The sequence below is a fragment of the Hordeum vulgare genome, chromosome 5H (genome assembly GCF_904849725.1).
Source record: "Hordeum vulgare subsp. vulgare chromosome 5H, MorexV3_pseudomolecules_assembly, whole genome shotgun sequence".
Taxonomy (NCBI): domain Eukaryota; kingdom Viridiplantae; phylum Streptophyta; class Magnoliopsida; order Poales; family Poaceae; genus Hordeum; species Hordeum vulgare.
Window position 1 is genome coordinate 121,862,131 of NC_058522.1, and position 60,948 is coordinate 121,923,078.

The 60,948-nt window shown below is 45.9% G+C and overlaps 6 non-coding genes and 2 pseudogenes across 6 annotated transcripts; 1 reads left to right on the forward strand and 7 right to left on the reverse strand.

Annotated features, from left to right (window-relative positions):
- Positions 1 to 29,449: 29,449 nt before the first annotated feature.
- On the reverse strand, positions 29,450 to 29,567 carry LOC123400367. Its single transcript, XR_006610651.1, has one exon. It is a non-coding gene; the product is annotated as a 5S ribosomal RNA (ribosomal RNA).
- A 309-nt stretch (positions 29,568 to 29,876) lies between these two features.
- LOC123400403 lies at positions 29,877 to 29,995 on the reverse strand (annotated as a pseudogene).
- Positions 29,996 to 30,304: 309 nt separating this feature from the next.
- Positions 30,305 to 30,423, reverse strand: LOC123400431. Its single transcript, XR_006610708.1, has one exon. It is a non-coding gene; the product is annotated as a 5S ribosomal RNA (ribosomal RNA).
- A 307-nt stretch (positions 30,424 to 30,730) lies between these two features.
- On the reverse strand, positions 30,731 to 30,849 carry LOC123400223. The gene has a single exon (XR_006610513.1). It is a non-coding gene; the product is annotated as a 5S ribosomal RNA (ribosomal RNA).
- A 609-nt stretch (positions 30,850 to 31,458) lies between these two features.
- LOC123400646 lies at positions 31,459 to 31,577 on the reverse strand. Its single transcript, XR_006610863.1, has one exon. It is a non-coding gene; the product is annotated as a 5S ribosomal RNA (ribosomal RNA).
- Positions 31,578 to 31,885: 308 nt separating this feature from the next.
- Positions 31,886 to 32,003, reverse strand: LOC123400391 (annotated as a pseudogene).
- A 160-nt stretch (positions 32,004 to 32,163) lies between these two features.
- Positions 32,164 to 32,282, reverse strand: LOC123400344. Its single transcript, XR_006610628.1, has one exon. It is a non-coding gene; the product is annotated as a 5S ribosomal RNA (ribosomal RNA).
- An 8,068-nt stretch (positions 32,283 to 40,350) lies between these two features.
- Positions 40,351 to 40,506, forward strand: LOC123400442. Its single transcript, XR_006610717.1, has one exon. It is a non-coding gene; the product is annotated as a 5.8S ribosomal RNA (ribosomal RNA).
- The last annotated feature ends 20,442 nt before the right edge of the window (positions 40,507 to 60,948 follow it).

The following is a 60,948-nucleotide window of genomic DNA, read 5'->3' on the forward strand; positions in this document are numbered from 1 at the left end:
AACACCCATACATTTCTGGTGTTGTTCATGCTTCGCTCGTGGTAGAGCTTTAGTCAGCGGAGCTGCAACATTCATATCCATGTGCACTTTGCAAATATTTACATCCTCTCCTTCGACATAGTCGTGGATGAGGTTGAAGCATCATTTGATGTGTCTGGTCCTCTTGTGAAACCTTGGTCCCTTGGATAGAGCAATGGCATCAATGTTGTCACATAACAGAGTTATTGGATTTAGTGCGCTCGGCACAACTCCAAGATCTGTCATGAACTGCTTCATCCAGACACCCTCCTTAGCCGCCTTTGAGGCTGATGTGTACTCCGCTTCGCATGTAGAATCAGCTATGACGCTTTGCTTGGAACTGCACTAGCTTACCGCACCCCCATTAAGAATATATACGTATTCGGTTTGTGACTTAGAGTCATTCGGATCAGTGTTAAAGCTTGCATCGACGTAACCCTTTACGACGAGCTCTTCGTCACCCCCATAAACGAGAAACATTTCCTTAGTCCTTTTCACGTACTTCAGAATATTCTTCACCGCCGCCCATTGTTCCCCTCCTGGATCACTTTGAAACCTGCCTGCCATACTTATGGCCAGGCTGACATCCGGTCTTGTGCACAACATTGCATACATGATAGACCCTATGGCTAAAGCACAGGGGACGACACTCATCTTTTCTCTATCTTCTGCAGTTAGTGGACACTGAGTCTTACTCAACTTTATACCTTGTAACACAAGCAAGAACCCTTTCAAGGATTGTTCCATTTTGAACTTCTTCAAAACTTTATCTAGGTATATGCTTTGTGAAAGTCCTATTAGTCGCCTCGATCTATCTCTATAGATCTTAATGCCTAATATGTAAGCAACTTCTCCTAGGTCTTTCATTGAAAAACTTTTGTTCAAGTAATCCTTTACACTCTCCAAAAACTCCACATTATTTCCAATCAGCAATATGTCATCCACATATAATATTAGAAATTCTACAGAGCTCCCACTCACTTTCTTGTAAATACAAGCTTCTCCCACAACTTGTATAAACCCAAACGCATTGATCACCTCATCAAAGCGTTTATTCCAACTAGAAGATGCTTGCACGAGTCCATAAATGGATCGCTGGAGCTTGCATACTTTGTCAGCATTCTCTGGATCGACAAAACTTTCGGGTTGTATCATATACAAATCTTCCTTAAGAAACCCGTTAAGGAATGCCGTTTTGACATCAATCTGCTAGATTTCATAATCGAAAAATGCAGCTATTTCTAACATGATTTAGACGGACTTAAGCTTCGCTACGAGTGAGAATGTCTCATTGTATTCAACTCCTTGAACTTGTGAAAAAACCTTTGCCACAAGTCGAGCTTTATAAACGGGCACATTACCATCTGCATCCGTCTTCTTCTCAAAGATCCATTTGTTCTGAATAGCCTTGCGACCTTCAGGTAATACTTCCAAAGTCCACACTTTGTTTTCATACAAAGATCCTATATCAGATTTCATGGCCTCTAACCATTTGTTGGAATCTGGGCCCACCATTGCTTCTCCATAACTTGCAATCTCATTGTTGTCTAACAACATGATAGAGAAGATATGATTCCTGTACTACTCGGGAGTAGTACGTGCTCTTGTCGTCCTACGAGGTCCGATAGTAACAGGATCTGATGCTTCATGATCATCATCGTTAGCTTCCTCTTCAACCAGTGTTGCCTCGATAGAAATTTCTTTCCGCCCTGCGCCACCATCTTGTTGAAGCAAAGGTTCTGTAACCTCATCAAGTTATATCTTTCTCTAACTCAATTCTTTCGATAGAAACTCTTTCTCAAGAAAAGCTATGTTCTTAGCGACAAATACTTTGCACTCGGATCTGAGATAGAAGGTGCACCCAACTGTCTCTTTTGGGTAACCTCCGAAGATGCACTTTTCCTCTTTGGTTCCAGCTTTTCAGGATGATGCCTTTTGACATAAGCATCGCATCCCCAAACTTTAAGAAACGACAACTTTGCCTTCTTGCCATCCATAGCTCAACGGATTTTGATGGTGCCCTATTAAAATAAATGTAGTTGTCTCCAATGCATAGCCCCAAAACGATAATGGAAAATCGGTAAGAGACATCATATACCGCACCATATCTAACAAAGTACGATTACGACGTTTGGACAGACCATTACGCTGTGGTGTTCCAGGCGGTGTCAACTGTGAAACAATTCCACGTTGTCTTAAGTGAGCACCAAACTCGTAACTCAGATAATCTCCTCCTCAATCAGATTGTAGGAACTTGATCTTCTTGATAGGATGATTTTCGACTTCACTCTGAAATTGCTTAAACTTTTCAAACGTTTCAGACTTGTGCTTCATCAAGTAGATATAGCCATACCGACTCAAATCGTCAATGAAGGTGAGAAACTAACGATAGCCGTCGTGCGCCTCTATGCTCATTGGTCCGCACACATAAGTCTTAGTCATCTTGCGCATGAGGCATGTTTCAAAATAAAGTGACTCAAAAAGTCCATCATCATGGAGTTTCTTCATGCTCTTAACACAAATATGAACTAAGTGGCAGTGCCACAAGAAAGTGGCATTATCATTGCTAACTCTACATCTTTTGGTATCAATATTATGGATATGAGTGTCATCACAAGCGAGATTCAATATGAACAAACCCCTCACATTGTGTGCATGTCCATAAAAGATATTACTATTATAAATACAACAACCATTATTCTCAGGCTTAAATGAGTAACCATATTGCAATAAACAAGATCCAGATATAATGTTCATGCTCAACGTAGGCACTAAATAAAAAATATTTAAGTTCATAACTAATCCAGATGGAAACTGAAGTGGGACCGTGCCGACGGCGATCACATCAACCTTGGAACCATTTCCCACGCGCATCATCACTTCATCCTTTGCCAACCTTCGTTTATTTCGCAGCTCCTGTTTCGAGTTGCAAATGTGAGCAATAACACCGGTATCAAATATACAGGCACTACAACGAGAGTTGGTGAGGTACACATCAATACCATGTATATCAAACATATCTTGTTTGGCGTTGGTCGCCTTGTTGTCGGCCCGATACTTGGGGCAGTTGCGCCTCCAGTAACCAGTCCCCTTGCAATAATAGCACTCAGTTTCCGGCTTAGTCCCAGCCTTGGGTTTCTTCGTCGGAGGGTCAACAGTTTTGCCAGTCTTCTTGGAGTTACCCTTCTTTCCTTTGTCGTTCTTCTTGAAACTAGTGGTCTTATTGACCATCAACACTTTATGTTCTTTCTAGATTTCTGACTCAGCACTTTCAGCATCGCAAATAACTCGCCGGGTGAATTATTCATCCGTTGCATGTTGTAGTTCAACATCGCAAATTTTTTCTCAGTGAAAGCTTCTTGCGGGAGAGCGATCCCCAGCTTAGCTACACGGTTTGAGTACCCAGACATTTTGAGCACATGTTCACTGATAGACGAATTCTCCTCCATTTTGGAAGCATAAAATTTATCGAAGGTCTCATACCACTCGATCCAGGAATTCTTCTCAAAGACAAACTTCAACTCCTGGAACATCTCATCTGCTCCCTGATGTTCAAAACATCGTCGAAGTCCCAGTTCTAAGCCATACAAAACTGCACATTGAACTATTAAGTAGTCAACCTTACAAGCTTGCCAAGCGTTCCAAACATCTTGGTCAGCCGTGGCGGGTGGTTCATCTCCTAGCGCTGCATCAAGAACATAATTTATTTGCCCAGCTTGGAGGATAAGCCTCAGATTTCGAGCCAAGTATACAAAGTTGCTACCATCATCTTTCAGTTTAGCTTTCTCTAGGAACGTATTGAAATTCAGGGTTGCTACTATGCGAGCCATTGATCTACAACATAAATTTTTTCAAAGATTACTTAGACAATGTTCAAGACAATTGAGTTTACTTAATGATATTACTAATAAACTCCCACTCAAATTGTAACACCGTGTGTTTAGCTTTCCTGACTAATATACTTATTTCAAAAATTAGGACCAATTAAAATTTTTTAAATGATTGTGATGCTTGAAGTGACTATTGTTTGCTTGCTTGCTGTTATGCTTGTGTTGATTTTACTATAATCCTAGTTACTCTCTAGACTCACTTCTTTAACTCAAAACTCCTGCCTAATGACCATGCCATGTGTCTAGGACCAAAAACTATTTCTACCAAATATTATTTTCACCAAAATGCATTTCTTTGAATTAAGCCTTCGAAACGCCTCACATGAGGTTTGTACTACAAGTCCTCAAATTAGGGAATTTATTTTACACCAATCATTTTATTCGAAACCCATTATCGAAATAACTTCCCAAAACCACCATATCATTATTTTAAAAGTTATTTCACTAATTTATTTAAATGCCTTCCTGTGAGGCCAAAAATGGTCTCTTATGAAGTGAAGTTATTTTTATTGCTTTCAAAATATTTAAGGAAATATAGGGAAACTCAGTGGACATATTATTTCCATACATATGAGTTTCAACATATGGTCATGTTCAAAATATTGGGATAATCCCTTCAAAACCCTTCCTGCCTATTTCAATCTTTTGGAATTTTTCTATAATAAATATTCTCAATAAATTCCAGTAAAATTCCAGCATGTCACCTATGATATGTTTGATGATCTTGACAAGTTTCATCTCAATCCAAGTTTATTTGACTCCCCTAATTATTGTAAAACCCTATCTGTCAATATTCAAATTTGGGCAACTCTACATTGTCAATTATCTCCAAAAGTGCTCAAATTTGGTGGACATGTTCTGATGCTCCAATAATGCATCCACACCAAGTGGTGCATCAAAGAGAATAGAAGAACTTGTCCCAAGCCCCTCCAATACCCTCTTTGTTGATTTTTGACTTTCGAAAACTTTCCATTATAATGTTTCTGCAATTGACCCCAAACATTTTGTGCATGCCTTAATGCTCAAATAATACTCCCACACCAAATATTGGATTTGTGGGAACTAATTTGGAAGGATTTGTAAGCACAAAATTATTCCTGCCCATTTCATGGGTTTTCCAAGTCTACATTGGAAACCTTGTCCACCAAATCCCAATTTTGGTGTCCAAGCTTATTTGTATCTATTATTATATCCTGTTAAGTTTCATATCCATTGAAGTCCATCTGGTTGCTCTAGCACTCATCAAACGCCTTGTGTGCATTTACTTTATTGGCTACTTTGGCCCCTTCCACTTTAACCCTTGAGCTCAACTCTCTACCACAATTTCATATAGTTACATTCTACCTCCAGTAACATTTCCATGGCCACTGGTCAATTATTAGAGAGAGGCTCCATGTAACTATTCCTCATTTTACCCTTGGAGTAACTATTTTACCCCCTCTTGCCCCACTTATGTTTAAGCCAAAGCCCCCACCTCTTTCCAGAGGGTTCCTATCGTCCCAATGCATTGTTTCAAGTCAAGATATGGTATGCTCATATGGAGAAAATGAGCAGCACATCCTCAAGTTGATTTCTGGCTGAAAAGTAGCTTTGTACAGCAAGTACTAGCTACCCTCCCTTGCTTGAGCTAAAAATTTGCAGAAGTGTAATCCTTCCAAGCCTAAGGCTGCTAGACATGTCTTTTTACCATTATCTCTCCTATGAGTGCCCTCATTAGTAGCCCTAAGTTTGTTGCTGCAAACTTAACAGCAGTCAAAACCCCACCTAGACAGCTCCAACTTGGTCCAAACTTCACCAGTGCATTGTGGCAAACATACCTTGCATGTTTGACACCTTGGCCTGGCCAAGGGGTGGCCTAGGACACCAAGTGGGGTGGTGACCACCTCCCTGGCATGCTGAAACGGTGCTCTGCACCTTGGGCCCTAGCTGCAGCTCGGGTCCAGTGAGGGGAGCGTGTCCCCGAGCACCGCAGAGCATCCTTGATCCCTCCACGACGCCAGGTAGACTCCAAGCCGCTCCGGCCGCGTGTTCCGGCCGTGCCAGTGAGCAGTAGAGGTGGATCCGAGCTCTCCCTCATAGCCCTTCGGCTATACCTCTCCCGTGAGCCCTCATTGTCTCTCTCTCGCTTTTCCTCTCTCCCTGGAACCTCCAGACGCCCCCATTTCTCCTCCGATGGCCCTTTCCTTCCCCATGGCGGAAACCTCCCCGTCGGGCCCCTCTCCAGTTCGGCCACTTTGGCTTCTCCCTTCCCCGAGGATCCCACCAAGGCGCCCCTGCCTCACTCCATCTGTTCCCCATGATTCGTCCCCTCCTCCCCATGTGTAGGGCGTCGTGCACCTCCTCCGTCAGGTGCTGCCGCCTCGGCCGATGACGTGCCAGATCTTGCAGTTCCCAGGGCCTGGGGGCGGCCGCATGCCTGTGGTTCATCGTCCCAAGCGCGATGGTGGTCAGGCCACCACTAGAGGTGGCCGGTGCTGCCGGGGGCAAGCACTTGCGCCGGCTGGCCCTGTCTCCCCTGCTCCCTCTCTGATCGAGCAGGAGGAGGAAGACAAGCCTGGTCCGCAGGCCCCACGGGTCGGTGACACGCGAGGTGGGTCGGCTGTTAAGTGGAGACGGCCTGGCCCGAAGTTGTTTCCGTGCTAGGGAAGCGTATCCAGTGGAATACTCCTTCGGTGTGGCCAATCCACTGGCCACACAGAGCCTCTAGGCAGGCCCATCTCTATCCAGCGCCGAGTGCGCTGGATAGCCCAACTCCGGAGGCCCTCGTTTCTTTTTCTATTTATCGGAAAACTTAATAAATCGGTAGCAAATTCATTTTAATTCCAATTTGCTTGATTCAAATTCGTGCAGGTTCCTAAAATCAAGGGCTATCCAAATTTGTGCTTTGCACATTTTTGCAAGCAACCTTTCTGTGTTGTTTTTTTTGAATCCCAATCTGGATAATTTAAACCCTATCTTATGAAAATCCTATAGGGTTCAAATCAACTCCAATTGGAGTGATTCCGATTTCAAGAGATTTTTTATGTCATGCCCCATTTTTGAAGCCTTGCTCAACATTTGTATCCGACTTATTTCTATTGCAATAAATAAATAGCTCCCTTTTGGTATTTATCCAATATTAGAAAATCCATAGGATATTCATTTCAACTCCAAATCCAATGGAACAACTTCCTAAATATTTCTACAATTATTCTTTATTTAATGAGTGCCTCCACTCATTTTTATCATAATATTATTATATGGGCTTCATTAAGGATCCCCTATTTCTCTTGTCATCCATTCAGAAATACCTGATGGTCCAAACCTCCTATGGAAAGCTTCACGTATTTTTCTTATGACCAGAGAGGTCCAAGAAAAATATAAGTTCTATTTATGTAGCACTTCTATTTATGCCTACTGTGTGGCTTACCGTGGTTGTTTCCGACGATAATTGACTGGTAGATGGAGTACTCGGAGTTGGAGCGGAAGACGTCAAAGACCCCGAGGGCTTATGCGAGCAAAGGCAAGCAGCCCTTTGACCATGACTGAGCATATGTTATATTAAATGTTAAAATAGCAAGTATTTCCGTTGCATATGATCATAAGTGCCGGTAAATCATTTGATGTGATGTTACCGATGGCTCCTCCGGATCACATGCATTGATCTTGATCCTACCCCTTTGAGGATCATGCTAGTATAATGTTGACAAGTAATATTAGAATAGGAATGAGCATGATGATGACATAAATCAAAAGTTTATGAAAACCCCGTCCAGTGCCACTAATGCCCGAGGGTGATGATGGGATAGGTGGCCACTTTTGGTGAAGTGGTGCACCGGGTATTTGTGTGAGTATGGTTTCAGAAATGGGAATACATTTATGATGTGTCGACCGTCCCAACCTTACCTGTACGACCACGTTACCCCTTTATGGGACGGGGCTGTGTTGATCACTCTGGTCGGTACAAGCAAAGAGCCACATTACTAGTGCCAGGAGTAATATGTGGTCACTCTCGTGATGGGGTCGTGCCAGGTAGGATGCCTATGCCATTTTTATGAGTTCCATGCACACCGTTGGTCCGCGCATGGTTCTTAATGTCCAGAGTCGGTGCCCGTCAGACGTACAACATGTGGGTTGGGTACCAATCGAGTGGACCACTTTGTCTAGTATCGTTAGGGGAAAGGCATTGATCGGGTACTTACCTCGGGTATGTTATATACCGCGAGTCGTGGATGGCACGGAAGTTTCCCGGATCTTGTGGGTCCAGCATACTACCTCTCCAGAGTGTGAAACTATTCGAATAGTCGTGTCCACGGTCAAGGACTATTGGGTGGTGCTGCTTAAACTACATCCAGTTATTTTCGCATAAACCAAGTTTGTGTGGATATGAGTTACATGGAATTATTATGAAAGTAATGAATAGCCGTGTCGACAGTCAAGAACAGTTGGGTGCTGCTGCATAAACCAAGTGTGTGTGCATATGAGTTACATGGAATTATTATGAAAGTGATTATATGACCAAGTTTGGTGACTTGGCATATAGGGTGAACCCGGATGGTTCAGCCCTCAACAGATATATTGATATCTATAACATGTTCTTCAAAAGTAGTTCTTAACTTATGATGCATACGTGTGATCATGTTTATTTACCACCAAGAGATATCCACAAAAGATGCATGTTATTGTTATCCTTCAGTTTCGTTGTTCATATCATGGGCTGTTAGCGAGTACAATCAAAAGTACTCATTGGCTTGCCACTGGTTATTTCATTGACCAGGTATGAAAGAACAGGATCTGGTGAAGAGTAACTCGTTGACGTGCTTGCGAGGTGGGACGCTTCCCAGCCAGAATGCTAGTAGGTTAACGGTGATACCATGGGTTCACGCTTTCGACCATATGTAAGACTTGACTGCTATGGTCATTTGTTGTATCAAATGGTATCTATGGATGTAATACTCTTAATATTCAGTATCTGTGTGTTCGGTGAGCATTAATCTCTAGGATCACTGAGCACGTTCATTCGGCGATCTCGACTCATAAGTCGGGGTCCCCACACAAATAGACATCCCTCTAGTTATTTGAGTGTCGCATGATCCAAATTCACTAACTCAAGTCCAATCATCATGTGAGTTGAGTATAGTTTCAGTGGTGAACATCTCTATGTTGATCGTATCTACTATATGATTCATGCTCGACATTTCTATCTCTTGTGTTCCGAGGCCATGTTTGTACATGCTAGGCTCGTCAAGTTTATCCCGAGTATTCCGCGTGTACAACTGTGTTACACCCGTTGTATGTGAACGTTGAGTCTATCACACCTGAACATCATGTGGTGTCTCGAAACGATGATCTGTCGCAACGGTGCACAGTCAGGGAGAACACAATTGTATCTTGAAATTTTAGTGAGGGATCACCTTATAATGCTAACGTCGTACTAACAAAATAAGGTGCATAAACGGATTAACATCACATGCAATTCAAAAGTGACATGATATTGCCACGATCTTGTGCTTCTTGATCTCCATCACCAAAGCATCGGCATGATCTTCATCGTCACAGGCGCCAGACCATGATCTCCATCATCATGATCTCCATCATTGTGCCTCCATTGAGGTTGTTGTGCTATCTATGCTATTACTACTAAATCTACTACCTAGCAATATAGTAAACGCATCTACAAGCACAAACGTTAGTTTAAAGATAACCCTATGGCTCCTATCGGTTGCCGTAGCATCGACGTTCAAGTCGATATTTAACTATTACAACATGATCATCTCATACATCCAATATATCACATCATGTCTTCGGCCATATCACATCACATGCATAGCCTGCAAAAACAAGTTAGACGTCCTCAAATTTGTTGTTGCATGTTTTACGTGGCTGCTATGGGTATCTAGGATGATCGCATCTTACTTACGCAAAGCCACAATGTTGATATGCAAATTGCTATTTAACCTTCTCCAAGGACCGCCTCGGTCAAATCCGATTCAACTAAAATTGAAGAAAGAGACACCCGCCCGTCATCTTTATGCAACAAGTTGCATGTTACTCGATGAAACCGGTCTCTCGTAAGAGTACGAGTAAGGTTGGCCCGGGACGCTTCAGTCCAACAATACCACCGAATCGAGAAAAGACTGAGGAGGACAGCAAATCAAACATCGACGCCCACAAAAACTTTAGTGTTCTACTCGAGATTTCCTCTATGCATGAACCTAGCTCTGATACCACTATTGCGAAGCGTTGCATGGGAAACAAAAAATTTCCTACGCACACGAAGACCTATCATGGTGATGATCATCTATGAGAGGGAGATCGTGTCTACATACCCTTGTAGATCGCTAAGGGGAAGCATGAAGAAACGTGATTGATGTAGTGGAACGTCTTCGCGATCCAAATCATCGGCGTCCCACGATCCGTCCCGATCTAGTACCGAACGGGCGGCACCTCCGCGTTCAGCACACGTACAGCTTGATGACGATCTCCGCCTTCTTGATCCAGCAAGAGAGGCGGGGAAGTAGACGAGTTCTCGGGCAGCGTGACAGTGCGCCGGTGGTGGTGGTGATCTATTCCTGCAGGGCTTCGCCTAAGCACCGTTGAAATCCAATCTAGAGGAAGAACTACGGACTAGAGGAGAGGGTTGCACGTGGCCAAAATTGTGTCTCAAAAACCCTAAAACCTCTAGTTATATAGGAGGAAGGAGGGGCTAGCCTTGAGCACGAAGGAGAACCTCCTTGGCTCGGCCGAACTAGGATTGGAGGAATCCTCCTCCAATCCTACTTAGAGTAGGACTCCTCCCCAAGTTGTCCAACTCTTTTGGTTTTTTTCCACTTTCACCTCATGGGCTTTCTTTGGTTGACTTGACAGCCCACTAAGAGCTATTGCACCAACATCAAGTCCACGTGGCCCTCTTGAGGAGTGGTGGCCCCACCTGGTGGGCCCCCGGTACCTATTCGTCACTCCAGGTACACTGTCGGCAATGCCCGAAATCCTTCCGGAATCCAAATACCAACTTCCTATATATCAATATTTGTTTCCGGACCATTCCGAAAACCCTTGTGACGTCCGGGATCTCATCCGGGACTCCGAACAAAACTTTGGTCACCAGGACCTATAACTCAACTATACTGAAACGTCACCGAACCTTAAGTGTGCAAACCCAGCGGGTTCGAGAACTATGCAGACATGACCTGAGACAGTCTCCGGTCCTTCGGTATGTTACTTGCAAACCCAGCTGGATCCTACATATTCTACGAAGATCTTATCGGTTGAACCTTTACGCCGAGGATTCATATAATCTCGTATACCATTCCCTTTGTCCTTCGGTATGTTACTTGCGTAAAATTTGATCGTCGCTATCACTATACATATTTCAATCTCGTTACCGGCAAGTCTCTTTACTCATTCCGTAATACAAGATCCCCTGACTAACTCTTTAGTCAAATTTCTTGCAAGGCTTATATGTGATGTTGTATTTCCGAGAGGGCCCGGAGATACCTCTCCGTCACACAGAGTGACAAATCCCAGTCTTGATCCATGCTAACTCAACGGACACATTCGGAGATGCCTTTAGAGTACCTTTATAGTCACCAAGTAATGTTGCGATATTTTATACACACAAGGCATTCCTCCGGTCTCAGTGAGTTACATGATCTCATGGTCATAGGAACGAATACTTGACATGCAGAAAATAATAGCAACAAAATGACACGATCATATGCTACGTTCATAGTTTGGGTCTTGTCCATCACATCATCCTCCTAATAATGTGATCACGTCATCAAGTGACAACACTTGTCTATGGCTAGGAAACCTTAACCATCCTAGATCAACAGGCTAGTCAACTAGAGACTCACTAGCACTACTAGGAAAAGGCCTGCTAGTGGCGCGCCTATTTTGGCTACTAATGGCGCACTATAGGTGCGCCACTAGCATCACGCCATTAGATTTTTTTACTAATGGCGCACCACAAGTGCGCCATTAGTATCTGGTATACTAACGGCCCACCAGGCAGTGCGCCATTAGTATTGGTCACGGTGCGCCATTAGTATCTGGTATACTAATGGCGCACCAAGAAGTGCGCCATTAGTATAGCTCCTGGTGCGCCATTAGTATCTGGTATACTAATGGCGCACCAGGAAGTGCTCCATTAGTATAGCGTATGGTGCACCATTAGTATGCCTCCCAGGGCCATATTTACCCATGTGCTCTGGCTTACTAATGGCGCACTAGTTGACAATGCGCCACTAGTGTGCTTTTGCAGTGCGCCACTAGTATGAATATTAGGTATTTATTTTATTTTTTCTGATATTTGCACAGATTACAAAATATATTATTGCCCAAAATATAGAGAGCACAACATATAAACAACAGATTTATTGAATACAATAGAAGATGAGTCTCCAAATACAATTCATCATATTAGTCTCCGAATTTAAAATACTGAACAAAGTTAGAACATTACAAGTCTCGAGACCGCGAGTAGCGAGTTTGTCTTCACATTACAAGTCGATATCGACCATCTAAACTACCATCACATAGAAGAGAGCTACGGTCATCACGAAGAGCATAATCGCAATGAAACTAGTCTTCATCCGGTTCCTCCAATGCTCCCTCCTCTCTCCCGCTAGATAGCGCGGGTATCTAACTTCCGCCTCCGCCCTTGTGGGTGTACCCTTTGTAACTGTTACCGCTGAATCGGTGAACCTGTCTCCGACACTCCTCCCAGTCGTCATAGACTCCGAGAACCTTACCCTTGTACACAACATACGACGACATCACTATTTACTAGCCAAACAAAACATTAGTAGCAATTCACACAGACATACAAGTTCATTAAAGTTTAATATTACAACTATAACAACACGATTCATGGTCCTACTAATAAATAGCATCGATTACATATAAGTTGAATGACTGTCCAAACCAAAGAGACATACAAGTTCATTAAAGTTTAATATTGCAACATGAATTAGTAGCAATTCACGGGAACATGGATGAAGCCGCCATATTTCGTGATGGTCATGAAATTGCGGTCGTTGTGAGCCTGCATTTGTAGCATTGTATCTATATCACTATTGGACATCGGAGATCTGCGGTAGAACTGCCCCGAGGTACGAAGGACATCTTGATGGATGATTTCCGCAAACTCCGACTGGATGCGAAAGAATTCTTGTCTGTTGTCCGCATCCTGGATTGCCGACAAGCGTGCGGCCCAATCTTTGAGATTATTTGGTAGCCAAAGGTGATTACTGTCCCGTATGATCGCTCGCATGTGATGGAGGGCGTAGTAGGCATCCTTCTGACTGCCAGGCGGCTGCTTGACGCAGGGGAATGTCGTATTGTGGGTGAACACGTCCTTGCCGTGCCTAAGACTTGTCCTGCTGAAGGTGCCTCCAGATATGACGTAGCCGGGAAGAGCTTCATCGAGAACTTTCTTGATATTTGTGTAGTCTTTTTCGACTGACGGTCTGAGTCGAAATACGTGGCCGTGGAATATTTTGGGCTTAAGAGGATGAGTGTGCAACGTGTGTCACTGCACAAAACATGGAATGTTAGAAAAAAAGGACGATCAAAATCTAAGATATCATATGTTACGGGGCGATGAGGGGATAACTTACCAGGGAAAGTAAGGCACGAGGAAGTTATCCTTTTCTAAGTTTGCCAGAATGACGCCTTCGAGGTATGAACTCGCGACTTGCCGGTCCCCAGCGCTGCCAAAGATCTTGGCACGCATATAGAAGGGGTCGACTATCACTAGGTCCGGGGTCTTGTCTCTAATGATCCACATCTCCATACTCAGCGAAAATAGCCGAACAAAGGTGTAGTGCAACGGATGAAGGTTAAACATAGCGAAGATGTCAGCAAACCGCAGGACGATCATACCCCCGATGGCGCTATCGACAAAGCCCTTGCCCTCTGGCACCTTGGCCACGAAAACCGGGTATACCACATTATTCTCGGAGAGACGCCGCTTCTCCAAACAAAGAACACTGTCATGCAGACTCCGCATAGCACCGGTTGCAGCATTGAGCAGATTAGTCGATAGCATCGGCCTACTCGCCACATGCACCCTCCTCGAGATATCCTTAGGTGAAGGTGGCCCATCCAGAGCACGGATCGTACTCGGTGCCGGCTGGCTCGCACCCTTGTTAATATTTATTTTTCGTCCCTTCTTCTGCTGATGTAATGGGATCGAGTTCTGCTCAGAGACCACCTTCTTGAGTGTGTTGGGGCTGATAATATTTCGCACCTCCGCTATCTGAGGCTCGGTGAAGGCGACAGCTGGAGGCGTCTCCTCAAAACTAAACGCCAGACAACGCCTGTTGCAATTGGGTTTCTCCGCGGTACCAGCAAGATCGCGGTCGTCTTTTGCAGGGTTGGGTTCTAGAGAAGGAGGCCCCAAGAATTCCTCACCGTACCCACGTTCGGCAAAGTACTTATCGACCTTGGTAAATGTACCATCATCGTCGTCGTCGTCGTCCGGATCCTGTGCTATATGCATGTCCGGATCCTGTGCGATATGCATGTCCGGTAGCGTTGCGACGGTCTTGCCATGGCTTGGCGCCGGCATGACTGGCGGTGTTGTCTGTGGGGTGGTGTCCCCCGCCCCCTAACGAATCTGGCTCTTCGACCAAAGCAAGGGCCAGCTTAAGCAGGCACTGAGGGTCATCACATCATCTTTGTCGGCCCCAGCGGGGTGGAACGGAGGTAACAAGTCATTGCAGCCTGGCAGCACCGGAACCAGTTGAACCCTATACGTGGTGGGTGGCATCGGTTTACCGTGGAACATGGGGTTGCCCGGTTGAATGATTCTGCCCTTGGCGACATCGATCAACTCGCCGCCCACGAAATGCAGGTGAGTGCATGGAACGTCGGCGCCGGCGCCCTGTGAAAACATGTAAGGCATCTGGGGATGCCCAGTCAAAGGCAAGGAGATGAAGTCATCGGCCGAGAGAGGCTTAGTTACCGTGATGGCGACGAGCTCGGCTAATGTCGAGGAACTGCCAACGGCGGGCGTGCATGTGTCGGAGGGGCCGCTTGCTGCCGAGGTGCCGACCGGCGTATTCTTCGCACACTCGGGTGCATTAATAAGGTCCAATGCCCGTGCCTGCGTCGGAGATACCAATGGCGTCGCTTGCGCGTTGTGCGAGTTGCTGGCCGTGAAGCTGGGAATCGGGGGCGGCCCCTCTTGGCCGCCCGCAATCCACGCCTGCAGCCCCTCAATCAAGGTGGGCACAATGGAGGTGATCACCCCTCCCACCTGGTGTTGCACTAGCTCTTGGACCATCTCCGGAATCCACGCCACTTTTGCCTTGAGTTCTTCAACCTCGCGCGACTGGCTTTCCAAGTTGGTATTTCTCTCCTTTCGCCCACCACGTTATAGTATGACGACCATTTCGTGGACAAGCCTTTGTCGGCCACATGACCAGCTGACGACGGCTTACTGGACTTATCCTTTTTTTCATTACGTTAAATGCCCTATTTAAATTGGTGTCCCAATGGGAGCTCTGAGACGACACCGCGCTACTGCTTTCAGTGTCCTGCGGAAGGAATGAACCATTTAGAAATTTGGCTTCATTAATTAGAATGCAACCATATGGAGCTAATTACGTGGGGTGTATTCCTCACCAGAACAAGCTCAAGCGCCCTGGTCTTCGCATCCGTGGTAAGCTCCTTTGTTACCGGGTCCACCTTGTACCGGGCCCTGACATAGTTCCTGGTCTGCTTGTCACCGTATTTCTCGAAGCGGGGTGGTAGGCCTTGCTCGGCATGCTCCGCGTCTGCCTTGTCCCATATAGGTTCCGCCACTCTGTAACCGCCGGGACCGAGTTGGTGGACCCCTAAGTTCAACTCCGGCATTTCTTTCCCCCACTGACTTGATTCCGCGGTTGCCTTGCTCTCGCACTTGATCTTAACTCCTTATAGTCATCTTCGTTGATCGAAGGATTTTTCTCCTTGAACTTCTCATAACTATCACCTTTGTCAATCATTCTCTTCACCGCACTTCTCCATGGAGACAGGGCCTTTCTCATCTTCGTGAGGGCGGCACTGTTCACTTTATTCCTTGAGAGGCGTGTGTTTGCGACGTAACCGGGGAACTTGTATCGTTCGTGCAGCTTCGTGAAGAGGAGGTTGCGCAAATTCCCTCGGTCCTTATGCCTTAGGTTCTCGGTGTTGATCGAGACAGTGCTCCGGAGAATGCACCCGAGCTGAACCGCGTACCCCTTGACTATTTCTTTGGGCGCTGTTGGATACCCGTCGGAGTTCACTTCATTAAATTCCTCCTTTACGGTGTTGAGCACGTTCGGGCGCCGGTTCTTCCGTTGCGTCTTCGATTCGCTGCCATCTGTGCGAGCGCTGCCATCATCAGTGGTGGCATCCTCGGCGGCACCATCAGTGGTGTCATCCCCGAATCCACTAGGGGTTGTGTACTCGGGATCGTTGTCTTCCGCGGCGTCCTCATAGCGGGGAGGTTCTTCCTCCATCTCCTGGGACAGCTTCCAGAATGCCTTGCCCGAACCGCCGGCCTCATCGTTGTGGCCCATGTTTCGCTCTAAATAGGAAAAAAAATTGGTCAAAAAGTTGGTTATTGTCAAGGAACAAGATCATGGTCTCATCATTTAGGGTTTGTCGACAACGAGGCATCCTAAAATCTAAGCTTTTATCATTTAGGGTTTCTCGACGCCGAGGCACCCTAAAAGCCTAAGCTTTCATCATTTAGGTTTTTATCGACACTGAGGCACCCTAAAAGCAAAGGTTTTATAATTTAGGGTCTGTCGACGCTGAGGCACCCTAAATGCTAAGTTAAGTTTTCAGCATTTAGGGTTTATCGATGCTGAGGCACCCTAGGTTGACTGATATATATGGATATCTTCTAATAATATACCCTATCAAGAAAAGGGAAGGAGAATTCTAAGTTGGGCCTAATCACTTGGCTCTATTGCCACCTACGGTTTAATGCAGCAAGAATAAAGGGGCAGTTGATCCTACTTAATTAAGTACTAAGACCCTGGCCCATACATTAGTCGCAAGTACCCCATATGTAAATTTGAGAATGGATTCATACTTGAACAATACTTGAACCATACCCATTCATTTATCTCTCAAAACCATACTTGAACCATACCCATTTAGTGTCATTCTTATCCCAACCAAAACCAAACCCACTATTTTTTCCACCCAAACCAATTTAAACCCAAAACATAACCGTGGGTTTAAACCCAGTACATAACCATGGGTTTGCTTTAATGTACATATGATTACAAAAATTGACATGTTAAGAAACAAATGAGATAGAAAATGCATAAGTGCATCTACAACAATTTTAGAAACAAAGTAGTCCTTGAGATACAGTCAATACACAGTAAGAGGCAAAAAGAACATGCCCATGGTTGAAAAGCTCACTAACAAGTGTATTAAAACCAAATTTCTTAGCGAAAGCACAAGAAAACACTTCCGATTTTCATCTGCTGTTTTCCCATAATACATAATTACATAGTGCATTACAGCATGCACGCATATCAAAGATACTCGTTCTCGGTCGTCGTTGATTATTGCATAGAACCAATGCATAGAAACCGGTTTGGACCCATAGTTTATAACCACTAATAACCAAACCGTTTAAACCCATAACCAACTATACCCAAACTGGTTTCTCCACATACCCAAACCAAAACCAAACTAAAAAAAAATCTCAACCCAATAAAACCTGAACCAATCAAACCCAAAGTAAGAACCAAACCGTTACACCCGGTTTTTTAATAACCATTCTCACGTTTACCCATATGTCCTATTTTTAGCAAAGTTATGCTAAAATTCACGGAAAATTTCGGCATGACCTTTGCTGAAAATAGGACATATGGAGTACTCGAATTTGCCGGAACGGAAGTTAATCGACATTCCGGCAAACTCAAGGGCCTCTCGGGGTACCTGCAAAATCATCACGACACGATGGTCAGAAACAAAACCCAGCAAACTAGCACCACAATGTGCCTCTACTTTCATATGGATGAAAAGGACACAGACCATATGGTCCTCTTATTTGGTGTCTTGTTTCTCCAGTTTTCAGTTCTGTTCCATTTCATGTTTAGTATCCTTTGGTTAGTCCACTGTCATACTAATATAATGAATCTTTTATACTACCTTGAAGGCTAGTGCACTGGTCTTGTTTCTGAATCTGCCCAAGGTGTGCACTGAACGTCATTGGCTCCTGCACATAGAGCCCTATAGTACTGTTAGTCTGGACCATTGCATTTGCTGTATATCTACCAATGTCGTTCAGTATTCATTGGTGCATTGGTACTTGCTTGGTACATTTCTACCGAGATGATCATTCAGCTAGCAAACTTTATACCAGGAGCGGTATCTTGCAAACCTACGAGTGGCATGGCAACTTGACAAAGCAAGGCCTGCTAATTTGTAACTAATGTCATCCAATCTTCAAAAAACCCCATTTTCCTGTCCTGAACTAGTAAAAGTAAGATTATGACTTCACTTTCCTGACTATAAACTGTAGCGTACTTGACATATTTTTAATCAATTTCGAATATAGCCTTAGGACAGTATGGTGCATCAGATATTATGTGTTAACTAAACTTATAGCCATTCAAATCAGCCCTCTATACAAGTCCTTCCAGACCTATATATTTGTATCATTTCAGAACCAAAAAGGAAAAGTTATGTAACAGAATGTAGTAAGTGATGCCATTTTCCTATTTTTTTAGCAAGCATCGTCCTATTTAACAGTACATAGTAGTTGTTGCATCATGTATGGATGACAAGCGATGGCTACTGGAGAACCTAGCAAACACAACTTACTACAAATTCTACAGCATTCAGAAATATGATGTTGACAGTTCTTTCTTTACCAACCCAATATATATAGTTGCATCCATAAATTACTGCTACAAGCAAATCAGCACACTAAAATTCAGATGGACAGAAAACATTGTAGACCAAAACACTCGACGACACATAATGGAAACAGAGATTGCCAACAGTTCATGTTGATTTTTTTCTTAAGGAAAAGGTAAAGCACCTGCCCTGTTCTGCAATAAACTGACAGATGGACTCCACCTACTGCTGTCGTTCTCTTGATGATGAAGGCTGGTTGACAACTCTTTGAAATATCTGCACCTGGGAGATTTAAATATGCAAAGAGAGGACTAAATTATGTCTTTGAAAAAGTCATCCATCTAAAGGAAGCAAGATCGATAAATCATTGACGAAGCAAGACAAACGTGTTGCTCCCAATTTGATAAAGTGAACAGAGAAGATGAAGACATATGGAAGCACTACATTTAGTTATAGATATATCAAAACATGGAAGTGGTTTTTTCAGAGCATACACAACACCGAGCGAGGAAAAATGGAAGTGCACAATAGACCCTTGACTCATTAACACATATCCTGGTAATTAATATTTCCTTACCTCTGTTGCTTACAAGCTCTGCCCACAACCCACCAACACCAGCATGGTGATCTCCTACAGATAAAACCAAAAAATGATTTGAATCACTAATTGGTGTTGAGCTTATCCGCTTTGCAGCAAAATCAAATTAAACCATTTTTCCAAGATCCATTTTTTTAACCGTGACAAACTGGGACAGAGCTGCACTCTGTAATCCTATGAGATTCAGTTAACCAATATATCTGCAATATAGTTTGAACTGTAACCAAACAAAATGTCCTTACTGAAATTTTTATGCAAAGTTTTACCAGGTTGGTAGTAGAAACTCGAACAAAGAGCGCAAATTTTTTCAGAGATTGCAGTTTAACAAGCAATTCACCAAGAGACCCTTATTCTCACCTCAAAAAAGATGCCGAATATCTTGTCAGGCATCTTCCGCGCAGTCTGCGGTGAGGCGTCCACGCTCAGCTGCCCGGCCTAACCCGCCACGAACCAAAACAGAGGACGAAGCCCAGCACAAGGCACACACCACTACCAGCACACAACGGAGCCGATGATACGCCCTCGGCGCAGCCATTGCGCTCATCCGAAGCCCCCATCTCAAATCAAAGAACAGATTACTGATTACTGAACGCACAGCCTACATATATAGCACGGGCTATGGCTCATGCAACAAGAGGCTAGAAACTTACTACGTCTAGTAACCAGCAATTTGAGCAAAAAGTGGAAGCGAAGCTGAGGATTTATAACTAAATGTAGTGCTTCCATATGTCATCCAAACATATCAGGAGGACCTGAGGATTCTTCAGTCCAAACAATAGCTGAACAGCTGCCGGTATACCCTTTTACAGACAAAATCTCTTGTCGAAAACACAAGACGGGAAGCATCAAAACTAGTAGAAGTCTACCTAGCTAACATTCTCAATGATCAGGAGTTTTAGGAGTTCAATGACTAATCACTGAGATGAACAAATGACATTCTTATCTGCAGAAAAACCATGGGAACTACTAGTTTTTACCTGGCTATTTACTGGTGCTGCGCTGCAGGGGTGGAGGAAGGGGCGCCGCCGGTGGAGAGGACGAGGACGGTGTGGGTCTTGTAGGAGGACTTGAGGTGGCGGCCGAGGACGGTGAGGTCGGGAAGGTGGTGGCCCTCCGCGGCGGCGGAGCTAGGGTTCGGGGAGTCGGCGGGCGCCGCTGGGCGGTGGAAAGGGGGTAGGGGGGAGGCCGCGGGAGAAGAGAGGAGGGGGTGCTTCGGTGCGCGGCTTTGGGGCTGGAGCAAACCCTAGCGCCGCCAGAGCTCCGTGGGCTGCATGGACGAAGGTGGGGGAAGGGGTGGGCGGGGACGAGGGCGCGCGAGGGCAGATCGAGTAGAGGCGCGCGAGGGCAGCCGGGTTAGGAATGGCGCACCCCGAGCGATGTGCCATTAGAATGTTTTTTATATAGTAATGGCGCATGTACATGAAGTGCGCCTCCTCTACCTTGTTAATCTCCGAAGTAGTAGCGTAGTGGTGCGTGGGTTTTGCCTGCTAGCAGGAGGTGGCGGGTTCGATCCCCCCTCAGCACCCTTTTTGGGGTTATTTCCCTTCGGCACAGTAGCCATCAGAGAGTATTCCCTGCTCTCTTGCACTTTGTTGTTGAGCAGATGCTTCTCAGCCTAGTGGTTTGATGCAGGATTGAGTACCACGGGGACAGTGTTCGAATCCTCTTCCCCCCTCCTTTTATTTTTTTCTATGCATTGTTTTCTTGTGCTAGTTGCACCTTGGTTTGAGAAATTGATGCTGTGGTGTGCATCACACCATGAGGGTGATTTATCTTCCCTCACAACAACATCTAGTGCCTAGTATATTTTTTTTGATGTTTGCAAGTAGATGCCTATGAATAGGAGTTGAATCTTGTGAATAGGTGTTCTAGTGGTAAGTATGCCGACGGCGGCGGCGCTGGAGCAGGGGAGGGTGCGGGGGCTGCTCGGCGGCGAGGGGGATCTTGCGAGGGGGGATAGCGATTGAGATGGAGGGGGATCGAGATCGAGTGTCCTCATGAATATTCAATATTTTTTCATATTGAATATGAAAAAATATCATCAAATTTGAAAATGTCGAAATACAATCGAGAAATGAAGGCTACCATTTAAATGCAATCGATCTTAGCTAGCTATCTGTTCACAATCTTCTTGCCCTTATTTTTCGTAAATGGAGTTCTTCTCTTGAACGGACGTCCTTTAGGTAGGGTGGTCCTGCTTCTTCTTGTGGTGTATGCTGGTACTTCATCATCGTCGTCATGTTCCATCTTCGGGTCGCCGTACTTGTCGAAGTCTTGCTCATTGGCGACTCCATCCATTCCGATGATCTTCCTTTTGCCTCTCCTCACGACAACACGACTGGGCTTTGGCGGGTCGGTAATGAGGAAGCATTGGTCCACTTGGGAAGCCAGTACCCATGGCTCATTTTTCGCGGTGACGTTTGCGCCCGCGGTCTTGGATTTGGCTTCGGGTATAACCATGGAGGGTGAAATACCGGTCTTCTTTTATGATGCTCTTGGCCCATCTGACACAGAACATTGGGACCTTCTCTCCAGCATACCTCAGCTCCCAGATCTCCTCGATCCTTCCGTAGTATCTGTCCTTGTCGTTACCGGTGTAGGATTCCATCGTTACCCCGGAGTTCTGATAACCATCGCTCTTCATGTCCTTTCCCTCGGTGTAGAATGTGTAGCCGTTGATATCGTATGCCTCATATGTCATCAGGTTGTGCTCGGCGCCCTGTGACAAGGCGAATATGAGTTGTTCTTCCGCGGAAGAATCCTCATGTAAAGGGTACGACAGAAGCTTCTGCTTGAACCAACGCGTGTAACATGAGTTGTGCTCTTTGATTATATCTCCGTCCATCCTCTGTTGGCCTCGGTCATTGTACGTCTTCTCAATAAAGGTTTTGTGCTCTACGACCCAAGGATCGACCACGTCTATGTGTTGTAGCGCGACTAGGTTTGCTCTTTCAAAGTCGGCGAGTCGACCCTCGAAGTCGACATGCATTTCGTGGCAACCCTCACGGTGACCCCATCCAACGAGTCTGCCGAGGTGCCTGTTGATGGACAGACCAACGGGGTTCTTGATGCCTAGATAATTCGTGCAGTACGGCATCATGTTGTGCAGGAAGGTCGGCCCGAGTTGGATGATATCCTCCATGATATGGACCAGCAGATGCACCATAACGTCGAAGATTGCGAGCGGGAAGTACATCTCAAGCTCGCATAGTATCACCATGATCTCTTCGTGTAGCCTTCTGAGTTGCCTCACGCCAATCGACTTCCGAGAGATAACGTCAAAAAAGTTGCATAGGCCAAATAGCGTTTCACGGACGTGCGCGTCCATGATCCCACGGATTGCAACTAGAAGTATCTGCGTCATCAGCACGTGACAGTCGTGAGACTTCATCCCGCTAAACTTCTGCTTTGCTTAGTCTAGGTATCTGCTTATCTTCCCCGTGTAACCGTAAGGAAGTTTTACTCCTACGGGGTAGGTGAAAACCTGATCGATCTCCTCCCGACTTAGAGTGAAGCACGCGCGAGGGAAGTCATTTCCGGTCTTCTTGGCCTTTTTGCCTTTGCGACAACTTTCCGTGTCCTGCTTCGCATCATGATCATCATCATTATTAGCGTGAAGCTCCTCCCTGATGCCCATTGATTTCAAGTCTGTCCTTGCTTTTTGTCCATCTTTGGTCCTCTCTGGCGTGTTGAGCAGGGTACCAAGCAGACTCTCGCACACGTTCTTCGTGATATGCATGACATCAAGGCTGTGAGGCACACGAAGGATCTTCCAGTACGGCGAGTCCCAGAAAACAGACCTCGTTTTCCATACCTTCAGCAGCGGCTCTGGCGCCTTTTGCTTCTTTCCCGGCTCTGGCGCGTTTCCCGGCAGTGGGCACTCTTTCCAATTTTTCAACAACTCGTATATTTCCTCGCCGCTCCTCCTAAGGGGGCGTCTTCGGGGTTCGGTTTCACCATCGAACAGATCCTTGCGTTTTCTCCATGAGTCATCGTCGCGAAGCCACCTTCGATGTACCTGACGCATCCAGAAAATCCGTGGACCACCTGCCCCAGGACATATCTGTAACCGAGATAGTCATGCACCGTCGTGAGCAGTGCGGCTCTCATAGGGAAATATTCTTTCTGTGCGGCGTCCCATGTATTGGCTGGCGTTTTCCACAGCGTGTCTAGCTCCTCTTTCAGCAGCCCCAGATACAGATTGATGTCGTTCCCTGGTTGTTTCGGCCCTTCAATTAGCATCCTCATGTGAATGTACTTCCTCTTCATGCACAACCAGGGGGGAAGGTTGTACATCCACACAAACACAGGCCAGGTGCTATGTGTGCTTCTCTGGCTGCCAAACGGATTGACTCCATCGGTGCTCGCGCCCAGCATGATGTTCCTTGGATCGTCCCCAAATTCTGGGTATTCGAAGTTCAACGCTTGCCACTGGCTCGCATCCTTAGGTTGACTCAGCATCTTGTCTTTTTTATTTATCTCCGGATCATTTCCATCATCTTCTCGCTTTTTCTCGTCCCTATCCGCATGACAACGTAGGAGCTTTGCTACCTTAGGGTCCGCGAAATACCGCTGTAGACGAGGAGTGATCGGAAAGTACCACACCACTTTTCGAGGAGCTTTCTTCCTCTTCTTGTATCGACTGACGCCGCACACCGGACATATGGTAGACTCCGCGTGCTCGTCCTGATAAATGATGCAATTGTTCATGCACACATGGTATTTCACGTGCGGTAAATCTAGAGGACACACGATTTTCATCGCCTCCTCGAAACTGGTCGGGTACTTGTTCCTCTTGGGAAGACATTCGTGCCAGAATGTCATGTTCTCGTCGAAGCACGCGTCGGTCATTTTATGTTTACCTTCATCTCTAGAGCCATGAGCGTTACTTTCAGGCGGGTATCCTCGGGTCTGCATCCTTCATACAATGGAGTAACCGCGTCTATCTCCAGTTGACCTAGCTTGGCTTTCTCTCGGGCGGCAGCTCTTGCGTTATCCATCTACTTGCGAAGCAGCTCTTGAATATGAGGGTCCTGCACCCAGGTTATCGATGGTACATCGTCGTTTGCTCCGGCATCTTCATCTTCATGATCATGCCCTACGTCTGCTCCGGCATCTTCTACATGATGACTATGTCCTGGAGATTCTTCGTCTTCTCGCCCGCCCTCGCCGCGGTTTTCTTGCTCATGCCCTTCCTCATTTCTTTCCCGGCCCCATGGACGACTTCATAATCATCTTCATCACCTTGCCACCGATAGCCATCCATGAAACCACGCAAGAGCAGGTGGTCCGGCACCTTTACGGAACTCGGGTCCATAAGGCTCTTCAGCTTGCATCTTCGACACGGACATCTTATCTCTGTCTCGTTCTTTTGAAGCATCTCGGCCTTCACGGAGCTCAAAAACCTATTCACGATGCCTTCGGTCATCGTGCGGACCAACGTCTCGTGCGGGGCAGAGCAAAACAATATTTTAGAACCAAAAGATTTTTTGGCATGACTTTGCCTAAAAATAGGACAAAAAATTATGCATAGTGCCAAATTCTCGTCGAAACGGAAATGAATCAACATTCCTGCAAAATATTGGCAACTATCGCATTTCAAATACCGGTACCTGCAAACACAAACATATATGCAACACCACAAACATACGTAGATCTAGCTAGGCCATAAAAAGTGCATGTGCACGTTGTTGGAGGTAGAAAAAAGTAGATCTACAACATAAAAGCTTTCCCCTTACTTACCTATCAAAAAAGGTAATTTAACCACTTAATTTGGGTGAATCTATGATGCAAATGAGGTGAGGAGGAGGAGGCACCCGAGACAAGCTTGGAGGAGGAGGTGGAGAGAATGAAAGTGGGGAAAGTGAGTGTGGTAGGTGGCTGTCCAGAATATCTAGCTGTTCCCAGGTTACTAATGGCGCACCACCTACATATGCGCCATTAGTAACCAGGGTTACTAATGGCGCACCTTCTGTGGTGCGCCATTAGTAGTTCTGCAAAAAAAAATTATAGTATTGGCCCACCACCAACAGATGCGACATTAGTAACGCTGGTTACTAATGGCGCACCAGCTGTGGTGCGCCATTAGCAGTTTTGCAGAAAAAAATTTTTATAGTAGTGGCGCACTACTAACAGATGCGCCATTAGTAACCCTAGTTACTAATGGCGCACCAGCTGCTGGTGCGCCATTAGTAGTTTTGCAAAAATAAAATAAAATATAGTAGTGGCGCACCAAGTGTGTGATGCGCCATTAGTGTCCATCACACTAATGGCACACCTGCACATGGTGCGCCACTACTATATAGTAGTGGCGGACAACTTGTCTCGTGCGCCATTAGTTTCTATATCATCTATAGCCCTTTTCCTAGTAGTGTAGGGACATAGTTTTGTCTATATATCCGCACATGCATTTATGTTTCCATTCAATACGGTTATAGCATGCATAATAAACGATTATATTGAAACATGAAATATAATAATAAATATTTTATTATTGCCTCTAGGGATATTTCCAACAAAGTCATCTTTATCTTCATTATCCTCTACTTCACGGCCTTTTCCACTCGACTGACCTTCCTTGAACTCTTGGATTAACAGTCGGCACTGCCGAGTCGTATACATCGGCAATATCAGGTTGCCGTCATGATATTTCTTCGTGTGAAACACGGGATCGAAAACATCCGACTGCATCTTGGACTTCTTAGGTGGAAACAGTTCCTTGGACTATCCCTTGAATTTTCCTGCAGCCAGAGTGGCTGCTTCTGCTGGTGTAGCGTTCTCAACCTTCCGCTTCTTCTTCTGATTGGAATTAGCGTTAGTGTTGCCGACTGCTTTACCCTTGCCTCTACGGAGGATGTCTTATTCTTCCCCGTTTGCATAACGGGTGGCTGATGAACCACAAGTATAGGGGATCAATCGTACTCCTTTCGATAAGTAAGAGTGTCGAACCCAACGAGGAGCAGAAGGATCTGACAAGTGGTTTTCAGCAAGGTAAATTCTGCAAGCACTGAAATTGTCGGTAACAAATGATTGTGTGGTGAGATGATTCGTAGCATGCAACAAGTAACAAAAGTAGGAACGGTGCAACAAAGTGGCCCAATCCCTTTTGTAGCAAGGGACAAGCCTCGACAAAGTCTTATAGGAGGAAAAACGCTCCCGAGGACACACGGGAATTTCTGTCATGCTAGTTTTCATCATGTTCATATTATTCACGCTCGTTACTTTGATAGTTTGATATGTGGGTGGACCAGCACTTGGGTACTGCCTTTACTTGGACAAGCAGAAAAATGTCCGGAAAAAAGTCCTTGTTGATTTTTACGGCGTTTGGAGTTGCGCAGAATAGGTATCTCAACTTTGCTCCTTTTTCAGGCCAGAATTCCAGCTGCCGGCATTGTCCCTCTTCATGTAAACCTTGCAAAATAAGAGAGAAAAGGCATAAGTATTGTACCATGAAATGTAATAACAGCCCGAGAAGCGATAAATAGAAACATGAAAACATGATGCAAAATGGACGTATGAGTGGCTATCTCCATCGTTTTGCTCATTGACATGTCGCCTGAGCGACCAAACTTCAGATACAACTCTAGATACCTGACACCTGCCTTGAAGGCGCAGACTGCTTGGTGCTCGATAACATTCTCCACTATGTGGTGGAGAGTGGTCCAGCGCTGGATGTAATCGCGCCAGGACTCACTCGGCTTCTGCACGCAGTGTTGTAACTCCAAAAGGCCGGCAGGGCGCTTGCAAGTGCCCTCGAAGGTCTTGATGAACACTCGGGCCAAATCTGCCCAACAGTATATGCTTGAAGGAGCCAGCTGATTCAGCCATGCACGGGACAAACCATCCCGCATTAGGGGCAAGTGCTTCATCGCAACGTTGTCATTGCCACCGTCAATCTGTACTGCCACTCGATAATCATCCAGCCAAGTTTCGGGCTTGGACTCTCCTGTAATCTTACTGACTCCAGCTGCCAACCTGAAGTTGGGGGAATATCAGCAGAGCGGATTGCCGTGCTGAAACACTCGGGACCGAAAACTGCGGTACCACTTCCACTCGGTTGATTTCAATAGAGACCATCTTTGTAGGCTCTTCCTGTGTCGATCCTTCTATGTGAAAGTACAACTCTTGTATCAAATCTGGGGTTCCGCTCGTCACCGAACGGGCGCCGGTCATCGTAGTGTCAGGACACATACGAGCCGCTCCGCGGGGGAGAATGCACTCGATAGTGGTCATCACGGTGATAACAAGGGGGAAAATGGTTCCGACCCTGGTCTCGGTGCTAATACTCTCGGTGGCCTCCGTCTCAGTGACGCTTTGGTGAACCTGGACTATAAACTGAACAGATTGTATCTGCCCTTGGCGAATTGCTGTGTAATCTATTGATCGACTGCGATACAGCTGAGTTCTGCTGCTCTGCTGCTTGAAGCAAAGCGTGAATCTGCTCTAAGCCTCTGCCTGCCTCTGAATCTGACTACTGAATTGAATCTGCTATTTTGGCAGCTGCTGCGACATTGAGTACCGGAGTACGATATACCTCAGTATTGGCGCGATCATTGTGTGAAATGAGTTGTCGCTGACGCCGACTGGAAGTTGGAGGACGACGACGACCGCGTCAAGACGACAGTTCGCCGGCCTCGTGCTCGCCGCGACCGAACCTAGGTGGGCTCTCTGCGGAGCCTGCCATGAAGACCTCTGCCGCTGGGTTGTAGCTCTCGCACTCGGAGGGAACGTCAGACTGATCTGACGCCGAGCGGATCGGATCCCGAAGGGGCACAGCAGGCTCGATGGCTGCGACCTATCGGGTTGACGGAGATGACGCCTGGCGAGCAATCGCGTGCTCCACCCATCGCTGAAGTCGAGAGCGACTGGATCGCTTGCGATGACGAACATCGGAGTAAAGAGCCGACAGCGAAGTTGATGGCTATAGAAGGAGAACGCCTAAGAAATTTGCACGAAAGTGCATCCCTCCATGGACTGGGTGCGCCTTGATGACGAGTGGCGCTTCTGGAAGCCATGCCGAGTCGTCGGCGACGAAGATGAGGGCTCTGAAACGGATCTCACCACCCATGAACGAGCCGCCGCCGAAACACATGACGAAGAGTGACAAATGCTAACTTGCCAAAAGTCGCTTAGACTCCTACCCCACGGTGGGCGCCAACTGTCGTGGGAATAAACCTGACAGTAGAGGTGTAGGGTACGAATGGAGACGGCAGAGTCCTAGCTACAACAAGCTTGTACGCAAGATGTATGAGTTCAGGCCCCTCTCTTGGAGGTAACAAACCCTACGTCTCAGGTGCTCGGGAGCTCTTGTAGTGTGGATTGTGTAATACAAGGGGTGTGAACCCTTGTGCCAGAGGGGAGGGGTCGCTGATATAGAGTGCGCCACCCCTCATCAAGGCCTCAGCATCTAAGGGCTCGATCAATATGAGAAAAAGATATATGTTACTAAAGACCATTGGCTGAATGTATGTCCGTTGGCCCTCGTGGGTGACTTCTGGTGTTTAATGTCGACTCGAATCCTTCCGAGTGGATACACGTCGTTGAGTGGATGGAAATGTAGTCTGAGTGTTTACGTACCGAGTGACTTTTTAGGTGCCATGTTCATCCAGTCGGAATCTTCTGTGTGACCCTTGGCCCAAAAATGAGGTACTCTTGGGTAGGACATTCAGGTCAGGCCTGTGGCCCTATCCTAGGTACATATCCCCATGAGTCACCCATCCTAGTACTACTCTCGCCCAAGCACGCTTAACTTCGGAGTTCTGTTGGGATCTGGTGATTTAGTACTGGTATGATCACATCCGACACGCTACTATCTATTGGTTCCTTATGCTTGCCCCTCCCATATCCATTGCCATGTTTGCCACGACAACGGAGACGAGTTTAACACAAGAATTTCACTCCTCCCTCTCTACCTCAACAACACGAGCACCACCACGACCTCTCTGGATTTTCCGACCATGCTTGACATCCAACGACGCCGCCCCTAGATGCGTGAACAATGAGCCGCAAGCTAAAACATATCCCAAACGTCAAAAATAAGAAAACATATTTCGTATAGAACACGCACCAGTGTCATCCTTGGCGCATGGCGAAAAAATATTATAAAAGGGGAATGCAACACGAGGACTTCACACGAGGTCACGCATCCTAGTACTACTCTCGCCCAAGCACGCTTAACTTCGGGTTTAAATGGGATCCGGTGCTTTAGTGCTGGTATGATCGCAACCGACATCCTACTATCTATTGGTTCCTTATGCTTGCACCTCCCATGTCCATAGCCACGTTTGCCTCGACACCAGAGATGAATTTAACACAAGAATTTCGCCCCTCCCTCTCTACGTCAACAACACGAGCACCACGACAACCTCTCTGCCTTTTTTGACCGCTCTTGACACCCAACGACACAGTCTCTAGATGCGTGAACAATGAGTCGCAAGCTAAAACAGATCACAAACGTCAAAAATAAGAAAACGGGTTTCATATAGATCACGCACCCACGTCATCCTTGTTACGTGGCGCAAAAATATTTTAAAAGGGGAATGCAACACGAGGACTTCCTAGGAGGTCACCCATCCTAGTTCTACTCTCGCTCTAGCATGCTTAACCTCAAAGTTCTGATGGGATCCTGTGCTTTAGTGCTGGTATGATTGCATCCGACATGCTACTATGTATTCGTTCATTATGCTTGCCCCTCCCATGTCCATTGTCACATTTGCCTCGACAATGGAGACGAGTTTAACACAAGAATTTCAACCCTCCCTCTCTACCTCAACAATACGAGCACCACCACGACCTCTCTGGCTTTTCCGAACGCGCTTGACACCCAACGACGCCGCCCCTAGATGCGTGAACAATGAGCCGCAAGCTAAAACATATCACAAACGTCAAAAATAAGAAAACGGGTTTCATATAGATCATGCACCCGCGTCATCCTTGTCACATGGCGCAAAAATATTTTAAAAGGGGAATGCAACACGAGGACTTCCCACGAGGTCACCCATCCTAGTAATACTCTCGCCCAAGCACGATTAACTTCGGAGTTCTGATGGGATCCGGTCCTTTAGTGCTGGTATGATAGCATCCGACATTCTACAATCTATTGGTTCCATATGCTCGCCCTTCCCATGTCATTGCCACGCTTTCCTCGACAACGGAGACGAGTTTAACACAAGAATTTCACCCCTCCCTCTCTGCCTCAACAACACGAGCACCGCCACGACCTCTCTGGCTTTTCTGACCGCGCGTGACACCCAACGACGGCGCCCCTAGACACGTGAACAATGAGCTGCAAGCTAAAACATATCACAAGCGTCAAAAATAAGAAAATGGGTTTCAGATAGATCATGCACGTGCGTCATTCTTGTCACGTGGCGCAAAAATATTTAAAAGAGGAATGCAACACGAGGACTTCCGAGGAGGTCACCCATCCTAGCACTACTCTCGCCCAAGCACGCTTAACTTCGGAGCTCTGATGGGATCCGGTACTTTAGTGCTGGTATGACCGCATCCGACATGCTACTATCTATTGGTTCCTTATGCTTGCCCCTCCCATGTCCATTGCCATGTTTTCCTTGCCAACGGAGATGAGTTTAACACAAGAATTTCACCCCTCCCTCTCTACCTCAACAACACGAAAACCACCTAGACATCTGTGGCTTTTCCGACCGTGCTTGACACCCAACGGCGCTGCCCTAGACACGTGAACAATGAGCCGCAAGCTAAAACATATCACAAATGTCAAAAATAAGAAAACATATCACGCACCCAAGTCATTCTTGTCACGTGGCGCAAAAATATTTGAAAAGGGGAATGCAACATGAGGACTTTCGAGGAGGTCTCCGAACCTAGTAATACTCTTGCCCAAGCCCGCTGAAGACATGCGAAAAATGATCCGCAAGCTAAACGTGGCACAAAAATATTTGAAAAGGGGAATGCAACACAAGGACTTCCCAGAAGGTCACCCATCATAGTACTACTCTTTCCCAAGCACGCTTAAGACGCGTGAACAATGACCCGCAAGCTAAAACATATCACAAACGTCAAAAATAGGAAAATGGTTTCATATAGATCATGCACTCGCGTCATCCTTGTCATGTGGTGCAAAAATATTTTAAAAGGGGAATGCAACACGAGCACTTCCCAAGAAGTCACCCATCCTAGTACTACTCTCGCCCAAGCAAGCTTAACTTCGAAGCTCTGATGGGATCCGGTGCTTTAGTCCTGGTATGATCGCATCCGACATGATACTATCTATTTGTTCCTTATGCTTGCCCCTCCCATGTCCATTGCCACGTTTGCCTCGACAACGCAAACAAGTTTAACACAAGAATTTCACCCTCCCTCTCTACCTCAACAACACCAGCACCACCACGACCTCTCTGGCTTTTCCGACTGCGCTTGACACCCAACGACGCCGCCCCTAGACGCGTGAACAATGAGCCACAAGCTAAAACATATTAGAAACGTCAAAAATAAGAAAACGAGTTTCATATAGATCACGCACCCGCGTCATCCTTTTCACGTGGCGCACAAATATTTCAAAAGGGGAATGAAACACGAGGACTCACCAGGAGGTCACCCATCCTAGTACTACCTCGCCAAAGCAAGCTTAACTTCGGAGTTCTGATGGGATCCGGTGATTTAGTGCTGGTATGATCGCATCCGACATGCTACTATCTATTGGTTCCTTATGCTTGCCCCTCCCATGTCTATTGCCACATTTGCATCGACAACGAAGACGAGTTTAACACAAGAATTTCACCCCTCCCTCTCTATCTCAACAACCCGAGCACCATCATGACCTCTCCGGCTTTTCCAACCGCGAGAATGCATTACGAGGACTTCCCAGGAGGTCACCCATCCTAGTACGACTCTCACCCTAGCACGCTTTACTTTGGATTTCCGATGGGATCCGGTGCTTTAGTGATGGTATGATCGCATCCGACATGCTACTATCTATTGGTTCCTTATGCTTGCGCCTCCCATGTCCATTGCCACGTTTGCCTCGACAACGGAGACAAGTTTAACACAAGAATTTCACCCCTCCCTCTCTACCTCAACAACACAAGCACCACCACGACCTCTCTCGCTTTTCCGACCGCGCTTGACACCCAACGACACCGCCCATAGATGTCTGAACAATGAGCCGCAAACTAAAACATATCACAAATGTCAAAAATAAGAAAACGGGTTTAATATAGATCACTCACCCGCGTCATCCTTGTCACGTGGCGCAAAAATATTTAAAAGGGGAATCCTAAAAGAGGACTTCCCAGGAGGTCACCCATCCTAGTACTACTCTCGCCCAAGCACGCTTAACTCCCGTATTCTTATGGACTTCTGTGAAGGGTTTGATTTGAGCACACGTGTCGGGAACAGAAAGATGGTGAACTATGCGTGAGCGGGGTGAAGCGGGAGGAAACTCTGGTGGAGGCTCGAAACGATACTTACGTGCAAATCGTTTGTCTGACTTGGGTATAGGGGCGAAAGACTAATCGAACCATCTAGTAGTTGGTTCCCTCCGAACTTTCCCTCGGGATAGCTGGAGCCCATTATGCGTTCTATCAGGTAAAGCCAATGATTAGAGGCATTGGGGACACAACGTCCTCGACCTATTCTCAAACTTTAAATAGGTAGGATGGCTCGGCTGCTTCGATGAGTCGTGCTACGGAATCAGGTTCTCCAAGTGGGCCATTTTTGTTAAGCAGAACTGGCGATGGGGGATGAACCGGAAGTCGTGTTACGGTGCCCAACTGTGCGCTAACCTAGAACCCAAAAAGGGTGTTGGTCGATTAAGACAGTAGCATGGTGTTCATGGAAGTCGAAATCCGCTAAGGAGTCTGTAACTACTCACCTGGCGAATCAACTAGCCCAGAAAATGGATGGCGCTGAAGCGCGCGACCCACAGTCGGCCATCTGGGCGAGTGCCATGCCCCAATGAGTAGGAGGGCGAGGCGGCCTCTTCAAAACCTGGGGTGCGAGCCCGGGGGGAGCAGCTGTCGGTGCAAATCTTGGTGGTAGTAGCAAATATTCAAATGAGAACTTTGAATGCCGAAGAGGAGAAATTTTCCATTAGAACGACACTTGCACATGGGTAAGCCAATCCTAAGGGACGTGGTAACCCCGGCAGATAGCGAAATCACGCCCATCCCCCGAAAGGGAATCGGGTTAAGATTTCCTGAACCGGTATGTGGCGGTTGATGGCGACGTTAGGAATTCCGGAGACGTCGGAGGGGGCCTCGGGGAGAGTTATCTTTTCTGCTTAATGACCTGCCAACCTTACAAACGGTTCAGACGGAGGTAGGGTCCAGTGGCCGGAAGAGCATCACACGTCGTGCGGTGTCCGGTGCGCCCCGAGTGGCCTATGAAAATCCGGAGGACCGAGTACCGTACAAGCCCCGATCGTACTCATAACCGCATTAGGTCTCCAAGGTGAACATCCTCTGGCCAATGGAACAATGTAGGCAAGGGAAGTTAGCAAAACGGAGCCGTAACTTCAGGAAAAGGATTGGCTCTCAGGACTGGGCTCGGGGGTCCCGGCCCCGAACCCATTGGCTGTTGACGGATTGCTTGAGTTGCTCATGCGGCGAGAGCGGGTCGCCGCGTGTCGGCCGGGGGCTTTCCCTGAGCATGAATCAGTAGACTCTGAACTGGTACGAACAAGGGGAATCTGACTATTTAATTAAAACAAAGAATTGCAATGGTCCTCGCGGATGCCGACGCAATGTGATTTCTACCCATTGCCCTGAATGTCAAAGTGAAGAAATTAAACCAAGAGCAGGTAAACGGCGGGAGTAACTATGATTCTCTTAAGGTAGCCAAATGCCTCGTCATCTATTAAGTGACTCATATGAATGGATTAACGAGATTCCCATTGTCCATGTCTACTATCCAGCGAAACCATAACCAAGGGAACGGGCTTCGCGGAATCAGCGGGGAAAGAAGACCTTGTTTAGATTAACTCTAGTCCAACTTTGTGAAATGACTTGAGAGGTGTATGATAAGTGGGAGACCTTACGGGCGCAAGTGAAATACCACTACTTTTAACGTTATTTTACTTATTCCGTGGGTCGGAAGCGGGGACTGTCCCCTCCTTTTGGCTCCGAAGCCCAAATTTATTGGGCCGATTCAGGTGGAAGACATTGTCAGGTGGGGAGTTTGGCTTGGGTGGCACATCCGTTAAAAGATAATGCATGTGTCCTAAGATGAGCTCAACGAGAACATAAATCTCGTGTGGAACAAAAGGGTAAAAGCTCGTTTTATTTTGATATCCAATATGAATACAAACCGTGAAAGCGTGGCCTATCGATCCTTTAGATCTTCAGAGTTTGAAGCTAGAGGTGTCAGAAAAGTTACCATAGGGATAACTAGCTTGTGGCACCCAAGCGTTCATAGCGATGTTGCTTTTTGATCCTTAAATGTCGGCTCTTCCTATCATTGTGAAGTAGAATTCACCAAGTGTTTGATTGTTCACCCCCCAATAGGGAACGTGAGCTGGGTTTAGACCGTCGTGCCACAGGTTAGTTTTACCCTACTGATGATAGTGTCGCGATAGTAATTCAACCTAGTACGAGAGGAATCATTGATTCACACAATTGGTCAGCGCGCTTAGTTGAAAAGCCAGTGTCGCGAAGCTACCGTGTGCCGGATTATGACTGAATGCCTCTAGGTCAGAATCCAAGCTAGCATGTGACCCCTGCGCCCGTTGCTTGCCTCGACCCACGTTAGGGGTGCTTGCGCCGCAACGGCTCGTGCCATTGGCTAAGCCAGTCCGACCGACGTGATGTGACCGGCCACCTCGAAGCTCCCTTCCCAAAGGGCGGTGGTCTAAATCCTTTGCAGACGACTTAAATACGCGATGGGGCATTGTAAGTGTCAGAGCGGCCTTGGTGGCACGATCCACTGAGATCCAGCCCCATGTCGCATGGATTCATCCCTCCCCCGCTCCTTTCATTGAAATGATAATGTTCAGAAATGCAAGTGGCATAGTTGGTCTCCCAACATGGCTAAGACGAACGGAAACTGTATGTGCCAATTCACAAGAGATATGGCAAAGTCCATCCTAGTACATATGCAATCGCCCGCTGAGTCCAACGAAAACTATATGTGCAAGTCACAAGAGATATGGAAAAGTCTGTCCAGGGATATACGGAATCACCCGCTAAGCCCAACGGAAACTATACGTGCCAAGTCCAAGAGATATCGCAAAGTCCGTCCTGGGACATACAAAATCACCCGCTAAGGCCAAAGGAAATTATACGTGCCAAATCACTAAGATTCATGCGTAAATACATTGCTACGCCACTTTGCCTCGAGGTGTCAATGGAAGATATGCATAGGCTAGACACCAATGGGCGAGGCGCCGTCGAAACAACTCAATACGATACGGTACATGAACGTGCAGCACGGGTCACGGGCAAATAACAGGGACGATGACCATCATGGAAGAAACTGGACGCGCACTATGAGAAACACAGGAAAACCATGCGCGGCCCACCATCGGAACCACGTATGATGACATGGACCAACTACGTGAACCACAGTTCAAGGCCCAAAAACGTGTTCGACGACCGTCGGGGACAAAACTGGACGCGCGCCATGGAAAACAGGGAAACTCATGTGTGCGGCATGGACGGATGCACGTACGGCCGTATGGGCCAAAAACGCGTATGTGAGGAAACGGGAAAAAAACGAGTACGGCGGCCATCGGGCAAAAAATTAGATGCGCACCATGGAAAACACGGGAAAACCATGTGCGTGGCATGGACGGATGCATGTACGGCCACACTGGCCAAAAACGTGTACGTGAGGAAATGGGCAAAAAACAGGTACAGCGATAGTTGGGCAAACAACTCGACGCGCACCATAGAAAACAGGGGAAAACAATGTGCATGGCATGGACGGATGCACGTACGACCACACGGGCCAAAAACGTGTACGTGAGGAAACGGACAAAAAACGGGTACAGCGGCCGTCGGGCAAAAAATTGTATGCACACCATGGATAATAGGAGAAAACTATGTGTGTGGCTTGGACGGATGCACGTACGACCACACGGGTCAAAAACGTGAACATGAGGAAATGGGAAAAAACAGGTAAGCGCGGCCGTCGGGCAAAAAACTAGACGTGCACCATGAAAAATAGGGGAAAACCATGTGCGTGGGATGGACGGATGCACGTACGGCCACATGGGCCAAAACGTGTACGTGATGAAAAGGGCAAAAACGGATACCGTGACCTTCGGGCAAACAACTGGATGCGAACCATGAAAAACAGGGGAAAATCATGTGCGTGGCATGGACGGATGCACGTACGGCCACACGAGCCAAAATCGTGTATGTGAGGAAATGGGCAAAAAAGGGGTACGGCAGCCGTATTGCCAAAAACCGGACACGCACCATGGAAAATAGGAGAAAACCGTGTGTGTGGCATGGACAGATGCACGTATGGCCACACGGGCCAAAAACGTGTACGTGACGAAACGGGCAAAAAACGGGTACGGCAGCCGTCGGGCAAAAACCTGGACGCACACCATGGAAAATAGGGGAAAACCATGTGCGTGGCATGAACGGATGCATGTACGGCCGCACGGGCCAAAAACGTGTAAACGGGGATCCGCGAAAACTGCTCATACCTCATGGCAACCATGCTATACGTGTCCGGAGAGGCAACAAAACAGTGCCATGGTAGGGAAATCAATGGCATGGCAAAAAACACTGCCACGCCAGCGTTTCAAAATAGTGTACCCCTTCTTCACAAATGAAGCACAGGGGGTCCCAAGGGGGTTTAAAACCCTTAGGTATATTGGGGGGAGGGGGCTCCTCCCTGCCTACGAATGGGAAATCGGTTGGCTTACATATAAATCATATGCAAACCAGTCGTTTCTCCCGTAACCCTTGCTTTCCCCAAACGTTGGCTCGGATGTCCCGTCGGTCTCCTGTCCCGTGTACGACTCATGCCAAATTCTGATCCAACGTCCTAACGGCTGTTCGGTTAGTTCGATGGGATCTCATGCAATTTTGTCCTGCCGGTCTAATGTATGACTCATACCAATTTTCGATCCGACGGCCCAACGGCCATTCGGGTTGCAAAAAATTATGTATCGTTTCCGCACATCGTCAGTTCGACGGGATCTCCTGCAATGTTGTCCCACCGGTCCCGTGTATGTCTCACGTGAAATTCTGACCCAACATCCTTACGTGGCTCGGGAAACAGGAAAGTACCATGTCTCGTGCATAAGACCGACTGGACAAAGTTGCACCCACGTTGCGTTTGGAATATAGTTGCCCCCAGAACTTTATCATTGCGGGGGTGACACATGCGTGATGTGGTCTCTCTGGACGCCTTTGTGTAAGTACTCCTCCTGTGCATTGCACGGGCGGAGGCTTGGTTGGCTTGACCGATGTAGGCTACTAAACACATGAGCAGCTTTGGACCCGTGTCTGCCGGTAGATCCCCCATCGGTCGATGGTCGACTATTGGAGACGTGTCCTACCTATCGGGTGGCATTGTATTGCTAGATTAGGAAGTTCTTGCATATGAGTACCCGACCTATGGGAAGTGGTGCTTCAAAGAATTGTTGCCACGTGGTGGACGCCCTACGGGTGTTCTACTGTGGACGAATAGCGCTTGCGGCATTACCTGGTATCACTGGCATGGAATGTGTGTGTTGCTATCAAGGCAACCTCGCTCGCCTCGTCGGTCTTGGATGCTGCTTATGATAAAGGCTCATGGACCATTTCGTTGCCTCGACCTGATCCAAACCTCTCCGTGCTGAGAACAACTAGAACAAGAGTTGCATCTACCTCTCGACAGTTACTTGGTAGGATACACAACTCTTTGTGATGATCCTCACGAACAATGAGCTATGGCCGCTCGAAAGCGACACCTGATCTAGCAGTTGCCTCTGCGTTTCTATGCAAGTGGAACCGCAGGACGACTCCGAATGCTGGATGTCAACGAGGACGTGCTACCTGGTTGATCCTGCGAGTAGTCATATGCTTGTCTCAAAGATTATCCCATGCATGTGCAAGTATGAACAAATTTGAACGATGAAACTGTGAATGGCTCATTAAATCAGTTAAAGTTTGTTTGATGGTATGTCCTACTCGGATAACCGTAGTAATTCTAGAGCTAATAGGTGCAACAAACCCCGACTTCTGGGTGTGGCGCATTTATTAGATAAAAGGCTCACGAGGGCTCTGCTCGCTGATCCGATCATTCATGATAGCTCGATAGATCGCATGGCCTTTGTGCCGATGATGCATCATTCAAAATTATTCCCTATCAACTTTCGATGGTAGGATAGGGGCCTACCATGGTAGTGACGAGTGACGGGTGATGTAGACTTAGGGTTCGATTCCGGGGGGGGGATCCTGAGAAACAAATACTACATCAGAGGAAGGCAGCAGGCGCACAAATTCCCAATCCTTACACGGGGAGGTAGTGACAATAAATAGCAATACCGGGCGCATTAGTGTCTGGTAGTTGGAATGACTAAAATCTAAATCCCTTATCGAGGATCCATTGGACGGAAGTCTGGTGCCAGCAGTCGCAGTAATTCTAGCTCCAATAGCGTATATTTATGTTGTTCCAGTTAAAAAGCTTGTAGTTGGACCTTGTGCTGGGTCGGCCGGTCCGCCTCACGGCGAGCATCGACCTAGTCGACCCTTTGGCTGGCATCGCGCTCCTAGCCTTAATTGGTTGGGTCGTGTTTTCGGCATCGTTACTTTGAAGAAATTAGAGTGCTCAAAGCAAGCCATCTCTCTGGATACATTAGCATGGGATAACATCATAGGATTCTGGTCCTATTGTGTTGGCCTTCGGGATAGGAGTAATGATTAATAGGGACAGTCGGGGGCATTCGTACTTCATAGTCAGAGGTGAAATTCTTGGATTTATGAAAGACGAACAACTCCGAAAGCATTTGCCAAGGATGTTTTCATTAATCAAGAACGAAAGTTGGGGGCTCGAAGATGATCAGATACCGTCCTAGTCTGAACCACAAACGATGCCGACCAGGGATCGACGGATGTTGCTTAGAGCACTCCGCCGACACATTATGAGAAATCAAAGTCTTTAGGTTCTGGGGGGAGTACGGTCGCAAGGCTGAAACTTAAAGGAATTTACAGAAGGGCACAACCAGGCGTGGAGCCTACGGCTTAATTTGACTCAACATGGGGAAACTTACCAGGTCCAGACATAGCAAGGACTGACAGACTGAGAACTCTTTCTTGATTCTATGGGTGGTGGTGCATGTCCATTCTTAGTTGGTGGAGCTATTTGTCTGGTTAATTCCATTAACGAACGAGACCTCAGCCTGCTAGCTAGCTATGTGGAGCCATCCCTCTGCAATCACAGGCTTCTTAGATGGACTATCCGAGTTTAGGCGACGGAAGTTTGAGGCAATAACAGGTGTGTGATACCCTTAGATGTTCTGGGTTGCACGCGCGCTACACTGATGTATTCAACGAGTATATAGCGTTCGCAGATAGGCCCGGGTAATCTTGGGAAATTTCATCGTGATGGGGATATATCATTGCAATTGTTGGTCTTCAACGAGGAATGCCTAGTAAGCGCGAGTAATCATCTCACGTTGACTACATCCCTCCCTTTGTACACACCACCCATCGCTCCTACCAATTGAATGGTCCGGTGAAATGTTCAGATCGCGGCGACGGGAGCGGTTCACCGTCCCCGACATCGCGAGAAGTCCATTGAACCTTATCATTTAGAGTAAGGAGAAGTTGTAACAAGGTTTCCATAGGTGAACCTGCTAAAGGATCATTGTCGTGACCCTGACCAAAACAGACCGTGCTCGCGTCATCCAATCCTCCAAAGATGGCATCGTCCGTCGCTCGGCCAATTCCTCGACCGTCTCCGCTCCTAGGAGCGGGGGCTCGGGGTAAAAGAACCCACATCACCGACGACATCGAGGAATACTGTGCCTAACGCAGGGCCATGGCTAGCTTGCTAGTCGTCCCCGGTGTTGCAAAGATATTTAATCCACACGACTCTCGGCAACGGATATCTCGGCTCTCACATCAATGAAGAACGTAGTAAAATGCGACACCTCATGTGAATTGTAGAATCCCGCGAGCCATCGAGTCTTCGAATGCAAGTTGCGCCCGAGGCCACTCGGCCAAGGGCACGCTTGTCTGGGCGTCACGCCAAAACACGCTCCCAACCACCCTCTTCGGGAATTGGGATGCAGCATATGGTCCCTCATCCTGCAAGTGGCGGTGGGCCGAAGATAGGGCTGCTGGCGTACCGCGCCGAACAAAGCGCATGGTGGGCATCCTCCCTTTACCAATGTCGTGCATCTAACGTGTAGACGGCATTATGGCCTCCAAACGACCCAGCGAACAAAGTGCACGTCGCTTAGAAAGTGACCCCAGGTCAGGCGGGACTACCCACTGAGTTTAAGCATATAAATAAGCGGAGGAGAAGAAACTTACAAGGATTCCCCTAGTAACGGCGAGTGAACCGGGAACAACCCAACTTGAGAATCAGGCGTCTGTGCCGTCCGAGTTGTAGTCTGGAGAGGCGTCCTCAGCGATGGACCAGGCCGAAGTCCTGTGGAAAGGGTCGCCTGGGGAGTGAGAGCCCCGTCCGGCCCGAAACCTGGGATGTGTAAGGAAGCTGACGGAAGGAGGCCCTCACGGGCCGAACCGCTGGCCGACCCTGATCTTCTGTTGGGACCCGAAAGATCGTGAACATGCCTGAGCGGGGCGAAGGCAGAGGAAACTGTGGTGGAGGCTCGTAGCGATAGTGACGTGCAAATCGTTCGTCTGACTTGGGTATAGGGGCAAAAGACTAATCGAACCATCTAGTCGTTGGTTCCCTCCAAAGTTTCCTTCAGGATAGCTGGAGCCCATTACAAGTTCTATCAGGTAAAGCCAATGATTAGAGGCATTGGGGACACAACGTCCTCGACCTATTCTCAAACTTTAAATAGGTAGGATAGCTGAGCCGCTTCGGTGAGCCGTGCCATGGAATTGGGTGCTCCAAGTGGGCCATTTTTGGTGAGCAGAACTCGCGATGCGAGATGAACCGAAAGTCGGGTTACGGTGCCCAACTGCATGCTAACCTAGAACCCATGAAGATTTTTGGTCGATTAAGATAGCATGACGGTGGTCATGGAAGTCGAAATCTGCTACAGAGTGTGTAATAACTCACCCGTCGAATCAACTAGCCCTGAAACTGGATGGAGCTAAAGCGCGCGACCCACACCCGGCCATCTGGGCGAGCACCATGCCCCGATGAGTAGGAGGGTGCGGCGGCCGCTTCCAAACCTGGGGCGCGAGCCCGTGCGGAGCGGCCGTCGGTGCAGATCTTGGTGGTAGTAGCAAATATTCAAATGAGAACCTTGAAGGCCTAAGAGGAGAAAGGTTCCATGTGAACGACACTCTCACATGGGTAAGCCGATCCTAAGGGACGGGGTAACCCTGACAGATAGCGCGATCGCGCGCACCCCCCGAAAGGGAATCGGGTTAAGATTTCCCGAGTCGGGATGTGGCGGTTGACGGTGAAGTTAGGAAGTCTGGAGACCCCGGCGGGGACCTCAAGAAGAGTTATATTTTTTGTTTAACGGAATGCCAACCCTGGAAACGGTTCAACCGGAGGTAGAATCCAGTGGCCGGAAGAGCACCGCACGTCACGCGGTGTCCGGTGCACCCCCGATGGCCCATGAAAATCCGGAGGACCGACTACCATTCACGCCAGGTCGTACTCATAACCGCATCAGGTCTCCAAGGTGAACAACCTCTGGCCAATGGAATAATGTAGGCAAGGGAAGTCAGCAAAACGGATTTGTAACTTCGGTAAAAGGATTGGCTCTGAGGACTGGGCTCGGGGGTCTCAGCCCCGAAACAGTCGGCTGTCGGCAGATTGCTCGAGCTGCTCGCGCGGCGAGAGCGGGTCGCCGCGTGCTGGCCGGGGGACAGACCGGGAATCGCCCCTTTGGGGACTTTCCCCGAGCATGAAAAAGTCGACCAAAATTGGTACGTGCAAGGAGAATCCGACTTTTAATTAAAACAAATCATTGGGATGGTCCTTGCGGATGCTGACGCAATGTGATTTCTGCCTAGTGCTCTAAATGTAAAAGTGAAGAAATTCAACCAAGCGCGGGTAAACGTCGGTAGTAACTATGACTCCCTTAGGGTAGCCAAACGTCTTGTCATCTAATTAGTGACGCGCATGAATGGATTAACGACATTCCCACTGTCCGTGTCTACTATCCAGCGAAACCATATCCAAGGGAATAGGCTTGGCGGAATCAGCGGGGAAAGAAGACCTTGTTGAGCTTGACTCTAGCCTGACTTTTTGAAATGACTTGAGAGGTGTAGGATAACTGGGAGCCCTTACGGGCGCAAGTGAAATACCACTACTTTTAACGTTATTTTCTCGTCTTGTGACCTATATTTTTGTTTTTCTTTTTTCAAATTTTACATAGTGATTCAATATAAATGTCACTATTTGTATTTTAAATTTCATTTATTTGTAAATTGATTGTAAGATTATCTCGATTGATTTGTTCATGCATGTCAAATATGTCAATCGTATGTGCTGGCCTATCTGTATATTATGTGAATTTGCAATATGCACAATTATTATGCAAATGCCTTCTATACATTGGCATTGTTCGCCATGTCGAAAACATGGACATCCTCTACTCTACTGGGCACACGCTTAAACTGAATGAAATGTGTACGATACTAATACTTTCTATGAAAATTTAAGAACCTGGCAAACAACATTTGAGTAACATATATATAGTGGTGACACTATTTGACAAAAGGCAGATCTAGATAACACACTACTGAACAATTCCAAACTTCACAATTGACAACCATATGGTCCATATATAGATAGTTAACATAGTAATAACTAGAAATTTTACGAGGTAGAGGGCCAACAACCACAACTATTTGTTGGAAGCAGCTTGATCACGACGACTCGACATCTCATCAATGAAAAGGAAGAACCCTCCTGTGCCTCGGTAGAGCGTGAGTAGAACTGTGTCTCGAATTTTCCAATGTGGATGCATTCACACGACAAGAAAAAACTTATTAATTTGAATGGTTCTATTTCTGTGGGAAATAGAGTACCTTGCAATCACTTTGGCGTTATTAGCATGCACAAACATGTCACTTATTGGGTTTTCAACTTCATAAGATGAAAAACATGCGAGAAATATATGACGTTTGGCATGGTGCTATTGTATGGCATCAACATACCCTGGTAAAAAAATGAGAAGGTTTTGGCTTATCTCATCATGCACGCTCTTCATAAATCGAACTATCACCGAGGAAGATTCATGGTTTTGAGAGGGAACTCACCAATATTGAAGGGGAATCTGATTTTTCTTTGTCCTTGAGTTTTTTTCTATGATGAACACACATCCAACATATTACCATGTTAAATTTGGAACTTTTCCTGGTTCAATTACCATATTTAGAAGATTATGTGAATTTTCTAGTTATTAATACACATAAATTAAATTCAAACAATAGGTGCATGAAAAAGTGCACAAATAGTCTGGAAAACCATGCTCGTGGTATTTAGTAAATTATCATGCCTTTTACGAGGAATGGTCATAGATTTCAAGGATATGTATGGCAAGACTCAACCACAAATGTGTCGTTTATTGGTTTTTCAACTATAGAAAAATGTAAGACATGCTCTAGCATGGTGCATGGTTTGGCCTTACCATGCTCTCGAAGAATTTGAGAATGTTTGTCGTATGTCATCAAGCACGCTGTACATAAATCGAACCATCACCAAGGAAGCTTCATGGTTTTAAGAGGGAACTCACCAAGATTGAAGGGGAATCCAAATGTCCTTCATCCTCTCTCGTGGAGTCTTTTCTACAATGAGCATACACCCTATAGATCATTGTGTTCAAATTTGACACTTCTCTCATTTACCATATTTAGTTGATCATGTGCATTTTATAGGCCTTAATGTACAAATTTCAAATTCAAACAATCCGTTCATGAAAAAGTGAACACAAACGATTTGGAAAACCATGCTTGTGGTATTTAGTAAATTTTCATGCCTTTTACGAGGAGTGGGTAGAGATTTCAAGGACATGTGTGGCAAGAGTCAACCACAAATGTGTTGTTTACTGATTTTCAAATTTAGAAAAATGAAAGAGATTCTTGAAAAATGTGATGCCTGGCGTGGTGCCATGGTATGGCCTCACCATGCCCCTATAAAAATTTGAGAACGTTTAGCTTATGTCGTCATGCACGCTCTTCACAAATCAAACCATCGTCGAGGTAGTTTCATGGTTTTGAGAGGGAAATCACCAAGATTAAAGGGGAATCCAGATTTTCTTCATCATTTGTCCTTGAGCTTTTATCTATGGTCAACATACACCCCTTCAAATCACCGATTCAAATTTGGCACCTTATCAGGCTCATTTACCATATCTAGCTGATTATGCATGTTTTCTAGACATTTAGCATAGATAAATCAGTCTGACCTATAGCGGTACGGGTGTGATAAGAGGGATGTGGATTGCCATTCGATCGCAGTGCATCCTATGGTGCACACCCATGATCTGTGTGACTTGGGTTCTGGCCAATCAGAATGCAATGCACAATAGGGTGAGTGCACTCGGTTTGCAGAGGCGACGGAGATGAACCATGCGTGATCATGATGGGATTAGCCAATTTTCTATTTTCTTGCACACAAGTATTTTACGGACTTCCTTTGTGTTGTGTGTTTCTCCCGCCCAAATTTTGAGTTTCGTGATGAAATTTTCATTAGGCGTGCGATTTCAGAATTTATTCCTCTCGCCACATCCCCGCCCATCACATTTCCACAGTATCTTCCCACAGTGCCCCCACCCGACAGCTCAAACCATCACTGCCGCAACAACAACTTCAACCACATATACATTCTACCCAGGCCTCGTCGATCCAGTCAGGTAACCCACCGGTCTCTATCACGGCCCCAGCCTGATTGCTCAAGTGGTGCCTATAAAACATCCTCATGCCTTCAAATCCCCACGGCCACTACTCCACAACATCACTATATAAGGCCAACCCGATATCACGTGGAGGTCGAGGATTTAATGGCAGTTGACGGCGCCATGGACATTGTGTGTGTCGACTAGGAGGAATACCTTGGCTCCGCCGCCGCCAACATGGGGCGGGCTCTCGCCCAAATGAAGTGCCCCAGCAACTAGCCTCAAGACTTACCAAGTATGAACTGACAAGTTCAATCTTACCAATACCAGTTGCAATGACTATATGTTGTATAGTTAATGTATTAAGCATGTTGTAGTAAACAGGCCTACCCCGTCTTAACTATTTTCCCTACCTTTTTTTAGACAATTGGGACATTCTCTGCTCTAGCAGCACCTACCTTGTGATGTTTAACTCTGTCAATTTTAGTTTTATCAGTACCAGTTTCAATGGCTATACTAGGTTGTCTGTAGTTAAACATGCCTTGTTTATTTCAAGACAGCACAATCTGTGATGTTCACATATGAACTGTCGAGCTCAATTTCACCAATACCAGATACAAACTTACAATAAATGACTTAGGTTGTTGTTAAGCTCAATTTCCCCCTTTCATTTTTAGTAGCACCAAGTGCGGAAAAATATGCAAAATCTAAACCACTAAAGCGAAAACTAATTGGAGGAATGGGGGAGTCACATACTATGGAGCAATTCCTAAAAATAGTTTCAGAAATGGAGTTCCAAGCAAAGAGATCAAAAATCTTAGTTTCAGGAGGAAGAACATGAGAGAGAAAGAGAGAGAGAGAGAGAGCTAGGGATTTTTTGCTGGAGGTAATGGATGACATGAGCTAAATAGATAATGCAGGGGGCCTGTGGGCCCCAACCCATAACAGGGCGCGTCCTAGGGGGTGGTCGCGCCCTATTACCTCGTGGCCCATAGGTGCCCCTTCCTTGTGTGCATTGAGCACCAAATATTCTTAAATATTCCAAAAAATTTCATGTTAAAATTTTGTGGCATTCTGAGACCTTGAAAGTTGAGATGTCAATTCAACCGCACCTTGGATATCTCTCTGCAGCAAAGATTTAGTAGCACGAAAAATAATAGTACAAGTAGTAAAAGTGATAGCAACAACTTCGTAGTAGTAGTGACAGTGACAGTAGCAATAGTAACTTAGCAAGATTCAATATATTTGAAGTGTAAGCCATGGTGCAGTAATGAAAAGGTATGTATGACACATCAATAATGTAATAATTACACACTAGAGCGACACACAACTAGCTCTAGTTCATCAATGTAATGTAGGCATGTATTCCATACATAGTTATACGTGCTTGCGATAAGAACTTGCATGCCATCTATTGTCCTACTCTCCCATGGCAGCGGCTTGCTATTGTGAACCAAGGGGCATTAAGGCCTCCTTTTAATTTACAACTGGAACAATGCATTAACACACGATGAATACATGAACTCCTCAAGCTACGACAATCACCGAAAAGAATCCCAATTATTGTCACCTTGGAGTATGCAGATCAAGACACGTAATATGTGCATATAACTTGCAAGATAGGATCGGAATCACTCTTATATTCATGAAATAATAATAGGTTCAGATCTTAAATCATGGCACTTGGGGCCTAGTGACAAGCATTAAACATAGCAAAGTCATAGCAACATCAATCTGAGAACATAGTGGATACTAGGGACGAAGCCCTATGAAATTAACTCAATTACATGATCAATTCCATCCACATCCATCACCGACCAGTAAACCTACAAAGGAATTACTCACTCTCGATGGTGAGCATTACGGAATAGTTGATGGAGAAGTGTTGGTAATTACGACAGCGAAAAATGCCCCTCTCTAGAGCCCTAAGCGGACTCCAGATCAGCCCTCTCGAAGAAGCATAGGAGTTGGCGGCGTCTATGTCTCGTAGATTGTGATGAAAACTTCTCTCTGATTTTTTTCTCCAAATATGTGAATTTATAGGACTGGAGATAGGGTCGGGGGAGCCTCATGGGCCCCACCACACAACAGGGAGCGACCACCCCTAGGTCCCGCCCTCTTGCCTCGTGGGCCATGGGGAACCTCCTCTGGTGGGTCATTGCTTCATAAATCATTATAATTACCAGAAAAATTTCACAAAAAGTTTTGTCCGATTGCAAGAACTTCTATGTCTGCAAAAAAATAACACCAAGGTAGCTCTGCTGAAAATAGCGTGAGTGTAGGTTAGTTTCATTCAAATTATGCAAATTAGAGTCCAAAACAACATCAAAAGTGTTTGGAAAAGTAGATACGTTGGAGACGTATCAACTCCCCCAAGCTTAACTCATTGCTTTTTCTCAAGCAATTTAGTTGATAAACTGGTAGTGATAAAGAAATCTTTTACAAACTCTTTTGTTCTTGTTGCCATATATATGCTTAGCTAGTGTTCAGGTCTTCAGCTTAAATCATAAATAACCATGTCCATGATAACAATTGAACATCATATTCACTCATGGCAATACATAACCAACTAGTAAGAAATAATAAGATATCTCACATGCCAACAATTTGTCAAAATAATGATGATATAATATGATGACATGGTATTTAGCTAGCCCTTCCTGAGACTGCAAAACATAAATGCACATCACCTGTGAGATTCAAACACTGACTAAACATTATAGTTCAGGGTCGGGATATAGTGTCGGGGGAGCCTCATGGGACCCACCACACAACAGGGCATGGCCTAGGGGGTGGCCACGCCATGTTGCCTCTTGGGGCATGGGGATCCCCCTTCGGTGGGTCTTTGGTTCATAAATCTCTATAATTCATGAAAAAATCACAGAAAGTTTCATCAAGTTCCAAGAACTTTTATTTCTACACAAAAATAACACCAAGGTAGTTCTGCTGAAAATATCCTTAGTCTAGGTTAGTTTCATTCAAATCATGAAAATTAGAGTCCAAGACAAGAGCCAGAGTGTTTGGAAAAGTAGATACGTTCGAGACGTATCAGGTACCACAATAGAAGGAATACCAATAATTTCATCTTTACTAGATAATTCCTTCTCATGTGGTTGTCTACCAAACTTGGCAAAATTAAATTAGTGAGACACATCACCAAAGCTTACTTTTACTTTCTTTGCAACACAATTAATTTCAGCATTAACGGTATTCAAGAAAGGTCTACCACATATAATGGGACAAAAATTATCTTATTGTGAAACAGGTACTTAGAAATTAGTGGGGTACTTAATTTTTCCACACAAGACTCCAACATCACTAACAATCCCAACTGGTGAATTAGTGTCTATTTACAAGTTTAATAGTGGCATCAATGTCTTCAGTGTGCGAGGGTGTTATGTAATTCATAATTTCTTGATATAGAGTTAAAGATATAGCACTAGAACTAGCAACCACATCACACAAGCCATGATAGGAATGATCTCCAATCTTAACAGAAAAAGGATGCATGCCAACAACTGGTTTATTTTTTTATCTAACTCATCACGTTTGTTTCTAACTTGGTTTGCAATTCTAGCTCCTTCATCAGAGAAGTAAATAACTTGTCCATCAATATTATCAACCTGGAGATCTTGAACCATATCGATATTAGGTTCTACATATATTTGTTTAGAAGGTTTGGGTATCCTAATATGTTTTTTTCAACCATAGTTGAAGCTTTAGCATGTTTCTTAATCGTAACAGGGAAATGTGGTTTCTCAATGTAAGGAGTAGGCACAACTAGATCAACATGGTAAACAATTGTTTCCTCTTTAACTTTAATAGTTTCCTCTATCAATACTTAAAGAGGTGGATGAAATTTAAACCACTAATCCTTCGGGAGATAAACTTGAGCAGCAATTGTGCACAAAAAGAAGCTACTATTTCAGAATCAAGCCCATATTTATTGGTAGACATATGAAAAGTACGAGTTTCCATAAAAGAATTAACACAATCAAACTCAAGCTTTATACTTTACTCTTTACCTTTGTCGAGTTCCCAATCTTCAGAGTTGTGTATAATTCACTCCAGGAGATCCCATTTGAATTCAATAGTTTTATTCGTGAAGGAGTGACTAGAAGAAGAGTGAAGCCTTGACTGGTCATCGTAAGAAAGCTGAGCATAAAAGTTTTGAAGTACTATTTTTCTTGAGAGCTCATGATTGGGGATTGTGTGCATCATAGACTTAAGCCTCCCCCAAGTTTGAGCATTATTTTCTCCTTCACGAGGCCAAAAAATATAGATATAATTTCGATCACGATGAACTAGGTGTAGAGGATAAAACTTGTGTCAAAATTCCAGCTTCAAGCGATTCGAGTCCCATGTTCCAATATCATCCAATAGCCTATACAAAATCAATGTTTTTGCCTCCAAAGATAAAGGGAAAACCTTCTTTCTATCATTTTCCTCGGATAAACCTGCAAGCTTAGATAACCCACAAATCTCACCTATATATAACATGCAAATCGGGATGAGTTGTACCCTCTCCTCAATAAGGATTAGCTAGTTGTTTCTCTCACATAATCAAAGGAATTGCATAGTAAATATTTTTAGTAGCTTTAGTATGTTGAGGGGCAAAATTTTCCACTTCTGGCCGGGATGAAGTTACCCCAAACAGGCCCTTCAAAGGATTATCTTCCATAGTAACAAAAAAAAAATTTTAGCATGTACCAAAAATGTTCCCTTACCAATTTCCACTTACCAAAGGCACTTCACTCCCTGAAAACAATGCTACAAAATAGTCTTGATGGCCCACAATTAGAGGGGATCAATCATAGGCCTTTCGATAAGTAAGAGTGTCAAACCCAATGAGGAGCAGAAGGAAATGATAAGCAATTTTCAGCAAGGTATTCTGTGCAAGTGTTTTGAGTAACAGTGGTAGATAGTTTTGTAGCAATATAATTGGTGCCAAATAACATGTAACAATAGTAGCAAGTGTGCAGCAAGGTGAGCCAATCCTTTTTGTAGTAAAGTACAAGCCTCAAAGTTCTCTTATATAAAGTAAAACGCTCTCGAGGACACATGGAAATTTCCATCTAGTCATGTTCGTCATGTTGAGTTGATTCACGTTTGTTACTTTGATGATTTGATATGTGGGTGGAACAATGCTTAAGTGTTGTTCTTACTTGAAGACACAACCTACTCATGATTACGCCCTCTCGCAAGCATCTGCAAGTACGAAAGAAGAATTAATATAAACCTTATGGAATAATCCATAGCAGGAAACATGTGGATCCAAATCAGACCCTTATGGAATAACGCATAAACTATGGCTTAAGCTTCTCTCACTGTAGCAACCCGTCATATACTTATTAATCCATAATGCCTTCCCTTAGGCCCAAATATGGTGAAGTGTCATGTAGTCAACATTCACATGACACCACTAAAGGAAGAAACAACATACCCATCATAAAAGTATTGAACAAATACCAACTTCACATGATTAATTATAACAAGAGTTCGCCCATATCCCCGAGAACAAAAGAAACTAGTCACAAATCATCACCATGTTCAAGATCAGAGGTATAATGAATATGGTCAAGGATCTGAACATATCATCTTCCACCAAGTAAACCAACAAACATCAACTACAAGATCTAATCAACACTACTAGTAGTCCACATGAATCAATCTGAGGTCTTGAGACAAAGATTGCATACAAGAGATGAACTAGGGTTTGATATAAGATGGTGTTGGTGAAGATGTTGATGAAGATTGGTACACCCACGAAGGAGGAAGCGTTGGTGATGATGATGGCTTCGATTTCCCCCTCCCGGAAGGAATTTTACCCAACCGAATCACTTTGCCGAGAGCAAAAGGGCCTCTGCCCAGGTTTCCACCTCGAGATGGTGGCGCTTTGTCCGAAAGTATATCCTTGATTTTTTCTAGGTCAAAACCCATCAAATAGCAGAAGAGGGGGCGGAGGCCGCCTATTGGCTTGCCAAGCCATCAAGGGGCGCCCAAGGGAGTGGGCGCCCCTTGTTGGCTTGGCACCAATAGGTGTCCCCCTCCGGTACTTCTTGGCTCCAATAGTTCAGATATATTCCACAAAATTATTCTCCAGGTTTCAGGTCATTTGGATTCTAGAAAATTTCTAGGTTTTTTCATGGCTTTCAGGTCCAGAATTCCAGGTTCACGCAATTTCCCTCCTTTTGTTGGACCTTGTAAATTAACAGAGAAAAGTCATTTGAATTGTATCATAATAGTGGAATAATGACCAAGAACAAGATAAATATCAATAAGAAATCATGGTGCAAAATGAACGTATCACCCACTTAGAGAGGTTGGACCGTTGGGAGGCCGCTCTTGCCGAAATGGAGGCCGAGTTCCAAAGGTGCCTTAGCAACACGCGGATTTGGCTTAGAATGCCACCAAGATATCACCATCCGCCAATCCTAGCTCACCAAGGCTGTGGAAGAATTCGTCAAGGAGAAAGCTAAGGTGGAGGTAGCGTGAGAGGAGGCCGATCAAAGGATCACCGTCGTTGATGCATATCTTATCAAGTGCAAGACCCAAGTTGACTCGCACAGGAGGACCTTGCTTCCCGAGAGGAAACTATTGCCGCCAATCACGAGGCCCAACTAGCACACCAGGTCCAAGACATGGAACACAAGCACAAGGACACCATGGAGGCCCAAGCGACAGAGTACACAGGTAAGCTATAGGAGGTCGTCCAGGCTGCTGAAATCGCTGATGCTGTCAAGGCCGAGCTTGATGATAAAGTGTGGCACCTGGAGTTGGATCTTGCTGCTTTTGGCCAGGAAATCTCTGAAATGAAGGAGGATGCATAGAAGGTTGCTCGTAACCTAGGGGAGCTGCCGATGGAAATTTTTGACAAGACCAAAGAGCTCCCAGTTGCCGCCAAAACAGTTGTTGGTTTGAAGCTGAAGCTGAGCTCCTTGAAGGATCATCTTGAGGTCGCCATGACCAAGGAAAGGGCCATGCTTAAAGTGCTTAAAAATGAGAAGGAGCTTCTCGCTTCTATCGCCCATGCTTCCAACGAGTTGTAGAAGAACCTGGGCTATGGACAGAGCAACTAATGGACATCGCCGACACGCTCTCTACAAAGTTGGCTGCAATGGGCTAGGAGGAATGGAGGTTCCCCAACACCACCAGGGAAGTAGATAGTGTGAGGCTATCCATCTTCTTCGAGGGGTTCATTGGAGCACTAGAGAAGTGCGAGGAGGACCGGGCCGACAACTTCGTCAAGGGATCACACGAGCTCTACCGCGATGTTGTTCACAAGATCCTGGTGAAGATCGTCTTCAACAAACCTGGGGTTGATCTATCTAAGGCTTTCTCCAAGCTACCGAAGAATGCCGACAATAGTGTTGGTGAAGTCCTTATCGCCCTATCTCTGAGAGGGTTGGTTCTACAAACTTCAACAAGTGAACCACTCTCGCTTCATCCTTGCCGCTTGTACCGCACATGTATCAAGATAAATGTTTTAAATTAGAACTGTACTTTTTCCTCTAGATGTAATATATTTTGTTTGTTTAAATGAATGGAAATTTTTCCTTAGGCTTGTTTCTGCACTTGTATTTTCTTGAACCATACGCTTTTCGAAAACCTATTTTTAGTGCGTACATTCTTGTCGCGAGCGTTCGAGGAATAGATCCTTAGCAGCCTGCCCTAAATGTCGTAGCCGGCAAGTGCATCAGCCTTGGTAGCTGAGTGGGCTCAAAATAACCTAGGAGCACAAGAGATAACGACAGGGGTCCTTCCCATGTAGGTTTTCTCATACAAATGTTGAAATTGTTCAAGGAAAATAGCTACAACAAATAACTTAAAGTTTATACAACTTAGCTTTTGTTTGGTTTACTTCTTGTCATAAAATGATCAACTTCGGACGCCATTTGGTATCTATATCGTCACCCCCTGTGCAAACTTGCAAGCTAGGGCCCCTTCTATCCTTTGAGAACAAGAAAGAAGAGAAAATAGGAGGCTAGGAACCTTGTGGGTTTGCCAACTACTTTACAAAATATGATGTGAACACAATATTTCATACAAGAGACAAAAATAAAATATGTACTTTGATAAAAAAGTTGCAAAACACTTAGATTTATTGATTATGCTAAAGATCTATGCCTGGATTTGTACAAAGGATTACATGCCTTTTCGGAAACTCGTACAAAAAGGGTTGCGGGGATGCCAGGCAACCGTGCCTCACGGGTAGAACTTGCGAAGATGCTCGATATTCCATGAGTTTTGCACGGTAGTGCCGTCCTCGGTCTCCAGGTGGACTGCACCAGGCCTGGGTACTCGTACCACCCGGTAAGGGCCTTCCCATTTCAATGTCAACTTGTTTGATCCCTTCACATACTGGATCCGTCGAAGAACAAGGTCACCTTCCTCAACACTTTTGGCATGGACCTTGCAGCTATGATAGCGGCGCAAAATTTGCTGGTACCAAGTGGCACGAAGTTGCTCGATTGGTGCGGCATCATCCTGCCGCAGTTGCTCTTAATCATCTTCATCGAAAGCTTGCACTTGAGGTGACGCATATGTGAGTTCCGTGGGGAGCACCGCTTCTACACCATAGACTAGTGAGAAGGGTGTCTCACTGGTGGATCGATTTGGTGTCCTACCGAGTTACCAAAGAACCACCAAAAGCTCATTGATCCATCGCCTTCCACACTTGTGCAACTTGTTAAAAGTTCTTTTCTTCATGCCACGCAAAACTTGAGCATTCACCCTCTCCACTTGTCCATTTCTCCTTGGGTGAGTAATGAATGAAAAGCAAATCTTGGCGCCAAGATTTTGGCACTACTGTATGAAGGTGCGGCTCATGAAATGTGTGCCATTGTGAGTGATGATCCTATTGGGAACACCAAACAAACTATCCCCTTAAAGAACTTACCGACTACTTGTGTTGTCACCTTTCTTGCCGGCTCCACCTCAGTCCACTTCATGAACTTGTCGATTGCGACGAACAAGAACTCTAAGCCCCCGGTAGCATGGGGGAAGGGCCGAGTTTGAGCCCCCAGACTGATAAGGTCTAGGAGCGCGGTATGGTGTGATGCTCCCAACTTAATCATACGGTAATCATACACGCAAATGAGTATGATTAAGATCAGGGACTCACGAGAATATATCACAACACAACTCTAGACACAAATAAAGTAATTCAAGCTTTATAATACAAGCCAGGGGCCTCGAGGGCTCAAGTATATAATCTCAAATAAATAGGAGTCAGTGGAAGCAGCATTAGAACAGTTCAGGTTAGTAGAATATACAAACATGTTGCAACAAGCCCCAAAGATCCTTCCTCGACTCCCAGCAAAGAATTGAACCTGAAGCCAACATTTCAATTTAATAACTAAAGTGTCTAGTTCTAGTTATAGAAGATCAGGATACTCTCCGAGCGTCTACCATGGACACAACTATTCAAATAGATATACTTCCATGCAGGGGTGCGCAAACTTACCGAGCACACTTGATTAACTTTGTTGGACACACTTTCCTGGGTCATGTCCGGCCTTAGCTGATCGACACGCCGTAGTCCTACCTAGTCTGAATAGAGAGGGCACCTATCGGTCTACATCCTAATCGTGAAGGGGTCATGGTACAATCTCCCTTTGCAATCCTATGCGGGCTTACGCGGGCCACCCAGGTGCGTGCCACTCAATTGTGACATGTGGAGAGCTTTCGGGCGAGTATATGACATATAGTGCCAATATTTATTCCCGCGTGGTGTTTAGTGCGAAACTGGACAATGGCCTTCTCATATCACATATCCAAACCCATTAATGTATGTTAACTATGGTGACGGTAAATGATCCACAATGTGTGGTCCCGTCGCCCCGTCGGACTTATGCCAAGGGCCGAGAATGCCCGGCTGTGCCTCGTCATTATCACACGGGTATCCACTCGTTCCATCCAACTCCTCATAGTATTGTAGTAAAGTCAAGGTAATCGAGTGTCCATAACATCAAAGGGAATCCGAGGAATCACCCTCGATGGATTCCAATCGATGTAACTGCCAAGGTGACCAGGGAGGAATCACCCTCGATGGTTCACGCTTGAGGAGTCATACGACAGAGTCGTTATCAGAAGAGGGGAAGGAGGAATCACCCTCTATAATCCACTTCCGGTTAAGTACACTACAAAATTAATATCAGGAGTATGTTACGAGGTTTCACCCTCGGTACACAATAGTAGCTTTTCAGGGTCATACAACTAAGGGGGTGTGAGGTGATGTGACAGACTTGGCTCGTCGATCAAGTTGATCGAGTCTTCAAGTCCTCGAGGCATCGAGTCTTCGATGATGAAGCAGGGGCAACAGGGACAAAGTGGGGTCATCGGGGATCACTAGTCATCCTATAGTAAGCATTTAGTATAACAGACGGGTATCAACAACATGATACAAAATCACGCTATGCATCAGAATAGGATCAAAGAAATACAGTAGCAAAATTCTAATGCAAGCATGAGGGAGAAAGAAATGGGTGATATCGGAATGATCAAGGGGGTGCTTGCCTTGTTGCTATGTTGCAAAAGGGTGATAGTCAAGGGCGCACTACTAGCAAAAACGCTATTAGTGGCGCACCACTTTTTTCTATTAATGGCGCACTATAGGTGCACCACTATTACCATGCCACTAGTAACAAATACTAATGGCGCACCTCTAGTGCGCCATTATTATTGCAGGTAACAGTGGCGCACCTCGTAGTGCGCCATTACTAGTAACAAATAGCAATGGCGCACCTATGGTGCGCCACTCGTAATTTTGTTTAATTTTTTTTCAAATTTCATTCTCGACCTGGATCTGGTACGTTCTTTGTGCCGGGGGAGCTCCATATGTCGCCGGAAGTAGAGCAGGAGGGAGAAGAGACCGTGAGGAGGAGAGGAGGGAGGAGACACCGTGAGGATCAGGAGAGGAGGGAGGACGAGGTCGCCGGAGAGGAGGAGGAGGACCTTGAGCAGGAGAGGAAGGAGGAGCACCATGAGGAGGATAGGAGGGAGCAGGCGGTCGCCGGAGGAGGAGCACCGTGAGGAGGAGATGAGGAATGAGGAGGTCGCCGGAGGAGGAGCACCGTGAGGAGGAGGTTACCGGAGGAGGAGCACCGTGAGGAGGAGGAGGTCGCCCGAGAGGAGGAGATGGAGTGGAGGAGAGGAGGAGAGGAGGAGATGGAGTGGAGGAGAGGAGGATAGGAGGAGATGGATTGGAGGAGAGGAGGAGAAGAATGAAGGTGTAAGTGGCTGGCCGGCCCTTTTAGCCCAACTTAGCAGTGGCGCACCATGCACTGGTGCGCCATTGCTATTTTTATGAATTGTGAAGGCGGGAAAATAGTAGTGGCGCAATATTTACTGATGCGCCATTGCTTTGCTACATAGTAGTGGCACACCTAGGCGTGGTGCGCCATTACTATGTATTTATTTTTTGCATTTGTTTCAAAAAAAAATTGCCTCTAGATCTAAAAAGCATCATAACTTTTTTCTATTAGGTTTCTGGGGATTCTAAAAATCATCAACAGGGTTCCCCTGTTTGGATTTGGATGTAACTTTTTGAGTAGATGATTTTTCATATAAAAAACTTTTTCATCGGAGGTCATTTGCAAAAGATACGGCCATTTTACCAAAACACGGCGGCCTTTTGCAAAAAAAATCAAAATTCATGTTTGTTAATTTTTCCTAACAGCTAGAACACATAACACATGGGCATCTATTTTTTTTGAATTTTTTTGAATCTTTTATCATTTTCTTTTATTTATTAAAAAAACTAAAAGGCGATCCACAAGGAGGGGTGTTTTGTGTCTGTGTGACGTTAGTAATGGCACACCTAGGTGCGCCACTACTATGTAGCATAGAAGTGGCGCACCTAGGTGTGGTGCGCCATTGCTATGTCTTGTGTGGGGGGGGATGAACCAAAAAATAGCAATGGCGCACTGCTCATGTGGTGCACCATTAGTAAAAACATAGCAATGGCGCACCTGATTCTAGTGCGCCACTGCTATATAGCAGTGGCGCACCACCATCATGGTGTGCCACTAATAGTGATATTGGGGATAAGCCTTTTGCTAGTAGTGGCATAGTCATGCACGATAGCAACGTCTGCCTCGGGGTCTACCGGAGAGAAGAGGGGGAGAAACAATAAACATAAAGGAGAGAAATGCATGACGATCCATGACATGAAAACATTCAGAGCTAGGCATGACGTAACGGAGTTCTACACGTTGTAGACGGATCGGGAAAACATCTCAAGATATTTCCCGGGTTTGAGGCATTTATCGGCCAGATGAATCGGAGGGTAAATTTCCATGTTCATCATGTTAGGGACATGTGAGAGATGAGCGGATAGCGTATTCAGATTCGTTGGATTTTTATGAGCAACTTTCATATATAAAGTATTTCCATCCGAGTTATAAATTATTTTATATGATTTTTCAAAGTTTTAAACAATATTATCAATTTAACAAATTTAATTTAATTCTAAAATTAAAAGGAAACTGCTAAGTGTTCCCTGAAGTTTACTCAGCAAGAGGCTGACTCGTGGGTCTAGGGGGTCCGAGTTGACGAGTCAAACTTGACTCGTCAACACGGGATTGAGCCCCCTTGTCATAGACATAATGACTAAACTAGTGTTAATTAAGTTAATTTATTATTATTTTAAAAATATTTTTTCACGGGCATGGGCCCCATAGGTCAGTGGCCCAGGCCAGCCATTGGTTGGCTAGGCTCGTACACGGGCACACCCACGGGGGCGCTGGGAGAAGGCACACGCGGGGTGAGGCGCGATAGCGGCGACGGCCGAGAGTGAGCGTATGCTGGAGAGGTGGGGCACGCACGACACTAGTAGAGGCGGATGTGGGCGGCATTGACCGGCAGGCTCGGTCGAAGGCACACACGGCGTTCGGCGGCCCGACGTGCGGCGGTCGGTGGTGTGGCGACCGCCGGCGCGGAGGCAGCAGCAAGTGGCAGCCGTGGCCTGCAACGTGGTCGGGGCAAGGGTGCAGCATGGGCGAGTAGGTGTGGGAGGAGGCCGACGGCGGCGCGGCCGATCGCGACGGCGCAGCAGCAACGACATGGGCCAATAGCTCAGATGCGACATCTTTCCACCTAATTGGAAGCAGTGCGACATCTTTCGATGAAATAGCTATCATGCGACGGTTTGATGGGAGAAAATAGCTCACGGACACGCATGCGTTAAAACCTTAGTCAACTAGTCCAATTTGCGTTAAGTCATGTCTTACCTAATTTTGACCCAAATTAATTAGCACCGCATACCGTGAAACTGCCCGACCAGAACTGTCTGAAACTACCCGCGCTCCATTCGTCAGCTCCGGCGGCGGCTACGGTGGAGGAGCCCTCTTTCTCGGCGGCGGCGTCCATGATGGTGAGTGAATTCGATACTCTAGATTCAATCTTCTCCGCCTTGTAGACCTGAGCTCTCTGTTTTGGTTGGTGAAATCAACAGAAGGTGAGAGGGGGCGACTCGGTGAGAGGAGCCCGTGGTCAGGTCGAGAAGGAGCCGCCAGATTCAGCTTCGAATAGGTAATGCGCCTCCCTTCCGCCCATTTGTGAGTGCGATTGAAGGCACTCTTTGCTTTGTCTCACACTGCCCACCCGCCTATAACAGAGGGAATGCTGTTGAAACCTTCCAATTTGCAATCAATTTCTTTCCATCGATGGCAAAATGAGTTGATGGTAGCATTCAGAAAATCCACACAGACACAATTGTGAAATGGGAGGTTGATTGTGCAGAAATTGATCCCAATGAGCTACAGTCGATGGAAGAGAAGGCAGTGAGGAAATTGGTGGAGAAAATTGGGGAAACTGTGCTTTGGGGTCCAGAGCAAGAGGTTTCACTATTGCGGTATGATGATTTCAAAGGAGAGTATGTCAGAATTGAAGATCGTGAAGATATTGTTGATGAAATCGATAGGCAACAGGGTTGGGCAAGCCTCAGGGCTGAATTTTTTGCTGAGCTCGTTGATCTGAATATTGACTCGAAGGTGGGTTATGTGCCGTCACACTTGGCTATGCAGAAGGCAGATGATGATTTGGCGTCACAGAGGCATATCGTTCCGATTATTACTGATCTGACAGTAATAGCCGATGGGGCTAATGCACATGCAGAAGAGGGAAATGTTGCTATTGTTGATTGGAATGCAGTTGAGTTGGTGGAGCCTACTCATTTGGTCATTGCACCAATTGCTGACAGTGAGATGGCCAAACTATTTGGCATTCCAGTCGATGACAGAGATGAGGAGGAGATGGACGAAGCTAATACAAGTGATAATGATGCCAGAGAATTGAGTGAAGATGTAGATGAATAGTTGATGAAAGATGTTGCCGATGATGTCGATGATGCACATGATGAATAGCTGGTGCATGTGTATGACAAGGAAAACCCTGTCATTCGAGTGGGGAAGTTGTGGCCAAACATGGATGAGTTCAGGTTGTCTTTCAAGACTTATGCAGTCAGACATCAGTTTGATGGAAAGATAGTTTGGACTGATAAAAAGAAGTTTTATGCTAAGTGCAGAGGTTTTGATAGTAGTGGTTGGAGGGCTTGCAAGTGGTACATATCTGCTAGACTGCAGCCTAATGGAAGTACTGTCAGGGTTAACCAAATACCATATAAACATACTTGTCTGACAAGTTCACAGAAAAAATCAAGCATGACATCACAGATTTGGGTTCCAGAAAAGATAACTCCAATTTTGGCCAAAACACCAAACACTACTGCAAAAAGACTCCAAGTAGACTTGGAAAAGTTGTACCCCATTAAACTTCATTATACCACAGTGTGGAAGGCTAAACAAAGGGCAATGAAGAATTTGTATGGTGATTGGCAAACACATTTAGGCTGCTTTTCAATTTCAAAGCAGAGGTGGAGAAAAGGTCACCTGGCAGTGTTATCGAGATAAATATTGAGGTATCAGAGGATGGCAAGGTTTATTTCTCCAAATTCTTTATGGCTTTAAAGCCTTGCATCGATGGCTTCAAAGCAGGATGTCGTTGATATTTGAGCATAGACTCATCATTTTTGACAGGCAAGTGGAATGGTTAGTTGGCAGCATGTAATGCTCTAGATGGACATAACTGGATTTTCTAGTTGCTATTGGCCTGTTTTAGTCAGAGACAGAGGCTTCATGGACATGGTTCATGATGTAGTTGAAAAGATGCTTAGGGCCAGTGTCACCTTTGGCAATACACACAGATGCATGCAAAGGTCTGGAAAATGCAGTTAAAAGTGTGTTCCCACATGCTGAGCAAAGGGAGTGCTTCGGACATTTATGGATGAATTTGATCAAAAAATTCAAAGGAGATGAATTTGCGAGAATGTGGCCAGCAGCAAGATCTTGCACTAAATAGACACATTCATATAATCTTAGTAAGGTAATGGAAACATGTGAGGAGTTTGGTACATGGTTAAACACCTACCATTCTTTATTATGGTACAGGTCAGGATTCAACACTGCCATCAAGTGTGACCATATCAACAACAATTTGGCAGAACGTCTCAACAACAAGGTGAAGCAGCTAAAAGATTTTCCTATGCATGACATGATTGATCAAATGAGGATCATGCTCATGCGGTTGTGGGAATTGAGAAAAAAGATTGCTGATTTTCTGCAAGGTGATAAACTTCCAGAAGTGGTGCAACATGTGGTCAACAGAAGCAGAGATCTTACACATTTGTATGT